At 37.0% G+C, this 60,948-nt stretch overlaps 1 protein-coding gene across 1 annotated transcript; it reads right to left on the reverse strand.

Annotated features, from left to right (window-relative positions):
• Positions 1-20,194: 20,194 nt before the first annotated feature.
• On the reverse strand, positions 20,195-58,430 carry nup210 (nucleoporin 210). The gene is made up of 40 exons (XM_079849162.1): positions 57,844-58,430; positions 55,699-55,835; positions 52,680-52,811; positions 51,175-51,271; positions 50,335-50,485; positions 50,070-50,202; positions 48,995-49,153; positions 48,802-48,870; positions 48,534-48,640; positions 47,537-47,677; positions 47,250-47,387; positions 46,946-47,101; positions 46,016-46,205; positions 44,943-45,088; positions 44,644-44,862; positions 43,366-43,539; positions 41,722-41,914; positions 39,947-40,053; positions 37,350-37,454; positions 37,157-37,258; positions 35,157-35,285; positions 34,871-34,998; positions 34,657-34,792; positions 33,977-34,039; positions 32,113-32,292; positions 31,573-31,653; positions 31,361-31,492; positions 30,725-30,883; positions 30,557-30,648; positions 29,407-29,581; positions 28,922-29,097; positions 26,529-26,749; positions 26,309-26,445; positions 26,029-26,137; positions 24,779-24,925; positions 24,436-24,683; positions 24,112-24,316; positions 23,490-23,606; positions 23,295-23,369; positions 20,195-21,343 (listed from the first exon to the last, which is right to left on the reverse strand). The coding sequence occupies exons 1-40, from the start codon at positions 58,008-58,010 to the stop codon at positions 21,240-21,242; spliced, it is 5,637 nt and encodes a 1,878-aa protein (XP_079705288.1). The 5' UTR covers positions 58,011-58,430; the 3' UTR covers positions 20,195-21,239.
• Between the last annotated feature and the right edge of the window lie 2,518 nt (positions 58,431-60,948).

Genomic DNA, 60,948 nt, shown 5'->3' on the forward strand with positions numbered 1-60,948 from the left:
AAATATGGACTTTTGTCAGGATGATATAACATCCGAAGATATCAATCTGAATGTATAGTGTTAATCATTTAGGACTCTTTGGTCAGAAATATGTTCAGTAGGTCAAAAGGGGACCTCTGAATAGCGGATTTATCATCAGAAAGAGTCTATAACTTTATATAGTTTAAAAACTTTTGATGACCAGAAATAAGTTCAAAAGGTCAGATATGGATATCTATATGGCTTATGTAACAGAAGGAGTCTATGAGTATGTATAGAAAGGTCAAGATCGAGAACTCTATGGCCATAAATATATTCCTTGGGTCAAATATGGACTTCTGTATGGCTGATTTAACATCAGAAGGAGTCTATGAGTTTCTAAGAGTAAAAAACATTTTGAGGATTCTTTGGCCAAAAACATGTTAAATCAGCCAAATATGGCTACAGTCTGGCTGATATAGCATCACGAGAAGTCTTTATGGTAGGAGAAATATAATTAGTAAGGTAAATGTTGAAGGTCTCTGGCCAGAAATATATTCAGAAGGTCAAATATGGACTTCTGTATGACTGATTTAACATCAGAAGGAGTCTATACATTTATGATAGACAAAATCCTTTTGAGAACACTTTGGTCAAATATGGACTACTGTCTGCCTGATTTTACATTACGAGAAGTCAGTCTATATGTATAGTGAGTTGATGTTCACGGACTCTGGCCAGAAATATGTTCAGTAGGTCAAAAATAGACTACTGGCTGGTTAATATAACATCACAAGAAGTCAATCTGTAGTATAGCAAGACAATGTTCAAGAACTCTTTGGCCAGAAATATGTTCAGAAGGTCAAAAGGTGACCTTTGTATAGCTGATTTATTATCAGAAGGAGTCTATAACTTTATATAGTTTGAAAAATTTTGAGGACATTTGACCAGAAATAAGTTCAAAAGGACAGATATGGACATCTATATGGCTTATGAAGCATCAGAAGGAGTCTATGAGTATGTATAGAAAGCCCAAGATCGAGGACACTTTGGCCAGAAATATGTTCAGGAGGTCAAAAGGGGCCCTCTGTATAGCTGACTTATCATCAAAAGGAGTCTATAACTTTATATAGTTTGAATTTTTTTTAGGACACTTTGACCACAAATAAGTTCAAAATGTCAGATATGGACATCTATATGGCTTATGAAGCATCAGAAGGAGTCTATGAGTATGTATAGAAAGCATAAGATCGAGGACTCTTTGGCCAGAAATATGTTCTGGAGGTCAAAAGGGGACCTGGTATAGCTGATTTATCATCAAAAGGAGTCTGTAACTTTCTATAGTTTGAAAAAATGTTAGGACACTTTGACCACAAATAAGTTCAAAAGGTCAGATATGGACATCTATATGGCTTATGAAGCATCAGAAAGAGTCTATGAGTCTGTATAGAAAGCCCAAGATCGAGGACTCTTTGGCCAGAAATATGTTCAGTAGGTCAGAAGGGGACCTCTGTATAGCTGATTTATCATCAAAAGGAGTCTATGACTTTATATAGTTTGAATTATTTTTAGGACACTTTGACCACAAATAAGTTCAAAAGGTCAGATATGGACATCTATATGGCTTATGAGGCATCAGAAGGAGTCTATGAGTATATATAGAAAGCATAAGATCGAGGACTCTTTGGCCAGAAATATGTTCAGGAGGTCAAAATGGGACCTCTGTATAGCTGATTTATCATCAAAAGGAGTCTATGACTTTATATAGTTTGAATTATTTTTAGGACACTTTGACCACAAATAAGTTCAAAATGTCAGATATGGACATCTATATGGCTTATGAGGCATCAGAAGGAGTCTATGAGTATGTATAGAAAGCATAAGATCGAGGACTCTTTGGCCAGAAATATGTTCAGGAGGTCAAAATGGGACCTCTGTATAGCTGATTTATCATCAAAAGGATTCTATAACTTACATAGTTTGAATTTTTTTTAGGACACTTTGACCAAAAATAAGTTCAAAAGGTCAGATATGGACATCTACATGGCTTATGAAGCATCAGAAGGAGTCTATGAGTATATATAGAAAGCCCAAGATCGAGGACTCTTTGGCCAGAAATATGTTCAGGAGGTCAAAAGGTGACCTTTGTATAGCTGATTTATTATCAGAAGGAGTCTATAACTTTATATAGTTTGAAAAATTTTGAGGAATGAGAAATGTGTTCCTTGGGTCACATATGGACTACTTCATGGCTGACGTAACATCAGAAGGAGTCAACAAGTATGTATAGAAAGTTCAAGTTTGAGTACTCTTTGGCCCGAATTATGTTTAGTAGGTAAAAAAGTGACCTCTGTATGGCTGATTTAACATCAGTATTAGTCTATAAGATTATATAGCTTAAGTATTATATATTATATAAGATCATATATATTTAAAACCTTTTAAGGACCCATTGACCAGAAATAAGTTTAACAGGTCAGATATGGACTTCTAAATGGCTTATGAAGCATCAGAAGATGTCTAGACTATGTACAGAAAGTTCGAGATCGAGTACTCTTTTTCCCAGTAGTTGAAATATGGACTTCTATATGGCTGATTTAACATCAGAAGGAGTCTATACATTTATAAGAGTAAAAAAAAAAAAACATTTCGATGCCTCTTTGGCCAAAAATGTGTTCAATCAGTCAAATATCGACTACTCCTTCCCTGAGTTAACATCACGAAAGTCAATATGTACGTATAGTAAGTTAAGTTTCATGGTCTCTTGGCAGAAATATGTTTAGTAGGTCAAAAATTTACTTTTTTTATGGGTGATGTAACATCAGATGGAGTCTATAAGTTTGTTTAAAAACCTTTAAGTTCAATAGGTCAAATATGCACCTCTATATGGCTGATTTAACATCAGAAGGAGTCTATAAGTTTATAATATACACAAAATACCTTTTGAGGACTCTTTTGCCAAAAATATGTTCAATCAGTCAAATATGGACTACTGTCTGGCTTATATAACATCACAAGAAGTCAGTCTTGTATGTTTAGTAAGTTAATATTCAAGGACTCTTTATCCAGAAATGTGTTCAGTGGGTCAAAAATGGACTTCTGTATGGCTGATGTAACATCAGAAAGATTCTAAGAGAATGTATAGAAAGTTTAAGATCGATTACTCTTGGGTCAGAAATATGTGCAGCAGGTCAAACATGGACTACTGTCTTGCTAATACAACATCACAAGAAGTCAGTAAGTAAGGTCAGTAAGAACTCTTTGGACAGAAAATATGTTCTGTAGGTCAAAGAGGGACCTCTGTAGGCCTGATTTGACACATGACATACTTACTCATTTATTCTTTTAAGGGAAAGTATTGCATTTACCTCTTGCGTTACAATGCATAGAATAAACTACTTCATACCTCATGTGCAATGAAAACATAACATGAGTGTTGCATTGCACAAACGATCTAAGAATTAGCGTTGAATAATAATGTAGTATTATTATATCTAACTATATCAGTTAGATATTTTATGCAGTGGAATGTGGATAGTTGAGATAGTTATTGTATGTTTGTGATGCACTCATAGCTTATATGTTATTCTTCAATGCACAAAGTTTGATCTTGTGTGAAATGCAATGCAAGAGCACATATTGTATTTCCTCAAAGCAAAACGCAATGTAGTTTGGGAATGAGTTACTTCTGGTGTGTAATGCAATACAAGAAGTGCATAGCCTATATGTTATTATTCAATGCACAACGTTAGATCGTTAGTGCAATGCAATGCAACAGCACACATGTTATCTCTTTAATGAACATGGGATTGAGTTTGTTCTGGTGTGCAATGCAATGCAATGCAATGCGAAAAGTGCATAACCCAAATGTTATTCTTCAGTGCACAACGTTAGATCGTTTGTGCAATGCAATGCAACAACACATATGTTATCTCTTTAATGAACATGGGAATGGTTAAGTTCTAGTGTGCAATGCAATGCAAAAAGTGCATAACCTATATGTTATTCTTCAGAAGCACAACGTTACATCGCTAGTGCAATGCAACGCAACAACACACATATCACCTCTTTATAGAACATGGGAATGATTTAGTTCTGGTGTGCAATGCAATGCGAAAAGTGCATAACCTATTTGTTTTTCTTCAGTGCACAACGTTAGATCGTTTGTGCAATGCAATGCAATTGCAACAACACACGTTATGTATTTAATGAACATGGGAATGATTTAGTTCTGGTGTGCAATACAATGCAATGCAAAAAGTGCATAACCTATATGTTATTCTTCAGTGCACAACGTTAGATCATTTGTGCAATGCAATGCAATGCAATGCACCAACTAACGTTATCTCTTTAATGAACATGGGCATGATTTTGGTCTGGTGTGCAATGCAATGAAATGCAAAAAGTGCATATGTTATTCTTTAGTGCACAAAGTTAGATCGTTAGTGCAATGCAATGCAATGCAATGCAGTGCAAAGCATTGCAAATCAATGCAATGCAATGCAACAACACACGTTATGTCTTTAATCAACATGGGAATGAGGTAGTTCTGGTGTGCAATGCAATGCAATGCAACAAGTGCATAACATATGTTATTCTTCAGTGCACAACGTTAAATCGTTAGTGCAATGCAATTCAATTCAATGCAATGCAATGCAATGCAATGCAATGCAATGCAATGCAATGCAATGCAGTAACACACATATCATCTCTATAATGAACTTGGGAATGATTTTGTTCTGGTGTGCAATGCAATGCGAAAAGTGCATAACCTATATGTTATTCTTCAGATCACAACGTTAGATCGTTAGTGCAATGCAGTGCAATGCAATGCAAATAAAAGCAATGAAATGCAATGCAATGCTCACTCACGTTATGTCTTTAATGAACATGGGAATGAGGTAGTTCTGGTGTGCAATGCAATGCAAAAAGTGCATAACATATGTTATTATTCAGTGTACAACGTTAAATCGTTAGTGCAATGCAGTGCAATTCAATGCAATGCAATGCAACAACACACATATCATCTCTATAATGAACTTGTGAATGATTTTGTTCTGGTGTGCAATGCAATGCGAAAAGAGCATAACCTATATGTTATTCTTCAGTGCACAACGATAGATCGTTAGTGCAATGTAATGCAATGCAATGCAGTGCAAAGCAATGCAAAGCAATGCAAAGCAATGCATATCAATGTGATGCAATTCAATACATTGCATTGCAATACATTGCAATGCAATGCAATACAATGCAATGCAACAACACACGTTATGTCTTTAATGAACATGGGAATGATTTAGTGATGATGATTTAGTTTGCATTGGTGTGCAATGCAATGCAATACGTGCACAACGTTATCGTTAGTGCAATGCAATGCAGTGCAAAGCAATGCAAATCAATGCAATGCAAATAGAATGCAATGCAACAACACACGTTATGTCTTTAATGAACATGGGAATGATTTAGTTCTGGTATGCAATGCAATGCAATGCGAAAAGTGCATAACATATGTTATTCTTCAGTGCACAACGTTAGATCGTTAGTTCAATGCAGTGCAAAGCAATGCAATGCAATGCAATACAATACAATACAATACAATGCAATGCAACAACACACGTTATGTCTTTAATGAACATGGGAATGGTTAAGGTCTAGTGTGCAATGCAATGCAAAAAGTGCATAACCTATATGTTATTCTTCAGTGCACAAAGTTAGATCGTTAGTGTAATGTAATGCAATGCAATGCAATGCAATGCAATGCAGTACAAGGCTTTGCAAATCAATGCAATGCAATGCAATGCAACAACACACGTTATGTCTTTAATCAACATGGGAATGAGGTAGTTCTGGTGTGCAATGCAATGAAATGCAAAAAGTTCATAACCTATATGTTATTCTTTAGTGCACAAAGTTAGATCGTTAGTGCAATGCAATGCAGTGCAAAGCATTGCAAATCAATGCAATGCAATGCAATGCAACAACACACGTTATGTATTTAATGAACATGGGAATGATTTAGTTCTGGTGTGCAATACAATGCAATGCAAAAAGTGCATAACCTATATGTTATTCTTCAGTGCACAACGTTAGATCGTTTGTGCAATGCAATGCAATGCACCAACAAACGTTATCTCTTTTATGAACATGGAATGATTTAGTTCTGGTGTGCAAATGCAATGCAGTGCAAAAAGTGCATACCTATATGTTATTCTTCAGTGCACAACGTTAGATCGTTAGTGCAATGCATTGTAATGCAACAACAAATGTTATGCTTTAATCAACATGGGAATGAGGTAGTTCTGGTGTGCAATGCAATGCAATGCAAAAAGTGCATAACATGTTATTCTTCAGTGCACAACGTTAAATCGTTAGTGCAATGCAATTCAATTCAATGCAATGCAATGCAATGCAATGCAATGCAAAGCAACAACAGACATATCATCTCTATAATGAACTTGGGAATGATTTTGTTCTGGTGTGCAATGCAATGCGAAAAGAGCATAGCCTATATGTTATTCTTCAGTGCACAACATTAGATCGTTAGTGCAATACAATGCAGTGCAAAGTAATGCAAAGCAATGCAAATCAATGTAATGCAATGCAATACAATGCAATGCAACAACACACGTTATGTCTTTAATGAACATGGGAATGATTTAGTTCTGGTGTGCAATGCAATGCAAAAAGTGCATAACCTATATGTTATTCTTTAGTGCACAAAGTTAGATCGTTAGTGCAATGCAATGCAGTGCAAAGCAATGCAAATCAATGTAATGCAATGCAGTACATTGCATTGCAATACAATGCAATACAATGCAATACAATGCAATGCAACAACACACGTTATGTCTTTAATGAACATGGGAATGATTTAGTTCTGGTGTGCAATGCAATGCAAAAAGTGCATAACCTATATGTTATTTTTCAGTGCACAACGTTACAGCGTTAGTGTAATGCAATGCAATGCAATGCAATGCAGTGCAGTGCAATGCAATGCAGTGCAGTGCAATGCAGTGCAATGCAGTGCAATGCAGTGCAATGCAGTGCAAATAAAAGCAATGAAATGCAATGCAATGCAACAACTCACGTTATGTCTTTAATGAACATGGGAATGAGGTAGTTCTGGTGTGCAATGCAATGCAAAAAGTGCATAACATATGTTATTCTTCAGTGCACAACGTTAAATCGTTAGTGCAATGCAGTTTCAATGCAATGCAATGCAACAACACACAATCATCTCTATAATGAACTTGGGAATGATTTTGTTCTGGTGTGCAATGCAATGCGAAAAGAGCATAACCTATACGTTATTCTTCAGTGCACAACGTTAGATCGTTAGTGCAATTCAATGCAATGCAGTGCAAAGCAATGCAAAGCAATGTAAAGCAATGCAAAGCAATGCAATATCAATGTGATGTAATGCAATACATTGCATTGCAATACATTGCAATGCAATGCAATACAATGCAATGCAACAACACACGTTATGTCTTTAATGAACATGGGAATGATTCAGTTCTGGTATGCAATGCAATGCAATGCGAAAAGTGCATAACATATGTTATTCTTCAGTGCACAAAGTTAGATCGTTAGTGCAATGCAATGCAATGCAATGTAATTCAACAACACACGGTATGTCTTTAATCAACATGGGAATGAGGTAGTTCAGTTGTACAATGCAATGCAAAAAGTGCATAACCTATATGTTATTCTTCAGTGCACAACGTTAGATCGTTTGTGCAATGCAAATGTTATCTCTTTAATGAACATTTGAAGGAGTTAGTTCTGGTGTGCAATGCAATGCAAAAAGTGCATGGTCTATGTTACTCTTCAATGCACAACGTTAGATCGTTTGTGCAATGCAATGCAACATGTTATCTCTTTAATAAACATTTGAAGGAGTTAGATTTGGTGTGCAATGCAATGCAAAAAGTGCATAAATGTTATTATTCAGTGCACAGCGTTAGATCGTTTGTGCAATGCAATGCAACAACATTGCAACTTGTCTCTTCAATGAACATGGGAAGGAGTTAGTTCTGGTGTGCAATGCAGGGATAGAAGTGCATAGTCTATATGTTTTTCTTCAATGATGCACAACGATAGATCGTTTGTGCAATGCAATGCAACAACATATGTTATCTCTTTAATGAACATGGGAAGGAGTTAATTCTGGTGTGCAATGCAATGCAAAAAGTGCATACCCTATATGTTATTGTTCAGTGCACAACGTTAGATCGTTTGTGCAATGCAATGCAACATGTCATCTCTTTAATGAACATTTGAAGGAGTTAGTTCTAATCTGCAATGCAATGCAAAAAGTGCATACCCTAAATGTTATTATTTAGTGCACAACGTTAGATCGTTTCTGCAATACAATGCAATGCAACATGTTAACTCTTTAAAGAACATTTAAAGGAGTTAGTTCTATTGTGCAATGCAATGCAAAAAGTGCATCTTACTCTTTAATGCACAACGTTTGATCGTTTGTGCAGTGCAAAATGTTATCTCTTTAATGAACATGGGAAGGAGTTAGTTCGGGTGTGCAATGCAATGCAATCCAAGAAGTGCATAGCCTATATGTTATTGTTGTTATTGTTATTGTCTAATGTTCAATAGGTCAAATTTGAACAATTATATGGCTGATGAAACATCAGAAGGATAGTAAAAGAAATTAGTCTAGAAATTTTAAAGTTCAAGGTCTCATGTCTAGAAATATTTTCAAAATATAAAATTTGACCTACTGTTCAAATACATCGGATAGCAGATCGGATAGAAGATACATCGGAAGCTGTCTATGAGTATGTTTAGAAAGTTCAAGATCGAGGACTTTGGTCAGAAATATATTCAATGGGTCAAATATGGACTTTTGTATGGCTAATGTATTATTAAGAGAAGTCAATAAGCAGAGAAAGTTAATGTTCAAAGACTCTTTGGCCAAAAATGGACGTTAGATCGTTTTTTGCAATGCAATGCAACATGTTATCTTTTTAATGAACATGGGAAGGAGTTAGTTCTGGTGTGAAAGAAAGTTCTATACATACACACTGACTCCCGATGTATGAAATAACCATTTAAGAATTATTATATATACATATATTAAAATTATTTATATGATGACTTTTTATATGGTACTGTATGTGACCATATATGTGATCATTATACTGTATGTCTAAATTATATATGCAAATATATTTAAACATACGCAAATATTCGGTATACTCATGCAGGATTTGTTACAAGTTATGTCATATATGAAATACCCATCGTAAAATTAGTATAAATACATAAATTAAAAATATTTATGTGATGATTTTTTATGTTAATGCAATATATGTATCTTTTATGTATATGTTTATTTAAACAACATATATGCAAACATTCAGAATGCTTATATAATTTTTATATGGATTTATATAGTTTTATACCACATATGAAATACCTTTAGTGAAATTAGTATATATGCATATATTACAGATATTTATATAATGAATTGATGATTTATAAAAATATTTGTAAGACTGCCCCTCCCCGACACCTGTGGGACACTTGCCATTATACATTTATAACAGTAACATCTTAGTCTAAACCTAAAGTAGTCTCGACAAACAATATAGCATTTGTAAGCTTTCAGACTCTAATTTTCAGATTTGGTGATTGATTTTCAAAAGAAATGACAGAGCAATAGATAAATAGAGATAGATTCTTTATTTGTGATGTGGTTCAAAACCAAATATTAACATTACTGCACAAACTGTACTTGCAAAGCATGGAAGTAAATGATTCAGTTCACTCAAACCATATATGGAAATCGAAGAGTCCTCATATCTGTGGAGTCTGGATGACATCTAGTGGAAAAGTTTGGTACTGCGCACAAAATAAATCTTAAAGTCCCCGTGAACCGGAAGTTGCAAACGACTTTTCTCCAGTGTTATGACGTATTTCCCAGTGAAAAGGAATATTGAACAGAGGGCAGGGTTTTACTCTAGCGCTCCTCCTCTCCATCTCTGCTCATAGCAGACTAACGGTTTGAGGGGAGTGGTTATAAGCGTTGCCCAAACCAATTCCTCAAACCTACGTCATCAGAGAAGGTCCTCCAATGCAGAGGGGAGGGGCATTTTCAGATTTTGATTAAAGATTACCATGGTAAAAAAAATTTTTTTAAAATATTTTCTTGCACGGATTAATTGTTCACCACAAGACTAGTAATATGCGCTAACAAAGTAAATAGGGTCAATTTTGATTTCATGGGGACTTTAATGTAAGGTTTTTTTTGAGATATCAACCTGAAATTTAGCACAGACATGTTTTGTAAAATATATATTATGAAACGGATAGTTCAAGTCCTTGATTCTGACTGGTAGCCTAGAGCCGCGTTCGAAGCCGTTGTAAATTACTCAACAAACATATACAATACATATAATACACTTGTGACCGCATTACATTAGTATTACCGCGCAATTGCCGTTTGTGATTCTTTGTTGCTGCCTGGTTGCTGCATGTGTTGCTTAGCAACCTCTTTGGAACTACATTGCTTGGCGGAGGAATACATGTGTTATAACGTAATATGTTTTTTGTTGCTGGTGTTTATTTTATGAATAAAATAAATATTAAATGTAATATTTTTTATGGAGTAACCTTTTTTTAAAACTCTGCTTTGCGTCGTGCCTAACAATGCCCCTAAACTGTTCTAAATCCACTGTAAAACCCGGCTTCGCGGGGCTTATTGCTTAATTTTATATAAAGTATAAAAACACATATTTTTTATATATTTTACATTTTTATAAACTTTTTCCAACTTTACTTTTCCAACTTTTTTTTTTTTTTTTTTTTTTTACTTCTACAATAATCTGCGAAGTGTTCCCTGTAAAAATATATAAGTAGGCTATTCAAGATTCTTTAAGATTACAATTAACAGTAAATTACTGGCAACAGTGTTACAGTATTGCACCATTAATTTGTGAGACAATGTTTTACAGTGCAGTTTGTCGCCATAATGGCTCAGTTACAGACAAATACTGGCAACAGTGTTGCTATTTAGGCTGTGTTTTCACGGAAACGATCTGAAGAGAAAACGCAAAAGTGGCGTTGCGTTATCACTTTTTATTCTGCGTTTAGACGAGCGTTATGGGGGGAAATCTGCGTGCATATGGTGACGTAAAAGTGTGTGAAATTCGATGTAGTATGCACTCCAGGCGGCTAGCTGGCAATGTGAAGTCCGCGCGCCTGCGTAGCCTACAACCTAGCAGTCTAGCAGACTTTTGCGTTTTTTACCTATGGTTTTTACCATAGACATCATATAGATATGGTTTATATAAACGGTTTTTACCTGGCTATTTTTTTACAGTCTATGGTTTTTACCAGAGAATGTCTAATAGACGGGCTCTGGTCTTTACCCTTAACGCCGCCTTCACACTGGCAGTTGAAATCAGCTCCGTAATACGCAATACGCCCCCAGCAGACGTCGTACTACCAGAGCCCGTCTACGTCCTATTAGACATTCTATATATAGGGCTTTTAATTGTATTAACTGCCCTAATAACGTTAGAAAATCATGAAAATAAAAAAAAAAAATTCAAAAAAAGATTCAACAAGACATTTTCACCTGGCTATACCCAATGTTTAGATCTGTTGTGGTATTTATGCAAATTAGCACATATGTAATTAGATTATGCACCGTTTGTCCATGTTAACAAACAATTTAAAAAACTTGTAATACATTTTTTGTTTGTCTTGATGTAAGTAATCAACTCAGTAATTTTCATGGTGATATCTAAAGGTTAAAATTTTACCCTATTCAAGTAAGAAATTATTTTCTTAAAAGAAAGGTATTTGGGTCTTTTTCTAAACTTTCCCCTAATGGGATTCTTCTGGGCTTTTTTTTCCTTACTCAGGACATATTGAGGATACAAAATCAGTTGAGTTTGCTTCTGTTGCAATTTGTTCAACCTTTTTTCATAAAATGACTGGACTAACAGTGTTGCCAGTATTTTACCGAAAAAAAGCCTGGTAAAGTCTAACAGTGTCAAAATAGTTTTCTGTATTGAAATAAGTGTGGAAAATCAAATTTTATAGCTTCAAATGGTAGTAATAAACTAAAATAACTAAATATAACCAAGAAATTTTATTATTTTGGGTCTCTACAGTTGACCCACAACAGTACAAAAGAGTTAATTTTGGGCAATACACTGTCAAATTATTTTTTATTTTGTTTTGAAATTGGATCACATGGGTAACTGCAAAATATGGCTTATGGGAAATGTCCATAACTTGTATTAAAATATATGTAGGGTAACAAATATATGATGCCATGTTTAATGAAGTATATTTGTATAATTATTTTACATAATACAAAAGAATATGAGACAGACATTATGAATATTTATACCATGGTCTGGGTGAATACTCGATTCTGATTGGCTGCAGGGTGTCCGTTAAAAAGTGATAATGGACACCTAGGAAAGGCGTCCCGTCAATTTGCCTGATGACAGTTCTAAATGATTGCGCTGGCTCAAACTCACTGATCAACTGCTGCGGTCGGGTCGCTGTGGCCACGTTGCTTGGCAACGCCTGTATACGGGAGATATTAAATAGTGCGCTCGACTTAATAAATAAAAACCCTCACGATTTTTACTCTAAAACACATTAAAGTATTATTAATTGATTAAATATTTCTTTCTTTCGTAAGTAACCATGGTATAAGCGGGTTAATGCCCTTCGAGGTGTCCATTATCAGGTTTTAATGGACTTCGGCGTCGTCCATTAAAACCTGATAATGGACACCTCGTCGGGCATTAACCCTTACGTATTTTACATATAAATGTCGGTTAGTGACAAGAGATGAGGTATATTCTTTTGAATATTGAAAGGGGCACATCAGTTCAGATGATGAAATAGCCCAAGTAAAGAAAGATGGAATGTAAATTCATGTTTCTGCAAGGAAAATCCAATGTGGGTTCATTCATATTTGCAGCATATGATACAGGAGTACAGACTTTTCTTTTCAGTCCTAGTCGGCACATGGCTGACCTTCAAAGTAGAAAAACAGTTTCATTGAGATAATGTCCGTTGTTGTTTCAGCGTTGACACAATGTTTAACATATGTTTGTAATGTTTGACATAACGTTTAATGCTAAACAGTTGACAAAGTAAAAAAAAAAACATAAATCAATGATACATTTTTTTTAAAATAAAAAATCTGTATGTTGAATCAATGTCATGTTTTCAAGAAATATAATAATTATATTTTAACATATATTTAGATATTTGAAGTGGTGTTTTGATAAAAAAAAATATTATAGAATGCAAACAAAATAATAATAATAATAAAAAACCTAATAAAATAATAAGTAGAAATAATAATTCAGAAGGTATATGATTATTAACAATAATAATAATGATAATGGATATAATTTCAACCTCAAGAGAGAAGTGCAGCAGAAACTTTTTGCCTTGTGTGATTTTGTTTGGACTTACAATTTTGTAGTTTTGTATTTGCATTTTTATTCATACTTTGTCATGAAAACACTATTTGAGCAGATAATCAAATAATCAAATACAGCCAAAAAATAAAACTAAACAAACACAAACACTGCTAATGATAAGATATTTGTTTACATTATATTTTTTATTTTTTAGATCAAGCACTGGAAGAAGATTTTTCGGGGAGAACAGGCCCCCAGTAGAGAGATAAATCCACCACTATAATCAACTGCAGTAAGATGTTAGTCCATTTTAACCATTGCTTCTAAAGCTTACATTAAGGGCAGGGCTCAACGCTAAGGATTTTTTCTACTGGCCTGGTTGGGCCTTACAACAAAAAATTAATAAAGTAAAATAAAAGAAAATGGGCCTTATAAAATAAGCCTAAAATAAGTTTTCGTTATTTTTGATACATGTAACCATAATAAATAAGGCGTAATAAAAGTACATAATAAAATAGGAACAATTAATCAAATTTCGAGCAATTGCACAAATAAACATATAAATTAAATAAATGGTGCTTTTCAGGTTTTTCATGTAGGTTTAAACGGGAGATTTTCAGGTACAGAAATTGTAATCTACACTGTAAAATCTAATTTGTTGGACTTAAAAAAAGCATGCAAACCATCAATTTATGAAGTCATCTTATGTGATATTCTCTCAAATATTTCAGTTTTTTTTTTTTTAAATGTCAACATTCAAGATGACTTTGGGAAATGAGTGAATGCAAACAGAGAAAAATAACTGCAGAAGTGGAGGAAATGAGTGAAAAGTCCATTAAGATTTCCCGCCTCAAAAACCACACTCAAACCAATCAATTAACCTTAACTTGAATTTTCTTAGTAAACAAAACATAGTATGTGAATAGTACATATTACTAGATTTTTACAATTAAGTTAAGACATTAAGTAAAGTTAACTAAAAAGTGTTAGTTAATACACTTCAGTTAATACTGTTGTATTTTACAGTAATGTATAACTATATAACTATAGGTCAACCTTTATTAAAGTTAATCAGTGAAGAGCAGTTAAAGATGCATAAATAATGTTTTGAAATGTTGAAAATATAAAACATTAAATACGGTTATTTGAAATTATTAAAAAAATGAAAAGATACTTTAAATGTGAAATTAAACGCGCCAGGAGGTGGCAGCAAGTCACTGTTAACGAGTGAGTCATCGAGATTCAACCGATTCATTCAAACGGCTGAGATTCATTCAGGAAGAGGAAGCATTTTACTGTCTTAATGAGTGAGTCATTGAATCATTGATTCAGCTGATTCGTTCAAAAAGCTGATTCATTCTGTTAAGATACACCGTCGTGTGTTGTTCAGCGATTTGATATCTAAAATGTAAGTCACTTAATATTAACTTTTTTATTAAACTGTAACGTTACGTTGTATAAAATCAATGTCAGATTTGTAATCATTCTGATATTTGGAGAAAAAACGGCGCTGTTTGTGTAATATTGGTTAACCATATTAAATAATGTAATATAAAAGACATACAGGGGCATTTTGCCCCATATCTTGAATCTGGGGGCATTCTAAATGCATTTTAATGGACTAAATCGTAAAATAAGTAAAACCATAAATTACACTATAAATGTGCACGCGCGCTAGTCTAATCTACTGACTACATCACGCCTGAACTCAAAGTGTGTGTTTTTTTTTTTTTTTTTTTTTGTAAAGTGAGGGACATACTTGATATTGTCAGATCGTTAAATCAACAATTACGATATCATAGGCGATATATATTGCACACAGTCACCCCTACTGCACTGAAACGATCGGGCAAGTGATGTTACGTCAACTGACTCGGGCGGGCGTCGTCGTTCACACTGGCCCCGGGCCATCCGGCAGTCCTTATAGTCGAGTATTATGTAGTTAAACGTATTATTCTCATCATCAAAAGTACATTTGTCATTTCCTCTACCAGTGATACTGTAAATCTGAGTAACTTTTTATCCTTTTGTCTTTCTTCCTCAGAAGTGACACAAAGAAATGAAAAGCATTATCAGTCCTGTATTTAGTTCACTGGAGAACATCAAGGGAAAGACCCTCAGACGTGACTTAGGATAAATGTGGCTACAGGTAAAATTATTTGATGTTTTGTTTGATTTTGGTGGACCAATACTGGCTTTTTTTAAAAAGCTACAATTGTGTGATGTGATGTGTAGCCAAATATGGTGTCCCCATACTGGGAATTTGTGCTCTTCATTTCACGCATTCAAGTGCACACAGCCACACACACACGGTATACACGCACCCGGAGCAGTGGGCAGTGGTCATGAACTTTCTATACATACAGATTCACTTCTTCTGATGTAATATCAGCCATACAAAAGTCAAATATGACAAACTGAACATATTTCTGGCCAAAGAATATTTGATCTTGAATTTTACTCTATACATAACATACTCTTTTACGCCTTCTGATATTAAATCAGCCATACAGTAGTCCATATTTGAGCTACTGAACATATTTCTAGCCAAAGGGTCCACAGAAGGCAACATTATATTTTCACATATACTCTTTCTGATGTTAAACCAGCCAGCCAGTAGTCCATTACTGACCCATTGAACATATTTCTGGCCAAAGAGTCCCTGGAGAATAACTTACTAAACATAGTAATGGACTCCTTCTGATGCTACTTTAGCCATACACACTCTAAAAAGAGATGTGTTAAAAAACAACACACAGCATGTGTTGATGGTATTTTGACACGTTGTGTAGATTTTTAACACACGTTGCGTGTTAAAAATCTACACAACGTGTCAAAATACCATGGATAGAAATAGCACTGGGTGGAGGGCAGCTTGTGTTTATGGAAAAAATATTGTTATATTTTATATGGTATCTCATAAAAAGCTCTAAAATAAATAAAACAATACATTAAAATAAAGAAATAAAATCTTAATTCATAAAAATGTAAAGATTAACGGGTGTTTTTTGGCAGCCAATCACATCATGCCTCTCTTTCAGTGTCTTTTTCAAATGCTGCTTTCACTTGTTATTACTAACCAGATTGGCTTTATTTCTGTCAGATGTCTACAGAAGCTCTTATTGAGAATGAACAGGTTTTGGTGTTGACGATTCATTGAACGTTTCATTTGAAGTCACCAGAATCGTGATTAGTGGTACCTTTATTTGGGCTCTTGACCCTTGACTCTTTAACATTAGTTTTTCTCTGTTTGCTATGACAGTGTATTTATTTTGCACATTTAAAACAACAGAAATACCCATAGGAAAAACATGACCAGATGATAATATTATCATCATGTAGTTTTGTTAAGCTCAGCAAGAGTTAAATATCTGAAAGATAACTTTTAGGAAGGATTAGCATATTGACATTAGCTTAAAAATTGTTTTTAAATACAAAGTGTGTACAGGATTTTGCAGTCTACGGTATCAAACACAGACATCAAGAATCAGCACACGAATCACAACAATGGTGACAAACGAAAAGCTTCATGCTGCAATGCATGCTGGGGGCCACCATAGTACACAACTCATCCATGACTCCCAGCATGCATTGCGACATGAAGCTTTTCGTTTGTCACCATTGTTGAGATTCATGTGCTGATTCTTGCTGTCTGTGTTTGACTAGTTTCTGCTGCAGCTCAAAAATTTCTGAAAACATTTTTGTTTTAACTAATCATTCTGCACTGTTAGATAGCATGATGTAATTTCAATGCACACCATCAGTATACTCAAAAACTTGTTCAGACCAGTACTTTCTGATTATGACATCATCATCAAGAAACATCCGATCATATTTTCTCTCGCCATAAATGTATTTTATTAAAATACAGTTATAGCAGCCAGAGAAAAACTAAAAGAAGAGTAAAGGGTCAAGAGCCCAAATAAACGAGCCATTAATCACGATTCTGGTGACTTCAAATGAAACATCAAACCTCTGTTCATTCTCAATAAGAGCTTGTCTATGTAGATCCATGATGTCTAAAACATCCAGGTAATAAAATGTTCTAACAAACTCTTTATTAAACATCACTGGACTCCATAAAACCAAGTTAACAATACGTTTCAGTGTTTATTCAAACACTCAGTTGTAAAAACACAGGAAGTAACTCTGGCACATATACATCGACTACAGTCACATGTAACACCTATCTGACACAAGTCGTATAACTATAACACATTCGTGTCTAAAAGGTTTCAACACACTTCTGTGTAAGAGGAATAACACATTAGTTACAAAATGTGTAGTCCTTATATAAACACAGAGATGTGTTAAGAACTACATGTGTTCAAATCTACACAACATGTGTCATTTTATTACAGACATTTATATAATGAATTTCTATATGGTTCTGTGCAATATGTCAAGACCATATGTGCTAACAATATATATTTGTAATGATAAGTTTATTTAAACATATATGCAAACATTTTGTATGCTTATTTATCTCTCCTATTCATTTTGAAAAGCATCTTTTATTAATAACTCTCATACACTGTTCGATTTCTGGTTGCAGCCTGTATGGTCCGGGTCAAAATGGCCCAAATTGAATTCAATACTTTTCACACATTACAAAGAATAAATATCTGAATTTATGATTTATAAAAATATTTTTAACCTGTGGGACACTTGCCGTTATACATTTATAACATCTTAGTCTAAACCTAAAGTAGTCTTGACAAACAATATAGCATTTGTAAGCTTTCAGACTCTAATTTTCATATTTGTTGATTGATTTTAAAAAGAAATGATAGAGCAATAGATAAATAGAGATAGATTCTTTATTTGTGTATTCATCTGTAACACAAACTCTTTCCTTATGTTTTTTTTAATATGTTTTAAGTATTGAGTTCAAACCAAATATTAACATTACTGCACAAACTATACTTCTTGCTATGTGTGATTAAGCTGAATGAGTACATGTATCTGCAATATATTACACATGCAGTACCAGATCTGATCACATATACATCTATTATATATTATGAAGTGTATTACTGAATATAAAATTACATACATTATAATATTAGTAAATATATTGTCACACACTTTTCTGTATATGAAAAGCTACAATTCCTTATGTATTATTCAATATATTGTAATATATTAACACAATATTCATATATGTAATATAATATTCTGTATATTTTCAAATATACTGTTAAACCATTTAATATATTGATCATGTCTTATTGATATATATATATATATATATATATATTGATAATTTCTTTTCATAAGGGATTGCTTCATCAAAGATGTTTTAGTGAGATGCTAATCACGATTAGCGCATTAGGAGGTATTTCAATGTTGTAGCCTCTGATGTTGCTATGTGTTGCGTATGCTAATGTTGTCAACTAGTTTAAAGCTCAAAGGCATGAGAGCCTTAGTGAAAAAAACTCAAATGTATTTGAAATACATTTATTTTATGCTAAGTTTACTACAAATACATTTACATATTTATGTACTTAATATATATTTTTTCTTCCCACTGTACTAGGTGTATTTGTTTTCATTCTCTGTATAATGTCTAGGATATAGGCTAATTAAGTTTGAACAATTGTCAATAATGTGGGAGCATGATACTTATATAGTTAGCATACTCCTATTAGGAGTATTGTATGTAATGCTGTGGTTCTAAATAAAAATATGTTAAAAAACAAACAAAACCAAAAAAAAAAAAAAACAGCTTTTGGTTCCATTTACATCCTCCTATCGTTCGACACATCCAGCGTCCGTTTTTCTGTCCCAAGAATTTTTACTGAAGTCGGTGGCCGGTCACAAAGCTCGATCTGACTGGAACAGTCTCCCGCCTCTTCTCAGATCAATCACATCTTTCCGTCTTTATAGGACTATTTTCTCACCTGAAACAACCTGCTCATGTTTCTAAATCAAGGCTTCTACACCAACGCGTATCAATTATCCTGTTCATTTTATTTATTTCTGTTATTCTCAGGGTGGAGGTACATTTTGATTTTCATGTTTGCACTAAAATGCATGTATACATGCTCCTGTTTGTTTAATACAGTTGGAGACTGCGGGTGGGAGAATAGGGGAGCGAGCTGTTTGTCTAAGTGATTTTTTTTTTTGTTTGCTTTAAATGTGTTGTATTTTGTATTGTAGTTTGTATGTTATTGGGACCCCCTCGAAAATGAGATGTTACATCTCAAGGGGCTATCCTTTCAATAAACCTATTAAATTAGCCTTACTTTCCTCATGTACAAAAATGGAAACGTCTTCTGCCAGTGTGCCTGCCTCAGTTATCAGGACCTGAACTGCTTCCTCGGCTTTAGCCAATCAATGACTGCACACAGTTAAAGGCCAACATAAGAATTAACTGCATAAAGAAAAATTGGCTGTACAGTACAGAGGGAAAGTTATAAATCTGTAACTGTTAATTATATTTTGTTGGTCAATGCACAACTCCCTCATAATATTATATACTAATTAGACATTAAATAGAGTGGCAAAGACAGACCTTAATAGTGATATAAGCAATACACGGATAATTTTTTTGTTTGTTTGTTTTTTTGTAATATTGTAAGAAAATTGTAATATTGTGAGAAAAAGGTTTACATGCATCTAATGTGGAAATTGTTTGCATTGTTAGGAAAGGAAACAAGTGTTTTCGAAATTCACTTTTAATTTCATCCTTGTAATGAAGTTATTTCCTCTGCTCATGCAACACTAACCCATCATGAAATAAAATGTTTTTTATTTATTTATTTATTATTATTCAAATTATTATTTCAGAACCTAAAAAAATACACTCAGGTGATAGTAGAAAAAAAGAGCATATTTAATGTGTATAGATCCACATGCTGCAAAAAAGCACAATGTTCTCAAAGCACAAGCTATTATTATTATTTTTGAGGGAGGTATGATAGGCAGAAGATCAAACACAATGACAAAGGCTCAGAAGTGGTTTACAGATTAAACTCGTGTATAGATTATGACAGATATCACAATTCATGTTATTCAGTGCAGCAGTTCTATGAATCACATTATGGCTCTTGCTTACAAGGGCAGATACTAGAAGAAAACAAATTATTCTTTAAAACAGTATTGATTTACAGGCTTCACAAGGCTGAGGATTTATTCTGTCAAAAATGGTCACAATGTTGAATCAGACTCAAACTCACAGTAACAGAATTATCAGTATCAGTATCAATGATCATGTAAAATGCTGCTGTAGGTTCAAGAGAAAGCTAACTTCTGTCCTTACAGAACCACTTTATCTGCCAAAGCAAGTCAACTGAACTAAGCCCTAAAACATTTGAACATTCACATTAATAACTGAAAGAAGCTGCACTCAAGAATTCTTCAAAATATTAAAACTCAACATATTATTGTTCACGAAATGAAAGGACTGGCCTTTAGTTTTTTGCAGATCAAACACTTGTAAGAGCACTTTGGACGGAATCAGTGGTTGCACTATTCACACAATAACATGTTTAAACTGATCACATTAGTTTCCAAAGGTTGTCCTGAGCTTCAAAGAAAAAAAAAAAGACACGTTTAACATCACAATTCACTAAAACTTAGACTATCTCAAGCTATGCAAACTACTGAAAATAATAATGGCAATAATAATAAATGAGTGCACACATCAAACATTTAAATAATCAAACAAAAGCAGACAAAACTATGCAGCCCTGGCATATTCAATCAGATATGATGCAGCATTTCAACAAACTGGGATTGAAATGAGAAAGCTATTGTTTTAAGCATGTAAGCAATACTCTTGCGCAAGTATCCAGCACGCTTATACTCCTGTATTCAGTGGTAAGGCACTTTCTTCGGTCTTCAGGTGGAGGAGGTTTATCTGGAGTTGTAGTCTGGAGAATACAAGCGTAATCTTGGGCTTCCCTTCATGTCTGAAGACATGCTGTTGCTGAAGGGGCTCTCAGTCAGCTTAGCTACGCCTGAAAAAGCACAAGCATTTACAATTCAGTGAGTAATCAAGGTTACACATATTCCTAAACCAGAAGAAATAATAATAATAATAATAATAATAATAATACAAGCAAAATGTGGTAAAGTCCATCAGATCAGTTGCCACTTCGGTCTGTGTGCAGGTTGTGTTCTGAACAACAAGAGTGATAGATCCACCTATAGAAAGGGCATCTGTACCTGACCTCTTGAGAAGCATCCATTTAATTCAATGTTGCATTTATATATAATGCTTTTCTCTGCACTCAAAGTGCTCTGCATAGCGTGGGGAATCTCCTCAACCACCACTAATGTGCAGCATCACAGAGATGATGCGACGGCAGCCATATTGCCCCAGAACGCCCACCACACACCAGCTTCACCAGTCTGGCTTTGACAGGCAGGAGTGTGTGCTCAATGACCGATGAGGAACAGTATCAGTATCAGAGTGAAGCTGAGAGCAGGGAGATGTTCAGGGCTCTGAAGGCTAACTGTGAAGGCTAACTCTAACTGTTAACTGTAAAGGCTAACTGTGAAGGCTAACTCTAACTGCTAACTGTGAAGGCTAACTCTAACTGCTAACTGTGAAGGCTAACTCTGAAGGCTAACTCTAACTGCTAACTGTGAAGGCTAACTCTAACTGCTAACTGTGAAGGCTAACTTTAACTGCTAACTGTAAAGGCTAACTCTAACTGCTAACTGTGAAGGCTAACTCTAACTGCTAACTGTGAAGGCTAACTCTAACTGCTAACTGTGAAGGCTAACTCTGAAGGCTAACTCTAACTGCTAACTGTGAAGGCTAACTCTAACTGCTAACTGTGAAGGCTAACTTTAACTGCTAACTGTAAAGGCTAACTCTAACTGCTAACTGTGAAGGCTAACTCTAACTGCTAACTGTGAAGGCTAACTCTAACTGCTAACTGTGAAGGCTAACTGTGAAGGCTAACTGTGAAGGCTAATTGTGAAGGCTAACTCTAACTGCTAACTGTAAAGGCTAACTGTAAAGGCTAACTGTAAAGGCTAACTGTAAAGGCTAACTGTAAAGGCTAACTGTAAAGGCTAACTGTAAAGGCTAACTCTAACTGCTAACTGTAAAGGCTAACTGTGAAGGCTAACTCTAACTGCTAACTGTGAAGGCTAACTCTAACTGCTAACTGTGAAGGCTAACTCTAACTGCTAACTGTAAGAAGCCTGATGGATGGACGCAGAGAAGTGATACATTTTACATTTTGGTGTAATTTTTTTAAACATTATAAACTAACCTCGAAAAACGTAATATAAAATTCTGAATTTCATGATTCCTTTATCTAAGTAGACGGTGGGACAATTTATAATAAATTAAATTAAATGTTGTGATTGAAATAATAAACATCCCTTAAATGTGTAATTTCTAGCGGCATCTAGTGGGGAGGTTGCGAATTGCAACCGGCAGGAAGTGATGTCGTCATCTGAGACAGCAGAGAGTAGCCAGTTAAGCAATGAGGTTTCTTTGCTTAACGATATGTTGTTGCGAATATTAATTGTTCATCATTGTGTCAGTGTTTTATTCGCTGACTTTAGCTAGCTTCTTTGCATGAAGAACAACAGTGTCGAACTGCGTTTGTCCGTTTAGGGCCACTGTAGAAACACGTCGATGTAAGGAGACCTGTGGTGTGTGTGTAGAGAGAAATGGCTAATATAGAAATAGAAATTCTAAGGTAATAAAACATAACGGTTCATTACGTAAGGTCTTTATACGCCACTGAAAACAGTTATGGATCTTATATTGCATTTCTGTCAACAGATCCTCCAAAATATTACACAATGCAGCTTTAACTTCCTTTAGCACACAAAGAATTGTGTTGCACATTATACTGCATAAAGAGGTCAGGTGTTAATCGGGCAGCATTTATTGGGGTTATACTTGGTTACAGTCTTGCAGGGGTATTCTCCAGATGCATGTACCTGTGGGAGGCGGAGTCTTCTGGATGAATGCAGGATGATTGACAGGATCTCTTGGAGAAAACAGCAAATGGCACACTATAAAATAAAGATAGATAATTGTTCAAATGATAAAGACATAAAAAAAAGGAATAATCACTGCCCTAAAACCCATTCTCCGTGATATTAGAAAGTGTTGCAGGATATGGAAGCATTTACCGATGATGACAACAGCAGTGGCAGCCAAAAGAGCGAATAAAGTGAAGAACATCACTTGATAGGAGTCAATAAACTGCTGAAGAATATTGGGCCCGTCTGCTCCATCTACCATTTGTGCTACAAGAAAAGGTGAAGAAGCATGCGTTTATGAGCAATCTGGTGTAAACCGGTGACAGCCATTATGAGACTGAATGCCAGTGGACGGTGCGATAATGTAACTATTTATACATTATCAATAGTTATACATTATCAATAACTGCTCTAACTGAATATGAATTAATTTGCTTGTGTGACATCACAAATCCCACAACATCCTAACAAGCCATTTTTGGAGCTTTGTTAAATAAATGCTGTTTTCTGAGGAGGATGAGCTTAAGCTAAGAAACATGCAAGGTCTTTGCACTATTAAAAAAATCCTGCAAATGTTAAAGGATAATCATATTTCTCATGTCATGACCCCTTTAACATGTGGCTACTACATAATTATATCTTCTGAAACAGCTATTTTTGGCCATTCAACTGGGTGCCCAATAAGATACTACAGTAAAAGACTACTTGTTAGTGTATCTTAACCTTAAAAACACTTCTTCCTATGCTGTCAGACGGGTGTGGAGTAACAAACCTTGCACAGAAGTGCCGCTGGCTGCCAGATGCATGACGGACACTGGGATGAGCAGCACCTGATCACTGGACCCGCTGCTCACGGACACCGATGCCGTCAGAGCTCCCTGCGGCTTCACCACACTAACCGTGTATCTGATATAGCTGGGAAAGCTCTGGGAAACCTCCTTCTGCTCCAACACAACTGCAGGAGAACTGCTCTTCACCTAAACGTCACAGAGCCAGTCAGATCCACATGCACACGTTATTTGAGCAATCTCAGACACATCAACACAATGATTGTCCAGACACCAATAGCAGAGCGAGAGAGAGGTGCAAGCATTACGTCCAGCTGCTGCAGAGCGGCCGGCGTCCCGTAGATGGTCAGGTCAGCAGACGTGTGCTGGTTACTCAGGATGATGTCCGTCTGATCCGCGTAGATGCCTGGATTGACGGGCAGTCGAGCGCTGATCTGCTGACCGGTGAAGTGACCCTGCACACCGGCCGTGACGTCCACGTCAGTCATGGACATGCTCAACACCTTCACCTGCTGCTCATTCATGGGCTTGAAGCTCAGCGCACAGCTGTAGAAACCTGACGTTCACAGGAGAGAAAGATGCATCATTAAAACATTGATTTATTCACTGAAATGGCTGAGGTCCAGTGCAGCCAGAGGTCGTGGGAGAGACCTGTGCTGGGGTCAAACGCGGTGCGAGTGTGGTAGACGTCATGAGCAGAGAAATCCACGGCGCTGCTGGTGAAGCGCAGGTGACAGCTGATGGAGGACTCCGGGTGGAGCAGAGCGATGCTGTCCGACTGGGACGAGGAGCAGGTTCCTGAGGACACAACACAACACATGTTTAACAATCTTTTACATTTGCATGTTCATTTAGCAGACACTTTCAGTTACAAGTATTCAGCATTTGTATGAAGCAAATCCATGTGTTGATAGTCCCATTGAAATCCATTTTATTTTTTACCATATTCTGTTTTATTTCACCCCCTCAAAATCTGCATTTTCAGTTCAAATTTTTAATGATCAAAAAAGATATCAATTGAATTAATAAAACTTAAACAACTTAATCAAGGCCTGGTTGAGCAGCATTAGAGAGGATATAAAGGGGCGGGACATTTCCCTAAGCGCTGCCAATCACAACACACAGGGCCAGCTAACCAATCACAGCACATTTCTTATTTTGAAGGAGGGGCTTAATCGAAAACGAAGCATTCTAGACAGACTGGGCAGAGAGGAGCTGTAATAATGTAAGATATATGAAAAATAATGATTTTGTTTTTAGGGTGTACTATAATATGTTTTCATACTTGATTGTTCAAAAAACACATTTATGACTTCATAAAAGGCCACAATAGGACACCTTTAAAGTGACAGTGATTTTCGAATGAATATGAAATAAATGAGCTTAGCTAAATGAACACAAATGATCTTCAACAGACATGTGAATGGCTAGAATAACTACAATGCCTAAAGCATCAAAATCGCGTTTTAATTAGAAATCTCTCACACAAATACGGATCCAAACTTCATTCTCACACAAGCAGTCAAAACTATTTACTTGTGAGATTAAAAAAGGGGAGTGAAACTGGCTTACTGTCTTTAGAAACCCAGGCTAAACTTTTAACATTATCGAGATAATATTGCAATAATCAATGTATCGGCCTGCCCTATTCTGCACTAAGTTGATGATATTTATTGTTTTTTAAATTATATAGATTAATGTAGCTAATGGGAATTGCAACAAACACTGATCAGTTGTGTTATATGTGAAAACAGATTTGAATTTACATTCTAATCACATTGATCATACACATCAGAAGGGCAGTGCATTAAGGCAGGACACACAACATCTCACAAACACAGCACATAAGCATGACCCTCCATGAGCATGAGGACTACAGCGATTCAAGCAGTGATCTGTACCAATGAGGTTGCTCCCTGTGTCCCTGGTTGACATCAAGACTTTAGAGTCTCTGTCCTTCTTCACTGAGGGAGACATGACAGATGTCCGAGTTGCACCTTCAATAAAAACCTAAAGAAAACACAATGTTTCAATGCAATTACAATAATGACCGTCTTCAGTTTAACAGGAATCACCATTTAGACCACTGTCTTTTCATGACTCTTCCTAAACATCATCTTCGAATATCTCCAAACGTAAGGAACTGATTGTGATGAGCTTGGATGTCCCACAAGCGCTCACCTCTCTGTAAGTGCGGAGTTGTCCTGGTATGTCGTAGTAGATGGTGACGGTGCCCTTGTCTCTGGCCACTGCGGCTCCGGTCCTGGGATCGACCTCCAGCACAGCACTGGATGAGGAGCTCCACACACCTGACGCACCTGACCATGGCAAACACAACACGACACTCAAATACTCACAGAGAGACAGGCTGAAATAAAGTAGTGTCTGTGTCCTCTCTTACCCTCCTGATTAATAATCTGTGTAGAAAAACACACAACATCTCCCACGAGCAGCCGCTGGGCTTCGGCTGGATGAATGGCATGTTGGACGGGTAGAGCAATGAAGTCAGCGAGTCCCGCTTGCTCCGAGTCCCAAACTCCCAGCAGAGTCAGACCCACATTGACCGTCCGCACCGTCAGCGTGCCGTTACTCGAACCCTTACCGACCTGCACCAAATCATCCCTGCACACACGATACAGACGCTTAAAATCATTAATACAAAAATAAATAAATACTGTTTTATTACAATTTAAAATGTATAAGAAAATCATGGATCAAATATTTTTCTTAATATTCTTTTGCATAAATATACATTTGAATTGTCTGCAATTACCAACTTTAATATAGTATATTATAATGTTCAGACGCATTTGCAAACGTCTACACTGCAAGACAGGTTTGTCTTTCTGGTGGCAAAAAGTCAAAATCCACTGAATCCACTGAAAACGTGGTAACCTGCAACTTATTTCAAGGATCTATTTGTACTGGATCAAACTTTTTTGCATTATTTTCCTCTCTGTAAAGCTGCTTTGAAACAATCTGTATTGTAAAAAGCGCTATATCACTCTCACACAAGTGACTTGACTTGACTTGATCTAACCCAGTGGTTCCCAAACTTTTTAGAGTGGCGTACGTCCTGGGAGGTTTACGATCCTTCTGTGTACCCCTCTCTTCCACTTAGACTTGCAGTCATACTTTTCCCAGTAAGGGACAGTATTTGCCCCCTAAATTGATTTTCCAGTGCATTTTTTTTTACCTTTATGAATAAAAAAAATGTTCAATAGAGTTCAACAAGTTTTGTATTGATCTGTTTTCAAAAGTATCACTTCGTTTTTACCATCATTGCATATTTATGCAATGATGGTAAAAACGAAGTGATACTTTTGAAAACTAAAACCGCCAGTAGGTGGCAGTAAGTCACTGTCTTAATGAGCAAGTAATTCATTCATTCAGTAACGAAGCAACTGTCTGTATTTATGAATGAATCATTGAATGATTGACTCTCTCACGATTCGTTCAAAGCTGCAGAATTGTTCACGAACACAGATGTGTGCTGTAGTTCTGCTGTGGCTTTCATTGGAACTATTATTTCATTACAAAATAGAGTAAATACTGACAGTACTGTGTTTAAAGTGTACGTTTTGTTTGTTTACCTGTTGTATAATGTCACATTTGCAATAGTGTGAATCGTGTGGATATTTGGGAACAATTGCATTCTTGCTCGTTATCAACTCACAAAGGGTATGTTTTTGTAACTCAAATCGATCTCATTCCACTGTGTCTATATTTGTTCATGCGAGTACGTACTAAATCCCCACTTTTACAAAGGTACATTGTCTAGAACGGCAGTAATGTAGTGAGATTTGTTAAGGCAGCAATACTCTGCACAAAGCCTATAACATGCTTGTGTGGATGCAGACAGTTTTCACTGCTAAGGATGAGATGATTTGATTGGATGTTATGTATTTACAGTATTTTGCCGGTTAGAAATACATGCTCAGTTTTGATATTATTTTAAGGTAGGGTAGAATTAAATGAACGGCAAGACTCAGCATTTTGTACGTGCACCCCTTTCTGTCACCTCACGTAGATCTACAAGTACCCCAGTTTGGGAACCACTGATCTAGCCCATAAAAATGACTTCCTTTGATGCACTTTGTCAGGCTAATAATCAGATTAAATGACATTTTAGACGTGCATTAAACAGATCATTTAGATGTTCTCACATAAAGCACTTTATTTAGGTAATGTGAAAAAAAAGCTTTTTATAGCACGAACTGCAAAAACAAAAACATTAACAGTTTCCTGTGATTGTAATTCCTGTGTAAATTCATTGACACAGTCTTGCATTATATTAAATCGGCCTACATTAAATGTCCTGTGAAACTTGTCTTTTTGGATTTCTCTGTGTGGTAAAAAGATCATGTATTTTAGTATTTAATTACTTAGGATAATTTTATCACAGTATATGGGCGTGTCGCCCATTCTTATATTCATTTAAAAAATAAAGCCGATTTTATATGGTAGAAATACACTACATAAAATATCAGATTTCCACTTCGAGTTACACAGAGTTAAAGAGTTTGTGATGGCCTGGGGAGAACAGTCAAGAGAAGTAAATCATGGTGAAATATGTTGCATTAATGCTTACTTGTGCAACAAATGTTTGTTGCGGTTGAATTTTAATGCAAAATATTTAGTCCATGCTTGATAATATCTGTAGACATTAAAATATTATTCTACGCTAAATATAAACATGGCCGTGGCAGACGAGGGGGGGCAGCACTGATCTTGCAGTGTAAGGACTGTGTCTGCATGTCATGTAGATGGCTTGATGTGCTGATGGTGCTGCACCTGTTGGTGGAGAAGCTGAGCAGTGAGTTGTGGCTGTGTAAGGTTTCTCCTGTGCTGTCGTGGAAGTGAACGGTGAAAGTCAGAACGGCTCCCAGCGGGATGGCGGACAGAGTCTCTCTGTTGGACGTGTGCATCACTGGACTCGTGCTCAGACGCAGGTATGATACGGTCACCACCTTACACAACAAAACACAAACACTGCTGATTCAGAACAATTACCAAAACATTCAGTTAAGAACTACTGTGAATTACTAAATATAAATATGTGAGTGATAATGTGCAGTCAGTCAGCCAGTCATAAGTCGCTAAAAATTAATCACGAAACGTTAATAAGCAATATTATTAATCTGCCATTTAAGTTACTTATCCTCTATTTTGTTCTCCATTAAGAACACGTTTATTAGGTTCTGTAAAATGCACTTAAAATTTGCTAAAAAGATCATCTGTTTGAAGACTGTATTGCATCATGCATGTCGTAGTGTTACCTTCACAGCGATGATGATGGTTTGATTGACGCCGAATGTTTCCTGCGAGCTAATCTGTAGGGATGCTGTTCCTGTCAGCGATCCAGATGTCAGAAGACCTTTATCATCCACCTGAATGAGAGCAGCTCTGTCCGGACAATCCAGCACACGGTACGACAGGGACCCCTGTCCATCTCTACAGGAAATAACGCACAGTTGACACACAAACAAATACAAAAAAATACACAAACTGAACCAATTTTGTCAATTAAGTTACTCAATATTATTCAATGGATCTCTGGAATACTTAAATCTCTGGAAGCTTGTTTCCGCCACAGAATAAACAATAAAAAAGGTAATTGCGACTTTTTATCTCACAATTCTGACTATTTTTCTTACAATTGAAAGGTCAGAATTGCATGATATAAAGTCGCAATTGTGAGAAATAAACTTGCATATATATTGCAATTCTGACATTATATCACACAATTGTGACTTTATATCACACAATTCTGAGTAAACACGCAATTATCTTTTAAAATGTTTTATTTTGTGGCAGAAACAAGCTTACAATTAAATATATTAATTAGAATTAAATAGATTTGTATGGAATGTATTTTGGAATACATTTCTAAATAATGACTGTTGTCCAGGGCAACTCTGTATAACTGACTATTACCCAGGAAACCTGTGTTGTCTGTTTCCGCAGTTTTTACACACACACACACACACACACACACACACACACACACACACACACACACACACACACACACACACACACACACACACACACACACACACACACACACACACACACACACACACACACACACACACACTTATGTTAGTTTAGTTAAAAACACTATTTAACTGTGAATCCATAATGAATTTGAATTGAAGACACTCTTAATTAAACAAATTGTGGCCTGTATTGTATTTCACACTAGGTTATAACTGATATGCTGGTCATAATGTGTTTACTGTATTTTGTTTTTGTAGGGCAGTGAAGCTCACATTCATGACAAAGCAACGTGGATGTGTGATGTTGTCCAGTCCAAACACAGCCCAAGTAAGCTGTATCTCTATGTTTTGAGCTATATCTATACGTGTTGATCTTTATCTATATGTGTTGATCTGTGTCTTTACATGTTGATCTGAACTGAAGTACCTGTTAGTTTGGAGCTTCAGCAGGGAGTTTGGTGACATCAGTATCTCCTCTGCTTGAACTTCTGGGTTCAAAAGCTGCAGTTTCTCATAGACCTGAAATTCGATGAATGGGAAAGTCAATCTCTGCTTTCTGTTTAGCAAACGAACGACAGAATGAGTTTCCGTCTACCTGAATCTGTATCTCATCATGGAGTTCAAGGGCATTGTCCTCCAGATGTCCCGCCAGAGGATCAGTGGCCTTCACCACCACCCTCAGTCCAGTGCGACCTTTACTCCTGCCAAACACACTCATGGCAAAGTTGTGCTCAGCGCTGAGCTGCACAGACGCCTGCAGGAGAGATCACACACACACACAGATTTTTTTATCTTGGTAAATTGTTCATTTATTTTTTTAAAAGGTCTAGACTATTCCTTTTTCAACTAGTGTTTTGCATTAAACAATTTGTATGTACATTGTTACAGATGTTCATGTCTTTTTGGTTACACTTGGTAACCCTTTATTTTAAGTAATAATAATTATTAACATGTACTTACTAAAGGGTTAGGGTAGGATTAGGTTTTAGTTTAGGGTTAATTGCATGTAATTATGCATAATTTCCTCTTATTACTACGGTAAGTACATGTAACATATGTAACAAGGACACTGTAAAATAAAGTGTTACCATATTTTTCCTTTCCTTTCCTTTCACTTATCGAGAGCAAATGCAAAAATATTGAGATACCAGCTCTATGAGGTTGAGGTTAAAATCAACACACGAATAGTGAAAACTAGCAGTGTGCATCAGATGCAGGGTTTTGTTCTGACCTCTGCGTGGCGTGTGTGGACGTCCAGAACGTCTCTCTTCGTCACAGACCAGTGGAAGGTGAGACCGGGAAGAGCGTTCCCGAAAGAGAAGGGCGTCTGACTGCTGCTCAGGCCCATCACATACACCGGCATCTACAGCAAGACACCAAAGCTGAGTAACAAGACCCAATACTCTGTAGACAAACACTGCGCAAGTCATGATGTGTGTTTACCAACGTCCCCGTCTTCATCCTGGTGATGGGAGCTCGGATCCTTATGGCCTTCAGCTGCACCACCTCAATGTCCACTTGATCCTGTCAAGAGCAACATCTAAAGGCTTAGTTCACACATAACTGAACATCTGTCATCAAGCACGCACTCTCATGTCGTTCCTCTTCAAAACACAAATAAAGATATTTTTAAGGAAATCTGAGAGATTTCTGTCCCTCCTTTGAAAGTCTGTCCACTCAAAACTCTGCTCGTCATATAAAGCGATCGCGTCTCTTCAGAAGACTTAGATCAAACCGCTCATTTCTTTTGGATTCATTTTACAATCTCTTTATGAACGTTTTGAACCGAGTTTTATGTGAATAGAGGGACAGAAATGTCCAGATTACAATAAATCTTCATTGGTGTTTTGGAGCTGAAAGAAAGTCTTCTGGTTGTGGAACGACATGAGGGAGAACAACTGATGAACTATCCCTTTAACTCATTCACCACACAGACCAATATAGTTTCAACAATCCCCACACGTGTTTGTGGAGAAGCTTCACCTTTGACACCACCACTAGTTTGCCTGTTTCCGTGTCGACCGCCTGAACCACGCCGGTTACGCTCATGTTGCCCACCGACAGGCCCTGCACGTGACCCAGGCTGTTGACAGAGGCAATGTGGTCACGGGACAGAGAGAAGAGGATGTTGGACTGGGGCTGCGGGCCTCCCTCTGATGTGATCTATAAATGAGCAGAAGACCGATCATAGACATGTACATGACACAGATGTGCGCTGTTTGAGGCGGCACATAAAAACAAGTGTTAAAGAAACACCTCGAAGCGAATAGAAAAGCTGAAATGAGGAGACTGAAAGTGGTTATTTTACTCTCTGAAACGGGGATGTTCTGTGCATGTTCAACACTGACGCAGTAATGGTGTCATGACGTTGCATGCACAGATGTAGCTCTATAACATTAAGAGATTAAAAAAAATGGTTAGAGGACCACTGACAAACATCGCAAATCATGTCATCAATGTTGGCTTTCAGGCTGATGATGCGCTTGAGTGCAGTGCTTCTGGCAACATTGTGTTATTCTTTTCGGCCATCATCCAGTCATCCAGCACAAGACAGTCTCATTCACTGATTATTGTGTGGACTGTTCACTTTTATATGCACAGGAGAACTTCTCATGGAAAATTTTATGTGAGAACACATGGGTATGCACAATTTGCTCTTAATGAATTTGCAGTATATTCTACATGAGCGACTGCTAGGGGTGGAACGGTACATGTAGTCGTATTGAACCGAAACGGTACGGGCGTCACGGTTCGGTGCATAAATTTACAGGCAAATTAATGTAATGCAGAACTACTGTTAGATACGCGGGTTCTTTACATTTACATTTACATTTATTCATTTAGCTGACGCTTTTATCCAAAGCGACTTACAATTGCTATATATATGTCAGAGGTCGCACGCCTCTGGAGCAACTAGGGGTTAAGTGTCTTGCTCAGGGACACATTGGTGTCTCACAGATTAGGTGTCTTTAGGGACACCTAATCTGTAGCAAAGGGTTTACTTATATTTGTGCGCGTGTGTGAGTGTGTGAGAGAGAGAGAGAGAGAGAGAGAGAGAGAGAGAGAGAGAGAGAGAGAGAGAGAGAGAGAGAGAGAGAGTGTGTGTGTGTGTGTGAGGCGCAGGCGCGATCAAACAATGGAAACATAAAAACATGTAGCAAATTAATTTTCAATTCATTCAGGTACAATTACCAAACATATCTCAAGGTCTTTTTATCTTTTTATTAATTTAATTAATAAACTAATTATATAAAACTATTGTCAGTGCACTACAAATAAACTGGTTCTATGCCATTACTTTATTAATAAAACTTATTTAAAAAATACAAGGCTTAAGTAATTTATTTTCCTTTGGTGGTACAGCCTGAGACATGCACAAGCCTTCTGCATTTCTGTTTTGCTGAACCGTGACTTCTGTGTACCGTTCCACCCCTAGTGACTTGAGGTTAGTATTTTGCATTAAACATTATTGTACATTTAGAATACATTTTAGTACAAACGTTATGAATCATGAATAATGATTTGTTCGTGAAGACGTACACAAATTTCACACATGCATAGTTAGTGTGTGAGGCCCAATGGCTAGCAAATCAAAAGATTAATTCAGATTTGAAAAAAATAATTCAGTCATAAATCTGATTACTTTGCATTCATGTAAACAGTTTCATCAACCAGAATGAATTAATTCTGAACTAAAAAAAAAGGTGTCCATGTAAACGCAGCAGCTTCTAGAGTGCAGCATTTGTGTGTTGTGTGTTCAACAGCTCATTTACACATCAGATCTGAGTGCATTACACAAGAGGAAAGTAACTGAAATGTACTGGAATAAATACAAATTATTACGTACCTGCATCATTGCTCCAACTATTAGAGTGACTTTCCTGGGCAGCAGTCTGAAGGGGGGAAACACCTGCAGATCATAAAGACACATTCAAGAAAGAAATCTTCAGGAACTGTCATCACCATGAAGGATGAGAGTTTCCAGAAGTAACCTGTGTGGGTGCAGCGTCAAGAGGGCAAGCATACATGTGTGTTATTTTCCCCATTTGCATTAGCTAATATTTGTAGTCAATTATTTATATTCAATTATTCAGTATTTTTTACCATTTATCATCCACATCATTTAATAGTGTTATTTTTATATTTTATATTACTTACTATTTTTAATTGAAATCTGATTTTGTGGGGAAAACATGGATATAGTTTGTCATTTTTATCCTAGTGAGTATCTTTGTCGATCTTGGTTCATTTGCTGTTGTAGGCTGTAAAGACATTTATAAATAAATGGAATTATTTAGGGAAGTGATATAAAACTGTAATGCGGTCAACTAATGTTGTAATGCGACCGGCCTGGAACAACAATAGCTGTGCGTTTACTGGAAAATAACCGTAGAACGCTCAGTAACCAATCAGAATCAAGCATTCAACAGCCCTGTGAAACTAACTATGAACTATGAATGTAACTATGAAAAACATTTGAAGCAATCCTTTCAAAAAGCTGTAAATGACGGCACAGAAGAAGCTTACTTCAATTTGTTGGGGTGCAGAGGTGATCTTCCTGCCGTTTTTGTCAATGACGAAAGCAGACACACTGGTTTGTCCGATCACCAGACCTTTGACCAGAAAGGTGGCCGTATCTTCTTCTGATGAATCGGGCAGAGTTCTGACAAACAACAGAAGTGTCTTAGCTTTCACAGACGCCAGCACATGGAGTACAGAAGATCTGGCATCGGTTACTCACTGCAGAGATATGATGGACGACGCGGCCCTCAGCTTCAGGTTCATCACAGAGAAATACTTGGACAGGAAAGGCTTCTTGTTGCCATCCAAAACCCGAACGTATGCTTTGACGGACTTGCCGATCTCAACCTAAAATGATTGTGTAATCTGAATTCAACCTCTGATTTCAAAACCACTTCATAAAAGATCATAAAGTGCATATGCATGAGGCTTTTATAATTTCAAAATGGATTTGTTAGTGAAATTCCTTAATCTATTTTAAACACATTCAAGTGGATGTCACCAACCTTGTCGACCACACGCACATACACCTCCAGAATATCAGAGATGTGAACTGTAGCCGTAGCGGGGGAAGGAAAGGTCAAACAAAGGTCATGAACCATCACCTGCAAGACCCCGGCCTGAGTTGGGACAACCTGAGTCACAATGACATGAGATTAGATTCAAAACTACATTGATTTTACAGTGTGCAGAAGAAACAAGTTATTGCCAGTTTATATTGTGTACTTTAATGTTCCAGGTTCATCACAAGTTAAGCTTTAATTTTACAATTAGTTTTTTGCCTCAGTTTACAAAAGTAAAAAAAGTGTAACAGAAACACATTAACATTGTCTGTGTAAAGTTACAACCTCTGTTATGACCATGTAAAGCCCAGTGAGTTTCACATCATACAAGCAAATACAATTTAGCATACTTTCAGTAGCACTTATTATAAAAATATACTTTTAAAGTATATACTTAATTACAAACTTAACGTAATGTTTTTGGTATTAGGCTAAATGTTACAATTTAGTTGCAATTTAGTGCATTTTAAATATATCAACTTTAAATGTAATATCAAACAACAACATAATATAGTTAAAAATATAATCAAGTACTTAACACGTGCTTTAGTATGTTAGTCAACATCAAAATAAGTATACTTCTTCAAAATACAACAAAAGATTTCTAAAACAATGAATTAATATATACTTTAAGGTAAAAGTTTTAATTTAACATTGCAAAGTGGACTTACGTGTGTTAAGAAACAAACATGAAAGTGTACTCTCTTTAACTACACTGAAGTGCACATTAATTACAATAAAACACACTTATTTTTCACAAGTGAAGGAGACCAGAAAGCGACTGTTTACATAAAGAAAAATCCAATCATATAAACGAACCCTTCGCTCCAATCAGTCTCACCTTAAAAACATTACTGATCAATCTTAACATCTGCAATGTTTGCTGTCTGCTATTTTATACACTTCCACAATTTTAACTGCGGTTTTCACAAAACTCACAAGCCGAAATTTAATCTGAGACGTTCCCACTCCAGGCTTGTACCCCTGGTATGGGAACAGTTTGAGCTGTTTTAACTGAAAGCAACTACTATCTTTATAATTACTATCTTAAAATATATCAGTGCCATTGTTTTGTCTCAAGATTCACACCAGTAATGTTTTTATCTAAGTTCAATTAGAGCAATTAAGTAGCTTTTATCAATGTGTCTAAGGCCTAATCCTGGCTTAATCTAAGCCCTGTCTGTGAAACCAGGCCTGAGTCTACTGAATAAGTCACCTTTGCTGTCGTCCAGAGCACAGATGTTCAGTATAGGCTCTCCTGGTTAAGACACGGTCAATAACACTTACAAGAACACACTTGTTTAATTGGATTGGAACAGTTACAGGTCAATGATAACTTAAACCCATGGGATCAAATATGAATTCCTCTTTTTCTTAGGGTGATTTGTAATATAGTGCATCACTACTGAATTGAGTTCTCTTTTGCGTCTTCTTACGCTTTGACGGACTAATATAAAATTATGACAAACACACAAATGTACAAATTTAAAACACAAAATGATGTCAAAATATCCTCGTAAACCCAGCAAGTTATGTCTTAAGTGAATGTAAACAATGTGTAACAGTGTATTGGATCCTGGATCCCGCTATTGCTAATTTGCTTATTTGTTCTTATTGTATTACTGACTGTATATTTGTCTTCAACAATGTTTGAAATTGAGTCTAGTTTATTAGTTAGTTGTTCTTTAGGCTGCTGATTTTTGTTCATGGTATTCAGCTGCAACAGAATGTTTTGCAAAAAGACACAATAAATATGTCTGATATCTAAATGTTTGACTTCATTATTTTCTACCATATTGGAATCGAAACTGGAAACTAGAATTCAATCGATACCCAACCCTAATGTTCAGCTGAAATAGTTTTTTTGCAATACAAAACACCACCAATAGCCCCTGACAGAGCTCATCTTCTGCTGAACCTGGAACGGTCCTGTATAATGTTACCTGAGCAATTCCCTGGGACTCCTGAAACGTGACCTCTGCGATTCCACCGACGCTCGCATTGATGTAGAAATACCCGGAGCCCTGCTGAAGAGTCAGATCCGCCTGCAGAGAGGGGTGTGTCAGCACACTGGACAAGCTCTTTCAGGCACAGCAGAGCGTGCGAGTGTGTGTGTGTGTGTGTGAGAGATCTCACCGTCACATCGGGATGGTTGTATATGGTGATGGTGTCAGGGGTCACCCTCACGTCCTCTACTAACAGAAGGTCAAGTGTGGCCGAGACGGGGCTCAGAGGATCAAACTAACACACACGTAAACAAAACACACATGAATCAGAGCTCCACTTTACACGGAAGTTCAAAACAATCCAATATGCATGAGTAAAAAGGCAGTCGTCCACAGATATGGATTTTTTTGCTGGCTGATGCCAAATAAAGCATCTAAAAACACCACATAGACACTTAAACAACATTAAAAGCTTGATTTTTAACACAGGGGGGTTTTAACAATAGTAAATAACATAAGCATTGCAATTATATTTAGATTTATTTTACTTAATATTTACTGCATAATATTTATTTGAAAATGTATCAATCTGAGATGTTTGATTTCTGATTTATACTTTAGATAGCAACTACTTGATTCTGTAATCTTACTATGGCATTTTTAAAAATTAAGTTGCATGCCTATCATTACACAATACAGTCATCTATTAAGTACAGATCACTGTTGGTTTACAGATTAGACATGCTGTTACATTAGTTGCTGCATGATCTGAGGCATTAATTTGCTGTGATACTATAGGGCTCTGGGGGACTTTATAAAAAACTTTGAAAAGTATTTTGTGTGTGTGTGTGTGTGTGTGTGTGTGTGTGTGTGTGTGTGTGTGTGTGTGTGTGTGTGTGTGTGTGTGTAAGAAATGCGTGTCCAGTGCCAGCCGGTCTCTCCTGTGCACATCTGATTCACACAGGTTCAGTCAATCACACGGACAGGGAACATGCGTTTGTAAACGGGTTACAATGAGCTCTGGGAGGTTTGTAGAATTACATGTTTAACAGGTATTTAAAGACTTCTTTAAATGATATAAATGCTGATTTTCGGAATGGCTACGGTATATATAAAAAGTTTGCTTATCTATTAATAGCCAAATCTGTTAAACAAAGATGGCAAACTAATGAAGACAGAACTGGTGTCTTGGTTCTCAATACTGTCAAAATAAAAGTCCAGCTCACAACATTTAATCGCCCAAAACTTGCTAAAACCAAAAATTAGCTGATATATCGTCTTGGTGATATATTGGTGGACCACCAGTAAGAGGACTTTTCCTTATCGTTATCTTAACCTGCTAGGAGAATCAGGACAGGAATAGCATTAACACCCTATGTGTGGCGCTAATGTGTGACTATTGCTGCCAAGAAGAGCCTTGGAAATGAAGCTGAAGCTCTTCTTCAGTTAGCATGCCAGTCGCTATAAACTGCTGGCTAGGCATTAGCACAGAGCTAGCGCGTGCCGCCGTTTCAGCTTCCTGTGCTGTTAGCTCTGTTGTTGGCAACGGTAACTGTGGTGATGCTGTTGGGTGATGTGTGTGGTTAGAGAGAGCTGGTCTCTTCCTGCTGAGGAAACGAGGCGGCTCACGATCTCCAGAAGTGCAGTACTCAGTGGAACTTCTAGGACTCTAATTTACTATCTGTCCCTAGAACTAGACTTAAAAATATGGGTGATCGTGCTTTTGCAGTCATCGGCCCTAAGCTATGGAATAGCCCACCGGCTTACATCAGATCCGCCCAAACTTTGTCAATTTTTAAATCAACTTTAAAAACTTTTTAACTTTTGTAAATCAACTTTTTTTCCCAATAACTTTTAATATATCTTGATTTTTCTTTCTTTTTTTTCTGTTTTAAATGTTTTCTATCTTAATGTTTGTCTCCTTGGCCTTGTAAAACACTTTGGTCAACACGTTGTTTTTAAACGTGCTATACAAATAAAATTGTATTGTATTGTCTCTGATGCTGATCGCTCAATCTAAACCAGAGATCCACCAAACCCACGTCCCCCTGCCGCCACACGGCTCTGTCAGCCCTAGTTTCAGGGTCGGCTCTAGCGCAGGAATGGACTCTCGTTGCTGACTATATCCACCAGATATCAGATATTCACATCCTTTTATGCTTAAAAAAAAAACAAAGAAAACAAACAAACAAGACAGCCACAGTAACTTGACATTGTAATTATACACCTCCCTGCCAGCTTCGCAATTTAACCCATGCAATATTAATACAATAAATATTAAGTTTTCCTAATTTAAAAAAAAACAAAACTTGCCAACAAGAATAAACACATTAATAAGCAAGCACTGTGTGTATTAGTTATTATTTTTATCTTGAACTCTGCTGTCCAAGCAGCTTTTTGAACTAATGATGGGCGCACAGTGCCCTGAACCTAACAGTTACAATTAGATAAATTCATTAAAGAAGTTGTTAGCTTTTCTCTTGTTACATTAGCCAGACGGATGTTTGACCGCTGTGTCTACGCCATGACACAGCATTTTAAAAACCTGGCGCTCAAGTAAAAAGAAGTTCAACTTTTTAAAAACGAGTTATTCCACAAAAAATGCGTTGTGTGTGAACTGGCCTCGAAGGCTTTGCGTCAACAAAAAAAAAGATAAAAGAATAACCGTGCATATCGACTGCAATCTTGTATTGTATTCCTGACCATGCTTTGATCTGAAGTAAATGGAGTCGATTTATTGTGGATTTGGTTGAGGTGCGTATGAAAGAAGAGCACAGAGGAACTCACTCCACTGGGAACCGCGGCGTGGTCGAGGTGAGGCGTCTGATAGCCGACCGCGCTCACAGTGATCGCTGCCACACCCGACTCATGATGCACCAGCACCGTCTGATGACCTGCGGGGAACACAACACACACATGTACATTACATATATGCAGCACACACATTAGGGCTGAGCGGTATGACAGTAGAAGTGTGTGAACCAGTAGATTAAATATGTAGAAAAATAGAATTCAGTACCACTGCTTTTATAATGGTTATGTGCTATATAGGCATGTCAAAATGTATACTTTATGTACGCAATTATGCTTATTCTCATACTTTGATACTGCTATCATGTCACCATTCTCTTTTGACTTGCTTAGTTGGTGACACTTAATACTCAACAATAATATTGATCTGCCTGCATTGGCACCATTATATGAGAACTGAACTGAGCTGGACGATGACATCACTGTTTTCTACAGAGTGGCTATGTATATCTATATCTATATATATATATATATATATCTATATACAGTGCAATGCATAAGTGAATACACCCATGCTAAAGTTGACTAAAAAGAGGAATAAAAAATCATATTTTGGAAATTGAACTTAATGCCTTAATTTAAAAAATTAGGAAAAATCCAACCTTTAAGGACACCAATTTTCTTTGTGAATGAATAATGTATCGTAAATAAATAAATGTTCTTCCTTAAAATACATGGTGCATAAGTGTGTACACCCCTATGTTAAATTCCCATAGAGGCAGGCAGATTTTTATTTTTAAGTATTTTTTGTAAAAAAAATTTAGGATACTATGCATCCTGATAAAGTTCCCTTGGCCTCTGGAATTAAAATAGCCCCACATCATCACATAACCTTCACCATACCTAGAGATTGGCATGGAGTACTTTCCATAAGATCATCTCTCAATGCAAATCAAACTAGCTTTTAGGCTAACTGAAATAAAACCATGCCAATCTCTAGGTATGGTGAAGGCTATGTGATGATGTGGGGCTATTTTAATTCCAAAGGCCAAGGGAACTTTATCAGGATGCATAGTATCCTAAAAAAAAAAAAAAAAAATACTTAAAAATAAAAATCTGCCTGCCTCTATGGGAATTTAACATAGGGGTGTACTAACTTATGCACCATGTATTTTAAGGAAGAACATTTATTTATTTACGATACATTATTCATTCACAAAGAAAATTGGTGTCCTAAAAGGTTGGATTTTTCCTAATTTTTTAAATTAAGGCATTAAGTTCAATTTCCAAAATATGATTTTTATTCCTCTTTTTAGTCAACTTTAGCATGGGTGTATTCACTTATGCATTGCACTGTATATCTATATATATATATATATATATAAATAAACTCAATTATAAATAAATGAACTAAATTAATAACTTTTTTACAACAAAAATGAACCATCACTGAACTTACTTAAGCTGGACTGTATTTCCTTCTAGCTCTGTTGTACAGCAGAAACAAACCTTTCCTGTTATCTCTGTAAAGCTGCTTTGAAACAATCTGTACTGTAAAAAGTGCTATATAAATAAAGGTCACTTGACATTTTGGGCTTTCTGGCTATTTTTTGTTAATATTATCAACTATTTGTTTCAGCTGTAATCTTATGCTCATGTTTTAATGTTTAAAATGATTTATTGTGATATATGCTATATAATATATGCATTTATAAAATTACTCAGTGTTAGGATTTTTGCCATACCATCCTTCCCTAATATATATTTGTACCTCATAATCATCAATGATCTCAGTATACATTATAAGGTACCGTGAAGTTTTTTCTGCTTGCTGTCGTCCTCGTGCACGTGTAGTTTCATGGGCATGGTCGGTTCGATGCTGGCCAGGGAAACTTTGGAGGACTCCCAGATCATACTCAAAGAGCTGAAGTTATCAAACCTCCGGCCCTGCTGGTCGAACGCCGACACGTCCAGCTCCGGGTTGTGATAGTTTGAAACGGGCACCTGCAGAACAAGCACACACGCTACTGAACTTCCTGTCATGTTAAAGGGGTGCTTGATTATGATTTCACTTTTCTTACTTTAGTTAGTGTGTAATGTTGCTGTTTGAGCATAAATAACATCTGCAAAGTTACAATGCTCAAAGTTCAAAGCAACTTTTTTTACAGAAATCGGAAAAGGACTACAACAAACGGCTGGTCGGGACTACAATGAGCTTCTTCACGGGTTAGTGACATCACCAACCCTAGAATTTACATAAACCCCGCCCCCGAGAACGCGATTTATAGATTATCATGACAGAATATGCTAATCAATGACTAGAAGATAGTTAACTCCACATCAGCTACAAAAATTCATCAACTAACAATTCAGAAATGTCCTGTTGCTTCTACATGTTGTCACTGCTTCTTGAGTCTCTCCATCATTGTCTGACTCCGCTTTGAACATAAAAGACTAAAAGGTTTTGAAATTTTCAACAATTTTTTAACCCTAACCCAATTTTCACATGCTATAGAAATATCTGTGGGGTATTTTGAGCTAAAACTTCACATACACACTCTGGGCACTTAAAGGAGAACTCCGGTCAATTTTAACATTGAGCTCATTTTTTTGTACATTTGGAGTGCTGTCAATACAGAGAACAACGACAAAAATCGGTGTTGCCTACACCGAGTTATTCTATTTTTAAAATTTGCACCCTGTTGACTTCAATGGGGCAAGTACTAAACCTGCTTTTAGCCTCTTAACATCCTTGATGTGTCATTACAAGTGCACAGAAAATGTGAGTGATTCCTTCTGAGTGAACACGAGTGAGTCTGACTGCAGTAGATGTGAAAGATATGTATAAAAATGATGTTATTTAAGCCAGCGCAAATACCTGTGTTTACATCCTGTTTTTCGGTTGAAGTCCAAAGTAGTCGATTGCAGAGTTCACACGCATAGGTTTAATACCTATGATCACGCGCGTGAACTCGGCAATCGACTACTTTGGACTTCAACCGAAAAACAGGATGTAAACACAGGTATTTGCGCTGGCTTAAATAACATCATTTTTATACATATCTTTCACATCTACTGCAGTCAGACTCACTCGTGTTCACTCAGAAGGAATCACTCACATTTTCTGTGCACTTGTAATGACACATCAAGGATGTTAAGAGGCTAAAAGCAGGTTTAGTACTTGCCCCATTGAAGTCAACAGGGTGCAAATTTTAAAAATAGAATAACTCGGTGTAGGCAACACCGATTTTTGTCGTTGTTCTCTGTATTGACAGCACTCCAAATGTACAAAAAAATGAGCTCAATGTTAAAATTGACCGGAGTTCTCCTTTAAGAGGCTTATTTGACATCTTGTGAAAAGGGCATTATAGGAGCTCTTTAAGACTACACACACTGAGCGCTGGACTCAGTGTTAGAGCTTTAAGACTACACACACTGAGCGCTGGACTACTCACCACTTGTTTGTTCTGCTGCAGCAGAGGACAGGACACGTCCAGCTGTGGGCTCATGTAAATGGGGGTCAGTGTGAGGCGTGATGGAGGAGCACACACAAACTTCACAACAGCTGGTTCCACAGCAGGGAAGGGGTTCGTCATGGTGGGCTGGTTTCCAACAGTCACTGCTAAGATCTGCGAACATTTCAAACATATCAATCCACATTCCTAGTGGAAAGTCTAGACCAGTGTTGTTCAAAATGACGGACTGCGGGACATAATTACGCCATTTTACTGTTTCTACAGATTAAAGTGAGCAGCGCATCAAAACATTGGAGCAGTTCACACCACAAGCACTCAGGGTTGTTTATGGTAATGATCTTTCAGAGCTTTTTCTATAATATTTTTTTCTAGAGCCAAAAGTGCTTCATTCAAGCCCCCTCCGCTCCGTGCACATTGCTTCTCTCTTTCCCTCGCTAAAAACGTAAAGCGCCACTTTAAGAGCTGCAGCGACACGGTTATTTTAACAACAGCAGCAGAAATACGACGAGCAGCAAAATAGAGACTTTCTCTAAAACACTGCAGAAAACTTTATCTGTCACACAGATTACTCTGACCATTTAACTAAACAAGGTTTGACACAAGTTGATGTGGCGTCTTTAAACATTTAAAAATATATATATATATTTAAGATTATTAATCAGCTTTTCATAATAAACAATGTTAGAATTTGGAAAATGATTTAGAGAATTTTTTTTCTATTTTAAATTTATTTACAATTTTTTTTTATAAATTACTAGTTAACTTTGTTTTGTCCTCATGATAAGAGTTTTGATTACTAAAAACAAACAATGTACGTAATCTAATAGTTTATTGCTTTGAGTAAAATATAAAAATGGCCCATTCTTTACTTAAGAAGTAAACCCTCAGTATGTGCCATAAACATAGGTGTCTAAATGTAAAATAAATAAATAAATGAAAATAGCATACATCTGAGCTAACCTTTTTATATTCATATCCAGTTGGAAGAAATATTTACTTTTTTGGGTAAATCTTTGGTAAAAAGAAAGTCACTCTTTGGGCTCTCTGGGGCCAAGACTCTCATCTTTGATGACTATTTTGAGCGTTAAGGTTTTTCTTTTTCTTTTACAAAGTACTCTGACTGCCTTGATCGAAATGTATAACTGTTCCAAAAAAAAGTATAGTGCGGACCTCCGCTGTGAAGGAGATATAGAGACCGGCGCCCTTGGACCTTTATTTGAATAGCCCTGCAGGACATGAGGTTATAGGGACCTGTACCTGTTCTCCCAGAGCTCTGCATGTGGCTCTGACCAGATGTCTGGCGTAGGATCGCGAGGCGGGGCCCTGCAGAGACAGCGCAACGCTGCTGTGGTCCTCAGCCGTCAGGTTTCGGAAGAACTTGGATGGCTCTAGCACCCAGGGCCTCGGGCCTCCTTCAAACAGCATGTCTTTAGAGGAGCCCAGCGTCACCACAGCCACAGCCACAGGGTCAACCGGCTGCCGAAGACGATGAGACACGGTCATCTACAGTTCACTGCTCACTCCTCCATCTTTAAAAGCATATTCACACATCTTACCTTGAGAGGCGGGTAGGCAGCGATGGTGATCTTTGCACTGAGATGAACATTACTATGGGTATAGCTGACCAACAGGTTGGTGTAACCAGAGGTCAAGGCCTTAACGCGAACCCCGCTGCAGTGGCCCTGACCTGGAGCAAGTCTACCTGAAGACACACACACACACACACACACACACACACTCAAAAAATACTGCAAGAGTACAACTGTACACACACTTTGCTTGCTTCTGTTAAATCTGCCAATATTAATACAACAAAATCATATTTGTATCTCTTAAATAACAGAAACGGAGTATCAAGACCTCTGTAATTTTTGCATTTGAAGACCATTAATGCAGGACTTCAAATCACCTGCTGTGAAAAATGTTCTCATTAGTATGCATAACCCGTGTGTCTTTTTGTTCTTTTTGTCAAAAAAATTGACCTTTGTATTTCAGGTAGGGCTGGGAGTTATGACGAAATCTATAACCATAAGAGATTTTGCTGTATTGTTTATACCATGGTATGCAAATATAGCCACATAGCACAGTACTAAAATCATTGACACTTGTGATAAATCGAATAAAATGCACGAATGAGAAAATAAAGAGCGGGATGTACATGATTAAAACAAGTGATTAAGCGCAATAAGCTGGAATCGGATCCTTAAGGTCAGGAAGCAGATACTAGTTATAAAATTACAAATCCTCTCATCGATTCCTGTGTGCACATTTTATTGTGGTTTTAAACCATTCAAGCACAAGAAGACATGAAAGAGTTCTCAATTCAGCACTCGCGCACTGTTTTCTGAGCACATGAGCCTCAGCGCATGAATACTGAGTTCTTTTTCATGTCTTCTTGAGCTTGAACAGACAAATACACAAAATGATGTCAAAATATCCTCGTAAACAGTTGTATATGTCATAAGTGAAAGTAAACAGTGGCTGTTTGGTTACCCATATTCTTCAAAATATCTTCTTTTGTGTTCAAAAGAAGAAAGAAATTCATACAGGTTTGGGAGAGTAATAGATTCATTTGTGGGTGAACGATGCAAGACACAGAATCTATTGTTTTAGCATGAACTCAACTCACCCTCCAGCAGCTGAAAGACGCCGTGACTCTCCATGTCCACCTGCATGTCGAAGTGTGAGCAGTCACTGAGCGTCACTCTCTCTCCGGCCAGCTGACCGAAGATTCGCAGCGGCAGGTCCAGGTTTAAGCCCACACGGGCCTCCACTGCACACGGGCTGAACTCCATGCCCACCGGCTCGATCACATACACCTGCAGGAACAACACACAGCAGATCCATTACTCATTTATTTCAGGGCTGGGAATCCAAACATTAATCGCATCCAAAATAAAAGTTTGTGTGTTTACATAATATGTAAAGTTTGTGTTATAATTATGTAAAGTGTGTGTTTATATAATCTACACTGTTGGAACAATCTACATTGTAAAAGCGCTATATAAATGAAGATGACTTGACGACTTAATATATGTGTGTGTACGGTGTATAATTATTTTGTATATATAAATACATATGCATGTATTTATTTAAGAAATATTTGCATGTATATGCTGTTTATACATTTAAACAATTTATATTATAAATAAATATAAATATTTTATATATAAATAACACATTTTTCTTAAATATATACATGCATGTGTGTGTATTTATATATACAAAATAATTATACACAGTACACACGTTACGTAAACAAACTTTTATTTTGGATGCGATTAATCGTTGCACAGCACTAATTAAAGATTTAACACCATATCAGCAGCGAAGGCTATATTCATGGCAATCAACAGTATTTCAATTTTTACAAATAATTATGATTACAATATTACTTTGATACATTGTTTACAATCATTTAATTTACATAAAGCAGAGAAGAGCTCAAAACACAATCGGTTATTTAAAAAGAATAATAAAATTACAATTCAAGAACGATAAATCTAGAAGAGTGATTAAAACACATCTGGATTTGTACGAGCATGAGCGTTGGCCTCACCTTCATGTCTCCGTAGTGCAGAGGATTTCTCACGTCATGGGCGTAGATCGCACTGACCCCGACGTCCCTGACCGTGGTCATCACTCCTTTCACTGTAACCGTGGCGACTGCCGAGTTAGTGGACGACCAGCTGAAGTTCCCACTCCCTCCAGTCGCCTGAAACAGACACAACATCACATTAATGCACAGACTACACACCACACACATAAGAATATATTCAAACTGTATTTCCTCTTATGCATTTTTGAAGTTTACAATGCTAAATGATTAATGTCTGATAAAAGAAAAGAAAGCCATGAGACACCTGGATGGTATACTGGTACGCTCCCTCTTTAGGCTGCCATGGGAATGTGAGGATGGCGGGATTGAGGACGATGGGGTCGTAGATCTCCACGTCCTGCTCATTACGCACAGGAACAGAGAGAGCGCGGACACTTCCTGCCTGAAGACACACATGAGGGTACAACAAACTAGAATAGCGTCGACAAACCAACACTGAACACTGGGAAGATCCTTGTAACTGGGGTAAATTAAACAATTTTAAATGCTTAAGAAAACAAATGTTCACCTTGTAACAAGACAAAAACCTACTTGATCAACGACTGCTTTCAGTGTGCCGTCGATGCCGGTCTGACCTCGTTTCAAAGCTTTCACGTGGTGGTAAGATCCATTCACAGACGATTGCAGAACCACAAAGTACTCGCTAGGGAATGTGGTTTCTATACGGATATTCTGTGAAAATAGGAGTTTTCATAATTTTTTTTATAATATAGTTTCCAATTTAATTTACACTAAAAAAATATTGTAAAACCAATTGGTTAATAAAGAAACATTTCCATCTCATATGTTCAAAAGAAGAGAAGCATCACTTCACATTTATAGCCTTTGAGGAAACCACTGTTGTAGTTTTTTTAAATTCAATTTAGGTTTAGATTGCACATTCAAAAACCACAGAGTATACCATAAACCATAACTAGTAGTAGTATACCATAAACCATAACTACTTCACTAGTAGATCATAGCAGCCAATAATCTGAGTTAATTAGTCCACTGACTTGAGTCAAAGTCAAATGAGTTTTTGATGCATAGCTAGTACTTTATTCTGTAGTTATGTTTTCATCAAAGTTTATGTGCATCTTTTAATAATAAATAAAACATTGATCCACCTTAAAGGGTTAGTTTACCGAAAAATTTTGTTCTGTCATTCACCCTAACGTTGTTCCAAACCCACAAGTCAACGCAACCAAAACTTTCATGCATTAAAAAGTACAAAAAAACATTGAAAAGTCTTCTGATAACTTTATGTGATGAACAGATGTAATTCAGGCTTTTATTATCATATAAACACTGATCAGCAAATGTACTTGGAGCACATCAAATACGGCAAACAGAAGCTCGAACGTGCTTATGTGTCAGGCGAGAACAATGCTTTTATTTCTGGGTAACTAACCCTTTTAGCAAGTGTAGTGATTTAGTAATTGTTTATGAACTTTTCAGATATCCCTCTACTTATAATGAGCAGATGCATTTACTGATATTGAAAAGAATAAAAAACAAGACATATTTTAAAAGTCCAAACTCAACTTACGTCAGACAGATAAATCTTGTGGCCTGACTTATCAAACACTTCAATGAAGATCTCATATTGCCTCCCTGTCTCAAGGACCCAGCGATCCTCAGGATGAATCTTGAATGCTAGCAGAGAAGACGATAAAATAAAGTTTCAATCAATTATAGTCAATCAACTATACTAAAACATTATATTAAATTACTTATCAATTTATCAACCTAATGAGATTACAAGTGGTCAAAATTCCAGACATTTTTCTCCATGCAAAGCTATTGAAGAGACATACCCAAGTATCCAGGCTCCACAACATAGATGGTGCTGTTGGGAAGTCGGGAAACGCCCTGCATCCCGAGACCTTGGCGTCCAGAATCAAGGAAACCTCAGAGTAAACTGATCAAATCAACTGCTGCAAACATAATGCATCATCTCTAAACATGACATGCTACAGATTCCTGTGTTCGGGTCAGTGTGAAGGATACTCTTGTGGTCCAGTACGATGTTGGTGTGTCCATGCTGAAGGGCAAAGACTGTGGAGCTGCTCTGGTCCAGGTATGCGACAGGAGCCTCAGGGTTTCCATTAGGGGTGACCACACCGTTCTGAAGCTGAAGCTCATACTGATCACAGGGCATGGACAGTTCTGGAAGTGAAGAGGACACTGGGGTAAAACCCAACATGGACAACCCATATGGACATTTTGGGTCCATTAGATTTCTTTCCCAATATATAAGTTAAAACTATAGTGATTATCAATGTATTGATAATTAGAGAGAGAGCATGTGTAATGCCTTCCTACAGGGTTTAGATGGCAATACAGAGGCTATAGTGCAGCTTTAACTTACATTATTAGACATTGGTAATGGATTATAGCCTGATTAGTTTGTTATTTTTGGCCAAAAATCTCAAACACGTTGTAATAACCAAAGAGTAGGGGTGTAACAATATATCATTTGAAAATATATCGTAATACAAAAATGCAACAATTCGTGGATAGTAACATTGATAGTGTATTGTGTATAGTTATTACTGTTATAGCAGTAATAGTTATTAGTATAGTTATTATTAAAACAAATTACTTTGTTTTAGTGTCAGTAGTACTACATTAAACTGCTATATATAATGTGGAATATAATGTATAATAAAACAATGGGGGAATATTTGTGGGTCCTGATAATGTCAAATGTCTGATGTTACCAGTAAAAAGTGGCCTACATTATTTTTAATATATCTAGTCAGTGACAGAGTTCAAGCATATTCGTCTAAAATAATCCTGTATTTTCAGCTTCAGAATCATGAATATTGTTATTCTGGTGTCTCTATTATCCTGTGCTTTCGGTTTCCAGCATCAAGTCCAAGCCTGTTCATTTACACACTCAATGTAATACCAAATTTAGCATTTTAATCAACAGTCCCTTTTTTGTTTACCTTTTATTATATGTCTTGGAGAATCACAATAATATTGTATCGTATTGATATGTATCGAATCGTGACATGAGGGTCTCGTTACACCCCTACCAAAGACAAAATAATTTATTGATAAAGTAATAAAAGCTTACCTGTAATCTTTCCTTGACGGATTTTCTGGACTTTGTATGTGATGGAGGTGCCAGCCAGCAGATAAACATCATACGCAGGACTCAAGAGAATGTTTTCCAGGATCAGCAATCTGACCTCGGCAGCACCAACATCCTGAGAACAGTCAACCAGAAGTGTGCCACGATCAGAAGAATTACAACAGGACTATTGCTAACATATTCATATCTATGCCCGTAACATCTTTATTCCCAAATCTATTCATATGAAGTATAAAATGACATGGACCTTATAGATTGTCTCTTGTATTTTGGCTTTGAGTTTGGCGTGGCCGGTTTTGATTCCTGAAACGAGGATGATATCGCCCTGATGTCCCACTCGCTCCATCTCAGAGATATACGCTGGAGGAGTGTACGCTGACTCCGCGAACCTCAGGACCCTGCACACACACACACACACGGCAACATTACACGCGCAGGCAAGCTTGAACAGAGCGCAGTCGTGGAAGACGACATAACATTTTAATGAATGTAAAATGAGGATGTGAAGGATAGATCCTTCACTTCAATAAATGGACAATCTTATGGTTGTCTAATGTTTTGTCACAAGGAATGTTTTTTTTAAAGATATATCTTTAAGAAGATTACAATCCAGACAGAACCGGCTGTTTTCATTCACATATAATTAAAAGGATAGTTCACCAAGAATTGATCACTCATAATTTCCCCACCCTCGTGTCGTACCAAACCTTTATGACTTTCTTTGTTCCATAAAAGAAAAGAATAAAATAAATATTTTGGTGTTTTTTTTTGTCTATAGAATGAGTGTTAATGAAGTCCCCACTAAATTACACAGTGTGGACAAAAACAGCTCACACATTCTTTAAAATATCTTCTTGTGTGCTTCGGAGAAGTTGAGGATGAGTAAATTAAAAAATATATATTTTTGGGTGAACTATCCATATAAATATTGTGTTTACCCCAGCTAAGGGATTAAAAACACTCTTCAGAGCTTATAATGAAATTCATGTTTTTGTTTTGTTATGCTTAAGAAAACTGAATTTGAAATATTCCAACATGAGGAAATGGGATAAAACAGGACTGTGAAGTAAAAGACGCGAGCTCTTACTGTAGGGTGTTGTAGGAATCAGGGAAACCTGCCATTTCAGCGTCCTTCACGATAGTCCAGTCGAACAACAGACTGGCTAGAGTACTGAAGGTGTTTCCTGAAGACAGAACGAGGAACACTTTTACCCAGACTGCACATGAATGACACAAGGACAGTCCTTCTTCACTGTCAGGGTCATCCTGGAAGCTTCAAATAGTTGTTTATGTTTGCGGTAGTTAACAACGAGGTAAGAGGTAAGTGTAGTACAGTGGTCAATGACGAATTAGAGTGCTATTATGATTTCCATGAAATATTAACCACATATTATACCAAACTACATACGATTTTGTTTTCAGATATTTTATTCTTATAATGATGCCATCCATAATGATATCAAAACAGGTGCATCACCCTGTCCAAAAAATTACATCAAAATGAATTTTAATTTAAGAAATATTAAGCATGCTAGCCATAGAATAGGTATATTCCAATCATTGTATGTATAAATTACATTTACAAGTATTTTTAAATAAACGAGTCATGCCAAAACATTATGATACTGTAAGTGTATCACAATTAGTCTTAAATATTTATATAATTCGTATGCTAGACTTATTCATCTTGTTTCAGCTACTGTAGATTGCACCTAATTTACATACAGAAAAAAAACACATCTTGAATGGCTTGTTACTAGTTTTGTAATCAACTTGTTCACATCTTTAGCTTAAATTGGATGAATACAAATGATAAGTAAATGTACAGCTTGGAAAGCTTGAGGTTTGACCTGGGTCGGTTTGGAAAAAGGTTTGGTCTGTAAAATCTTAAATCCTCCAACAATTTGAAAGCAACAAAATCATTCATCAGATCCAGACAGATGTATTATTACAATGCACACTTGATTTTAAAGCCCCCCTGTGGTGAAAATCCAGCTTTTAATGTTGTTTATGTGTCTATGTGGTGTTTTTAATATGCTTTCAGACAAACCATGTGTAAATTCATAAGTCAACACCATTGCTGAGTATTTTCTCCTTAAAACTGCAGTGAACCAAAGACAGTCTCAAAAACACTGGTGTTTCTAACGTCACAAACTACCTTGTAACCAATCAGATCATCGTGTGATCGTCAACCAGTGGATCTCTGAACTGAGTGAGTGAGTGAGTGAGTGAGTGGAGGTGGGGCTCATTTGCATATTCAAAGAACCACGGATACTAAATAAGGCAAGGGTGTCGAATTACATTCAAGCTATTTTAAGGCATGAATCCTTAAAACTCATCTTTGATCACCAAAATGACACATTTAAAAAAAAATTTTTGACTACAGGGGGACTTTAATAGACGTTTTCATTTTATGATAACTTTACATATCCTATTTCATTCGAAAGTGAAACAGGAATGGTATAGCGCAACAAAATTACATCCTTATAAAGTTAAGTTTCAATGACCTTATAAAACAGACAAAGTGTTGTTTTTGCTTGGCGATACAAGCTAAAGAAGAACAGGAGTGAGCCGGTGTGCATGAAGACTCACCCTCTGAATCGAGCGCATGGATCTTCAGCTCCAGTGGCGAATCCTCCAGGTGAAGCTCGCGCGTGGTGGACTCAATCTGGATCTCACTGATCACATCCACTATAGCATCACAGCGCAGCACCTGTCCTGTCACTGAACACAGATCAACAGGAGGACTGAGCCTCAGCCATTGTACACAGGAGGACAATCACCCAGAAACTACATTCGCTAATAATATGCTCAAACAACAGAAATATGGAATAGGGAAACAAACTCTAATTTAGGCACTATAAATGATATCAGCTCATTTCCATTCAGAGTAACCCGATCGGAGGATTTTTTGTTTGTCGTTTTGGTCTCGGTTTGTACTTTTTTAAATATATAGAGACTACTTTGATTATGGTTGCACTTATTGTTTGCACTCCACTCGGGCGGGAGAGGCGCTTTACCTGGACCATCCCGTCTTAATACTCCCTTTCCTTCACGCGCCCCAGCACAGCGAGGACACCAGATTCCCCATTTATCTGGACACTTTATTCGCCCTTTTTGAACATTTAATGATTATTTTTTATGTTAATAAACACCTCTCAAAGGCCTGACGCCACACCCACTGCGTCTGTCGTTTGCTCTTCCCACCACAAATTACATTAATTACAAGATTATTAGGTAAAACATTTCAAAATGCACCTGCAGACTATTAATCCAGTCATGAATTTTGTCATTGAGGATTTCTATAAAATATTGTGCAAAAATCTCATCTCGTCTCGTTCTCTTGAGATAAGCGTCTTGTTTATTGTTAACCAATTATGGTTGAAAGTTCCGTCGTTACCAACATTTCAATGATTTGGCTTTTCCCAAAACCATAGTCCCAATGCAAACAGCAAGGCATTCTGGGCCTGAAATTAATAGGCGTTTTGTTTAATTAGTTCGTTTAAAAACTCCTTCGTGTGTTTTTTTTTTTTTTAATTGAACGTCTTGATGTACTGAGTGGTAAAATGACTGGAATGGAATTTGAATAGAAAACTTCCAACTCAATTTTCTTGTGTTTCCTTGGTCTGTTTCATAACTGATTGTCAACCCTTATGTGTAGTGTTTTTAATGAGGGATTAATTAAATAATTGTGGTGGTTTTTACCCCTGGCGCCCGAACCCAATCTTTTAAGGCCAAATACCGTCACAAACTAATGGCTGGAACTACAGCTCTCAGGCTGTGCTTAGAAGAATAGTTTCTTGTTCAATAACATGTGGACTTAAATAGGTCATGCTCTTGGGCACAATAATCAAGCTAACATTCAGTACATTCTATAGCTTTCATTATTATATATATATATATATATATATATATATATATATATATATATATATATATAATATATATATATATATATTAATTTGGTGAGGTGTGACCATGTTACTACAGTTATCAGGAGACAGTCGTTACTTGTTGGTTACTTCATCCAATGATGCGTCATATATGAGAGTTAATCAGCAAGTTACAATTGGCCGCGTTTTCAATACCCTTCAAACTGCGCAAATTGAAATTGCGAATTGAATACGCACAATGGAAACACGTCAATTTCGCGAAAACTTTTTTGGGATATATGGGAGTTAACGTTTTTTTCAGGCAATTCGGAAAAGGAATATTTCGCAAACCTGGAATGGAAACGTTTTTTGAGCATTTACAGGTCACCTGACGTAGAAGGCGTGGTGTGTTGGACAGAAGACGAGACTATTATTAAACTCATAAAAGACTAAAGTATTACGGGAAAACTGGATTCTAAACAACAAAGAAATGCCACAATTTATCAAGAGCTTGAAGCAGATCTGAGGGAGAAACACCCAGAAACGCCTCATATGTGCCGCTCACAGTATAATGGGCTTTCCTTGCCATTAATGCTCTAATAACACGTCTCTTTCAATTATAATAATGGCTAGTGCGGTGGCTGAGATATATATATATATATATATATATATATATATATATATATATATATAAACCTACCAACATCTGTTTCCATGATTTTTGGGATGACTTGATGTTTTTTGGGAAAAAAATTATGTTTCAGTCGCATAACATTGGTTAATGGAAACACCGTCATTTCGCAATAGTTTTTTATCGACATTAAGAAAATATCGCAAAAGTTTGTGATGGAAACGCACCCCTGAAGGAGTTGCTCACAAATCAGACTGATCCAGTTCTAATCCAGTGGATGATTATCAATAATTCATTATTTTAATTTGTGTAACACAAAGTTACACTGTCCCGGACTGTTTGGATTTAAATAGACAAGAGCTTATCATTATTGCAGTGTTCATTATGTTTCTGGCATGTTTGGCAACAGTTCTTCTAACCCTAATTGAAGGAGTGTGTAGCTTTTCATTTCTTAAACCCCATGTAGGAAACACATCATGGCCATATTCCAGGATGACAATGTCAAGATTCATCAGGCTCAGATTGTGAATGAATGATTGTGAGGAGCATGAAGAATCATTTTCACATATGAATCGGCTCCTCATCGAGACCCAAAATGTTGTGATGTTATTACCATCAAGAGGAACATACATTTTTGGTCAAAAACTTAATTCAGTGAAAATCTTTACAGAGGAGCCGATTCATGTGTGAAAGTGATTCTTCATGCTCCCTCCATCAATTAGTGTTAGACGAACTGTTGCCAAACGTATAACATGCTAGAAACATAACAATCACAGCAATAATGATCCAATCATAGACTCTTAAGCATTTGCCCATTTCATTCCAAACAGTGACTTTTTTGGCCGGTCAGTGTATATCATCATTTTAGACGGCGTGTAATACAGCACCCAGGTCATTTGGACTACTTTTATACATTTACGGTGCTTATACGCATCGTTTCTGAAGCTCAAAAGCTCCAGTCTCAGTTCACTGTAATTGTGTGGGAGATGGGTTAATAACTGATATAAGAGTGCATAGCACATTGTCTCTGTAATTATCAATAGATTACAAACTAACAAGGACTGACACAGCTACAGCAACAATAAGGAAGGCAGTGTGTGTGACTCACAGACGTCTTCAGCGAGGATGATGCTGGTGTGGCGGGAGGGCTGGGTGGAGCGGGCCTGCAGGACGGCCCTCTGAGAGCACTGGCGCTCGTCCACCTCCACCGCCTCCACGCTGGCCACCTCCGGCCGGTTGGAGGACCTGAGGACACAACACACATTAACACAGGCATAATACACCACCTCCAGCCGGTTGGAGGACCTGAGGACACAACACACATCAACACAGGCATAATACACCACCTCCAGCCGGTTGGAGGACCTGAGGACACAACACACATCAACACCGGCATAATACACCACCTCCAGCCGGTTGGAGGACCTGAGGACACAACACACATCAACACCGGTATAATACACCACCTCCAGCCGGTTGGAGGACCTGAGGACACAACACACATCAACACAGGCATAATACACCACCTCCAGCCGGTTGGAGGACCTGAGGACACAACACACATCAACACCGGTATAATACACCACCTCCGGCCGGTTGGAGGACCTAAGGACACAACACACATCAACACCGGCATAATACACCACCTCCGGCCGGTTGGAGGACCTGAGGACACAACACACATCAACACCGGCATAATACACCACCTCCGGCCGGTTGGAGAACCTGAGGACACAACACACATCAACACCGACATAATACACCACCTCCGGCCGGTTGGAGGACCTGAGGACACAACACACATTAACACCGGCATAATACACCACCTCCGGCCGGTTGGAGGAACTGAGGACACAACACACATCAACACAGGCATAATACACCACCTCCAGCCGGTTGGAGGACCTGAGGACACAACACACATCAACACCGGTATAATACACCACCTCCGGCCGGTTGGAGGACCTAAGGACACAACACACATCAACACCGGCATAATACACCACCTCCGGCCGGTTGGAGGACCTGAGGACACAACACACATCAACACCGGCATAATACACCGTGCTCCGGAGAGGACCTACTAGGGTTCTAGAAGTCTATGCATTGTGACAGGATGTAACACACATTTCACCGGTAACACTTCACAATAAGGTTACATGTTTACTACATTGTTTCAATTACAATGAAAATACTTCTTCAGCATTTCTTATTTTAGCTAATTTCAACATTTAGTAATACATTATTAAAATCAAAAGTTGTATCTGTTAATATTATGTAATGGACCTGAGCTAACAAGAACTGAATGAACAGTTGTAATTTTATTAACTAACAATAATTAATACTGTACCAAATATATTGCTTATTGTGAGACAATGTTAGTTAATGCATTAGCTAAACTTATCTAATGAGACGTGATAATACTTTATTTGTCTGTCCCTTTAAGGGAAATTTGTTTTGGGCAATACCAATGAAGCTGCATAACAAGATAGCCACACCAATAACAATCACACAGTCCTGTCCTTCGCACTAGTTTAACAGTCTTGTAACAGTCTTGTCAAAATCTTGATGAATAAAAGATTTTGTATAGCGGTTGTATCTAAACCTTGAGGTAGAGAAACGTCGACCGGATGGAAGTGGTTCGAATTCTGCATGAAAGGGTCCAGAGTCATTTTCCTTGCCTGTTTGAAAATTATTTTGTTGAATATAAACTGAAGAGGAGGTAAAACCTTATTGACCTTATTGTAAAGTGTCGCCATTTTACCAGTAGTTGAGTTTTCCTAGCAAGCAAAGTGCAACTTACAATCTGATATTAATAATAAACTAAACTTATAAATATTTAAAGAAAGAACTGATACAAATGAGTGAGTGAGATAGCTGTGCAAAAAGAGTGCAATAATGTTAAAATAAAATGCAACTCTTACTATTTAGCATATGACATTTATCACATTGATTTTAAATATTTTCTTATCTACAAAGTACACAAATTGAAAAATTTAGATTTGAGCAACTATAAGAAACACATCACAACAGCACCACGTGCTGGAGCTTTCTGCAGTCATTACAGTCACAATACATTTATTGTTATAGTTCCTCTTTTTTAAAAAAAGGTCTAATATGGTCTACTGTTCTTTATCATTTGACATGCCAAAAACATGTTTGATGTCACAACCGGGCAAGCTATTCAATATTACACTAGAAATGCATCAGTATTTCTTCATTACTTTACAAATGCTATATTTAATGCACTTACCAGCGATAACATCCTTCAGTTGCTTCCAGTGTAAAATTGATTTTTGTGCTTCTGGCAAGAGGTAATAAAACTTTAGGTATGTTGAGTTTGGCAGCGTTGGTGAAGCTGCAGATGAGCGCAGATGTGAGGATCACGAGCACCGCGCGAGCACGAGCGTTCACCATCATCACAGCTCTTCTATTCACAGATATTTCAAGTTATGGATATGAGACTATTCGTAGTGAGATGCCGAGTGAGTGTGTGCCGGTTTCTCCAGTAGCCTCCCGCCACATGCCTCACACACACACCCCTGAACTGAACTAATGTGACAGCAGTGATGATGTGCAGTCAGTGTGTGTGTCTCATCCTACAGCACGCGCTCCACTTCACGGCGCGCGAGCTGCACAGTCACTGCTGTTACTTTCATTATTGCTTCTCTCTAAACTCAGCGGCTCAGGTGTTCAAATTAGAACAAAAAACGCGAATATCGAAAATACAAGTCAGTAAAATAGGCAAAAGCTTTACCGGAGCATGCAACAAATTATACTGTTTGAATTCACATAGTCGCATGGAAATACCCGCCGCAGGTTATACTATCGAAGTGGAGCGATGCATGCTGGGACTTGATCTTCCGTCATTCTGAAACACAGTGACGAGGTTCCTTAAAGGCACAGTGTAGTGATGCTTTCATTTTGCCGGTCTGAAGTGGCTTTACAGCAGTTTGAGTAGCTAATTAGAAATGTTAAAGAACTGGGGCACAACTCTCCTGATTTATTTCAATCACTTTTTACATTGCATAATATGGTTACAATAAGGTGTATCCTGTACCTTTTTCTGGGTAGATTTTATGTAATTTTGGTTGTAATGTAAGTATATTTCCTGTAACATGTTCAGCACCTCTAAAGATGATATAGAGATATGTGCCTTACATTTTCTGCTATGCAATTAACAGATTTTAGTTGATATCAGTAAATTGAAAGCAGTCATTCTGTTGTGTCAGAATAGGCTTGAATGGGCTTGTTGACCAGGTAATCTTGCTTTTGCCTGGAGTCTGATTTGGCTGTTACTGGCGATGGACAAACGCACTGAAGTCGGTTTCCTTACTGACTTATTTTCGGAATTGCTCTGTTTATCTTTAATCTATTTTTTATGATCTTTATTTGCACACTTTTCATTATTTTATTCTTATTTTATTTTATACTTCAACACAGAATATATGGTATTTACAGCTTGTTTAGTCTAAACCCTGAATCAATTTTATAATTTTTTATTTAAAAAAACAACAACAGCATAGGTCAAAGTGCACTGCTGGGCCTTTACTAACACTCACAAACAGACTCTGGAACAGTTGCTGAATTCAGCAAGTGACTCGATCTGATGTGATTATGATTTACGGCTAAGAAAACCACATAAATATTTATATAATGCATTGTATGTAGCGTTGGATAAAAATGGCTGGCAAATACATAAATGTAAACGAAAACCTTTATTTCACTGATAACTTTTCAGATAATTCCATGAAAACAATATGAGAGCATGACAAAGACTTAACTGGAACCTGTACCACCGCTCAATAGATCAGACTATATGAAGTCAAGTCAAGTCACCTTCATTTATATAGCGCTTTTACAATAGATTGTTTCAAAGCAGCTTTACAGTGATAATAGGAAATTACAGTAACAGAGATTGTTTTGGCTTTACAGCAGATCTAGAATAAAGTTATTGTCCAACTAAAGTTAGTTTTGATTGATTGATTCACTTGCGTTGTGAAGATCATTAGTTATTAACTTAGGGGCCGCTAACGCGACACCATTCTAACAGAAAACCCTTAATGCGATCCGGCCGCTCATTCACACAAAACAGTGCCTGGTGGCTCGAGAACGCAAACCCTGAAATAGGTTTCAAGGAGCAAGCCTTGAAACATTTGAGAGAAACAAAAAAGGTTATCTCTGCACAAACCTCGGAAACGCAAACCCGCGAAAACGCTGACGGCGTGAACATGCGCATCACGTGTTTAGTCTATAGACGTGTGGTCTTTCTGTACAAACCAACCCTCGACAAACTACTTATCTGGCCTTAAAAATGTATAATAAAGAATTATTCATCGCTTCCGCGTATCCACGCGAACCGGAATTATCCCGACAATGTTTTATCTGTTAGAGGTAAAGGGAAGGGAAGGAGGCCTTCACAGAGGAGAGACTACACAATCAAGCTCTATCTCCATGAGATGCGAAATACCTCTAGTTTTGTTTTCTTCCAGTTGCGCTCCATTTTTCTGGCTGCTCTCTTAAGGGCCCGAGTGTGCTCGTTGTACCACGGCGTTGGACTATTTTCTTTAATCTTCTTTAAGCGCAACGGAGCAACTGTGTCTAAAGTGCTGGAAAAGAGAGAGTTAAAAGTTCCTGTTGCAGTATCAAGTTCTTCTAAGCTATCTGGGATGATGAAACTGATGAAGATTATTAATAAAGCAATCTTGAACTAACCACATGATTATTACAGAATTCCCCATAATATGCATATGTTCATATAGAATGCCAACAGAATTGTGGTATTTGTTTTTCTTTCTTTCTTTCTTTCTTTCACGGGTCAAAATGACCCGAGGCCCAAAAATTATACTTTTTTTTTTTTTTAAATGAATTTTATTTAATTTTGATAATATTTTTTTTCCTATTTTTATGTTTCTATTTACCTTTGAATTACTAGATTTGATCAATAAACAACAAATAAATAAATAGTAATTTAAGCACTTTCCTCACCATTTCGAACTCTGTACATGGCTAATTTCGCTGGTACTTGTGACAATAAAGGTTACTACTACTACTACTACATTGCTCGGTTCCGACTGTAGAGCCCGTGCAGCAGGGCAACTGGGTGGCGGTGAGGCGCTGTAGTCGCAGGACAAAACACCGCTCTTCCGTTCCGATTACAACATTATATAGATTCTCCTTACTCAGTGAAACACCCGAGAATCCTGTTGAATGTGCCCTAGTTATTGGCTATTCTATTACACGGAACGTGAAAATAGAGACACCAACCACCATAGTCACATGTTTGCCGGGAGCCAGAGCGCCTGACATCAAAGCAAATTTAAAAGTCCTGGCTAATGCTAATCGTAAATTCTCTAAG

Source organism: Squalius cephalus, assembly GCF_949319135.1.
Source record: "Squalius cephalus genome assembly, chromosome: 18".
NCBI lineage: Eukaryota > Metazoa > Chordata > Actinopteri > Cypriniformes > Leuciscidae > Squalius > Squalius cephalus.

Bases quoted from the DNA above. Each gene is read 5' to 3' on its own strand.
- nup210 (XM_079849162.1), bottom strand. From the start codon at position 58,010: ATGATGGTGAACGCTCGTGCTCGCGCGGTGCTCGTGATCCTCACATCT. The intron at 24,317-24,435 runs GTAATGCTTGCA...TGTGACGTTTAG, and splicing joins CCGCTCTGCAGCAGCTGGAC to GTGAAGAGCAGTTCTCCTGC. The intron at 23,370-23,489 runs GTAAATGCTTCC...TTTATTTTATAG, and splicing joins CACTGCTGTTGTCATCATCG to TGTGCCATTTGCTGTTTTCT.